The following is a 72089-nucleotide window of genomic DNA, read 5'->3' as shown; positions in this document are numbered from 1 at the left end:
TTTATAGGCTTCTAGTAACTCAGTAGAGCTTACGACTTGTACTACCGGTTTTGGGATTGTAAGTATTGTATAGAGATTCCTATTTCGTATTTTTCAGTTATTAATTAATATTGTTGTTATTTTAGTACATGTTAGGCTTACCTAGTCCCTAAGACTAGGTGCAATCACAACATCCTACGGAGGGAGATTTGGGTCGTGACAGCCATATATTTTTATATCAAATAACATTCACAAAAATATGTTCAAATCATCAAATAAATAATTGGATCTAGGGCATATCTAACATATCTCAAACAATTTTCCACTTGCTCTAGAGCCAATCGCTCTTGTACTTCATTCCCAATTATCACTTGTGCTTGTCAAACACCTTTGCTCCAAGAGCTTTAGTGAATGGGTCTGCGTTATTTTCCTTTCCATCAACCTTTTTAATCTCGACGTCTCCACGTTCAATGATCTCTCTTATCAAGTGATACCTTCGCAGAACATGTTTGGATTTTTGGTGTGATCTTGGTTCTTTTGCTTGAGCAATGGCTCCGGTATTGTCACAAAATAATTGAACTGCACCTTCTATTGAAGTAACCATACCAAGTCCAGTTAAGAACTTTTTCATCCATACAGCTTCCTTAGCAGCTTCACTAGCTGCTATATATTCTGTTTCAGTCACTAAATCAGTTACTGTAGCTTGTTTGGAACTTTTCCAACTCACTACCCCATCATTTATGGTAAATATATACCCAGAAATAGATTTGCTATCATATATATCTGAAGAGAAGCTTGTATCAGTATAACCTTCAAGTTTTAACTCAGAATCTCTATAAATGAGGAATTGGTCTTTAGTCCTTCTTAAGTACTTAAGAATGGTCTTTACCACCTTCCAATGTTCCTCACAAGGATTTGCCTGATATTGTAATGACCCGGCCGGTAGTTTTAAGGAAATTAGCCGCAAACCCCTATTTATTGTTCCCTCTAATGTACTTTTGGGTTTTGTAACATGTCGGGAGGATTTGTTTTTGGTTTCGGAGCTAAATGGGACACATAGTCCCTAAAATGGAGGTTTAAGCCATAGGAATTGACTGTAGTTCGAACTGTGTGAAGACGACTTTGGAATGGAGTTTTGATAGTTCCTATAGCTTCGTAGGGTGATTTTAGTCTTAGGAGCGTGTTCGGATGTTGAATTGGAGGGTCGTAGGTCATTTTAACGCTAATTGACGAAAGATGGAAAAATATAACTTTTGAGAAGTTTGACCGGGAGTGGACTTTTTGATATCGAGGACGTATTCTGATTCCAAAAGTTGGAGTAGGTCTGTAATGTCAATTATGACTTGTGTGCAAATTTTGAAGTCAACCAGACATGATTTGATAGGTTTCGGCGTCAGATGTAGAAGTTTGAAACTTTGAAGTCATTGGGCTTGAATTGATATATAATTAGTGTTTCTAGCATTGTTTGATGTGATTTAAACTTGGTATATTTTGGTGAGGTTTCGGGGGCCTCGGGTGAGTTTTTGATGGTTAACGGATCATTTTTGGACTTAGAAGATTTTCTGGTGCTGGGTTGGTTCTGGTGTAATCGCACCTGCGCAAGGTTGACCGCAGGTGCGAGCCCGTAGGTGCAAGCAATAGGGCGTAGGTGCGGGGCTAAGGGAATTGGCTAGTGGTCACAAGTGCGATAAGAGGGCCGTAGAAGAGGAGTCGCTTCTACGGGGAATCGATCGCAGAAGTGGGCGAGTGCTTGGGGAGTCTTTCGTAGAAGCGAACGAGGGACCGCAGAAGCGCATCTGCAGATAAGGAGATTTGTGCGCAAGTCGGAACCTATGATTTAAGTGAACTCCGCAGATGCGGAGAATTTACCGCAGAAGCGGTATCACATAAGCGGTACCGCAGAAGCAGAATTTGGTCTGCAAAAGCGGAAAGCCTGGGCAGATTCTATAAATTCAAGGGCTCGGGAGTTTTATCATTTGTTGGACATTTGAGCTCGGGTTTGGCTATTTTTGAGAGCATTTTCGAGGGATTTCTTGAGGTAAGTCCCTTGTGCTTATTTTTTATCAATAATCAATGGGCATCCCACATAGATTATGTGTGTTTAAGGTGGAATGTGGGAGTTTGAGGCTAGAGATTTGAGAGTCTAATTTGGGGATTAGAGTGGCGAGTTGGTGTCTAATTTTGGTAATTTTGGTATGGGTGAACTCGTGGTTGAATGGGTGTTCGGATTTTGTGACTTTTACCCGATTCCGAGACGTGGGCCCGGATCGACTTTTTTGGGCAGTTTTTCGATTCCTTGTTGAAGTCGTAGATTTATCATTTAAATTAGTTTCTTGTAATTGTATTCATGTTATGAATTTCTTTTGGCTAGATTTGGGCCATTCGGAGTTGGAAAATCAAGGGAAAGGCATCCTTACCGATTAATTGAGCGACATTTGAGGTAATTGACTTGTCTAACCTTGTGTGAGAGAAATCCCCTTAAGATTTGGTACTGTTGTAACAATTTGTGATATGTGAGCGCCGTGAACTCGAGGTGACGAGTGCGTACACAGGTTGATTATACAAAATTCAGTTCTTGCTAATTGTCATCTTTTAAAATACATTAACTGAGTTGTCTTCTTTTAATTACATTAACTGAGTTTCCTTAGCATATGTAGTGATCATGTTTAGTCTAGCATCGCATGTCTACATGCCTTAACCCTTAACTCTTAACTGTAAGATTCTTACTGAAAATTTATGTTTTCCTTCGATTACCTACTGCATATATACTTTGGGACTACGAGGCGTTTCCTCAGGAGAGCCCCCTGTACTGCATATTTACTTTGGGACTACGAGGTAGTTCCTCGTAGTCCCTTGTACTACATATTTACTTTGGGACTACGAGGTGTTTACTCGGGAGATCCCCATGCACTGCACATCATGATGTGTACATGTCATGTTATACATGATAGCTCCCACTGCACTAGCATACAAGATCCTACTTAAGCATTCTCTCTCTTCAGGTGTTTTAGGACAATCCTCCTTATTGAGAGTAATTCCAGTGTCTATCGGTAGATAGCCTCCTTTGGAATTATCCATGTTATACCTCTTTAAGATGCTATCAATGTACAAGGACTGGGAAATCCCAAGAAGCTTCATAGATCTATCTCTATAGATCTTTATTCCCAATATATAAGCTGATTCTCCCAAGTCTTTCATGGAGAACTGTTTAGATAGCCAAATCTTGGTACTTTGCAATGTCGATATATCATTTCCTATAAGCAATATATCATCAACATACAATACTAAGAATATTATTGTGCTCCCACTAACCTTTTTGTACACACAAGGCTCTTTTTTGCATCTAACAAAATTGAACTTTTTAATTGTCTTATTAAAGCGAATATTCCAACTTCGAGAAGCTTGCTTTAGTCCATAAATGAATCTATGTATTGCAAATTTTATAATGATCAGGCTGTGATGTGAAACCTTCAAGTTGTGTCATATCTACATCCTATTCTAGCTCACCACTAAGAAAAGTTGTTTTTACATCCATTTGCCATATTTCATAATCGTAGTATGATGCTATAGCAAGTAAAATCCGAATTGATTTGAGCATTGCCACGGGACAAAAAGTCTCATCATAGTCGACTCCTTCTTTCTGACGATATCCCTTGGCATCAAGACGTGCTTTGTAGGTCTTCACCTTCCGTCTGCTCCAATCTTTTTCTTAAAAACCCATTTACAACCTATAGGTTTTATATCGTTTGAAGGTTCAACTAAAGTCCATAATTTATTTTCCTTCATGGATTTCACTTTGGATTCCATGGCCTTTTTCCATCTGTCATAGTCAGAACTTTTTATAGCCTCTTCATAGGTCTTGCGCTCATCATCATTATGATCAACTTCATTTGATACATCATCTTGTACCATTAGATTTAATCTAGTTGGTACATCACGTTCTCGTGTAGACCTTCTAAGAGGTGCTTGTACAAGTCTGCCAGGGATGCCACCCGGCAGGGTTATTGATTTCTGTATTGATTTGGCTCTGGGCACTAAGCCCATTTCCATTCTGCCATATCGCATGGCCCCGCCAAAGTTGAAAGAATTAAAGGAACAGTTGCAAGATGTGCTTGATAATGGCTTCATTAGGGCTAGTGTCTCGCCGTGGGGTGCACCTGTGTTGTTTGTGAAGAAAAAAGATGGATTGAAGAGGATATGCATAGATTATCGGCAGTTGAACAAGGTCACCATCAAGAACAAATATCCATTGCCGAGGATTGATGATTTATTTGATCAGCTTCAGGATGCCAAGGTGTTTTCGAAGATTGATTTGCGATCTGGCTACCATATGTTGAGGATTAGGGAATCTGATGTCCCTTAGACAACATTTCGGACTCGGTATGGGCATTATGCATTTCTTGTGATGTCATTTGGGCTGACAAATGCCCCTGCAACATTCATGGATTTGATGAACCTAGTGTTCAAGGCCTACTTGTATTCCCTTGTGATTGTGTTTATTGATGATATCTTGATATATTCCCAAAATCGAGAGGACCATGAGCAACACCTTCGGATCATTCTTCAGACTTTGAGAGACAACCAGTTATATGCTAAGTTCTCAAAATGCGAGTTTTTGTTGAGTTCAGTTGCTTTCTTGGGTCACGTTGTATCACCAAAGGGTATTTAGGTGGATCCTAAGAAGATTGAGGCAGTTCAAAACTGGCCTAGACCCATATCACCTACAGAGATCAGTAGTTTCTTGGGATTGGCAGGTTATTACCGTCAGTTTGTGGAAGGGTTCTCATCTATAGAAGCCCCGTTGACCAGGTTAACCTAGAAAAGTGCTTCGTTCAGATGGTCAGAAGAGTGTGAGGCGAGCTTTCAAAAGCTTAAGACAGCTTTGACTACGACACCGGTATTGGTGTTACCCTCAGGTTCAGGATCTGATATGGTATATTGTGACGCATCTCGTATTGGTCTGGGTGCGGTATTGCAGGGTGGCAAGGTTATTTCATATGCTTTGTGGCATTTAAAGGTTCAGGAGAAGAATTACCCTGTTCATGATCTAGAGCTGGCAGCCATTGTTCACGCGCTGAAGATTTGGAGGCATTATCTTTATGGCGTGCCATGTGATGTATTCACGGATCATCGGAGCTTGCAGTATTTGTTCAAGAAAAAAGAGCTCAATTTGAGGTAGAGGAGGTGGTTGGAGCTATTGAAAGGCTATGATATCACCATATTGTATCATCTCGGGAAGGCCAATGTGGTGGCCGATACTTTGAGTAGAAAGTCAGCTAGTATAGGTAGCCTTGCATATATTCCAGTTGGTGAGAGATCGCTTGCACTAGATGTTCAGGCTTTGGCCAATCAGTTCGTGAGGCTGGATGTTTCTAAGCCCAGTCATGTTCTAGCTTGTACCGTCGCTCAGACTTCGTTGTTGGAGTGCATCAGGGATAGGCAGTATGATGACACTCATTTGCTTGTGCTTAGGGACATGGTGCGGCACGGTGATGCCAAGCAGGTTATTGTTGGAGATGATGGCACTTTGAAGATGCAGGGTCGTATTTGTATGCCTAATGCAGATGGACTTCGTTAGTTGATTCTTGAGGAGGCTCACAGTTCTCAGTATTCTATTCATCCGGGTACCTCCAAGATGTATCAGGACATGCAGCAGCATTATTGGTGGAGGAGGATAAAGAAGGATATAGTTGCATATGTAGCTCGGTGTCTAAATTTTCAGCAAGTCAAGTATGAGCATCAGAGACCTAGTGGTTTGCTAAAGAAGATAGAGATTCCTGACTGGAAGTGGGAGCGTATCACTACGGATTTAGTTGTTGGACTCCCACGGACTCAGAGGAAGTTTGATCCCGTTTGGGTTATTGTGTACAAGCTGACTAAGTCAGCGCATTTCATTCTTGTGGCAGTTACCTATTCTTCAGAGCGGTTAGCAGAGATTTACATCCGCTAGATTGTCCGTTTTCACAGTGTGCCCGTGTCTATCATTTTTGATCGAGGTACGCAGTTCACCTCACACTTCTGAAGATCAGTACAACGTGAGTCAGGCATGCGAGTTGAACTAAGCACAACGTTTCATCCTCAGACAGACGGACAGTCTGAGCACACTATTCAGATCTTGAAGGATATGCTCTGCGCATGTGTTATAGACTTCAGAGGATTGTAGGATTAGTAATTACCGCTTGTAGAGTTCGCCTACAACAACAGCTACCAGTCTGGCATTCAAATGGCTCCCTATGAGGCACTATATGGTAGACAGTATCGATCGCCAGTTGGATGGTTTGAGCTGGGGGAGGCTCGGTTATTGCGTACAGATTTGGTACAGGATGCCTTGGATAAGGTCATGATTATTCAGGGTCGGACTTTGCACCGCTCAGTCAAGGTAGAAGAGTTATGCCCACCGCAGAGTTTGTGATGTTGCATTCATGGTCGAGGAGAGAGTGTTGCTCCGGGTATCACCCATGAAGAGTGTAATGAGGTTCGGAAAGAAGACCTAGTTGAGCACTAGGTATTCTGGAGAGAGTGGGAGAGGTGGCTTACAGGCTTGAGTTTCCACCTAGTTTCGCAGCTGTTCATCCGATGTTCCATGTGTCCATGCTTCAAAAAAATCATGGCAATCTGTCCCATGTATTAGATTTCAGCTCTGTCCAGTTGGACAAGGATTTGACTTACGAGGAGAAGCCGGTGGCTATTCTATCCTGACAGGTTTGCAAGTTGAGATCAAAGAGTTATTCTTCAGTCCGAGTGCAGTGGAGAGGTCAGCCCATCGAGGCAGCTACTTGGGAGTCCGAGTGGGACATGCAGAGTAGATATCAACATTTTTTCACCAGCCCAGGTACTTTTCTATGTTCGTTCTAGGACGAACGATTGTTTTAGAGGTGGAGAATGTGATGACCCGATAAGTCATCTTATATTTTAGAAGGACAGGGGGGCGTAACCTTCATGAACACGATGGGGGTTTCGCGAATGCGTAAGCTTGACAAGATCTGCTCTTCGCGAACTCAAAAGTGTCTTCGCGAACGCAATGAACACTGTCGCCGAGTTCATAAAACAGTCCCAAAACGGGACTTAAGCCATTCCTTCAAATTTTCAAAAGCTAGACTACCTAGAGGCGATTTTCAAGAGATAGTTTCTTCCCCAAAGTACTGGTAAGTGATTCTAAACCACTTTCTTTAAATTACCCATTACATTTCATGATTGTTCAACCAAAAATCTAGAGTTTTCATGGTAGATATTGGGAGTTTTTGGTAGAAACTAGGGATTTGGAAAAAATGGGTATTTAGACCTCAAATTTAGGTCGGATTCCAAAACCAATTATATATCCGAGATCGGGGGTGAATGGGTAAATGGATTTTGGTCTGAACCTCGGGTTTTGACCAAGCGGGCCCGGAGTCGATTTTTAACTTTTTGGGGGAAAGTTTGGGAAATCTAAATCTATGTAATGTAATTGATTCCTTTAGCAATATTTTGATATTATTGAGTCATTTTTGAATAGATACAAGTGAACTTTTAATAACAAGATGATCCAATCTTTTATAGAACATTAATTTTGTTCAAGTTGTTTACAAGCTTTGTCCTAAATTAATTTACATCACATGTAATAATAATTCAAAATCATATAATGAACAAGCGCGTGACATAAAACTAAATTCAACATACTTCTAACATGTTTATCTTAATTATCACGTAAAATAATTCATGCTAGAACATTATTATTAATTTATATCTCATAAACTAATAATAATTAAAATAATTGTATAATCTAATAATCTATTATAGATTACCGTCGTATCTTGTACGAAATGTCAAATTAAAGTTGTGAACTATCTCAGTAGTTTAACTTATATGAATACATATATTTTATTCAAAATAAAATAATACCAATCCATATGCATTCAAACAATTTGACTATTGCACAAGACACAAGAATAATGGTTTGAACTCTTCAAATAAAATCTTAAAATATTTCGTAAATAAATTTTAGACACGAGAAACCATGGCTCTGATGCCACTATTGGATTGCATATAAGTGTTCATAATATGCAGCGGAAGACAATAACAATCCTAGGCAGAACTTATTGTGTTTAAAATTTATTTACATGTCAAATATCGGATCTAAGATGTACCTGGTGAAGAGAGCCTCGTTATAGAGTTTTCTTCGATAATGCGAAGACTCTATGCGTGTAACGACCCGACCGGTCTTTTTGGGTATTAGAATCTCGTTCCCCCATTTACTGCTCAATTTATGCTTTACATTTATTATGTAACTTGCCGGGGTGAATAGAGTTTTGATGATTCCAATAGTTCCATATGGTTTTGGACTTAGGAGCGTGTCCGCAAAATTATTTGAAAACCCATAGCTAAATTAGGCTTGAAATGGCGAAAATAGAAATTTAAGTTTGAAAGTTTGACGGGGAGTTGACATTTTGATATCAGGGCTGGAATACAATTCTGAAAATTGGAATAGGTCTGTTATGTCATTTATGACTTGTGTGCAAAATTTCAGGTCAAATGGACTTGATTTGATAGGTTTAGGCGTTGAATGTATAAGTTGAGAATTCTTAGTTTCATTAGACTTGAATTGTGGTATGATTCATGGTTTTAGTGTTGTTTGATGTGATTTGAGGTTTCGACTAAGTTCGTACAATATTTTAGGACTTGTTGGTGTATTTGGTTGAGGTCCTGGGGGGCTCTGTCACGACCAAATTTTCCCTCAGTTGGGTATCGTGATGGCACCTAGTCTTAGGGACTAGGTAAGCTTAACATTTATTAAATAACAACAATAATTAAATAACATCTAACAATCTTTGAAATGGAAACCTCCAAAATAAATTTAAAATTCCCAAAATCGGTAGTACAAGCCATAAGCTCTATAGAGTGTTTGCTAGAAAACTTCAAAATACAACTCTTCAGAATTAAGAATAAACAGTGCCAAACGAAAACTTGAAGGTGACTCCGGAGGCTGCGAACGCAGCAGCAGGTTTACCTTGAGTCTCCACAGCAACGGCCCACACAACGGCTAACGAACAAATACCTGGATCTGCACAAAAATGTGCAGAAGTGTAGAATGAGCACACCACAGCGGTGCCCAGCAAGAATCAAGACTAACCTCGATGGAGTAGTGACGAGGAATAGTCAAGACACCCACTGGTCTAATAAACTGAACAAGTATAAGTATATGAACAACAGAAATATGATATCTACATAAAGATTATGCAATATGGCTCGCAATACAGTAATGGCAATAAAAAAGGAAACAACAAGTATCCGCAGAATACCCCAAAACAATAGACTCAGAAAATTAAATTGAACACAACCTACATCCGGAACAACAAATACAGCAAGGACAAGTATTAACTCAGCAACTACAACCGCTTTTAAATTAGGTTTTAGTCATCAAACTCCACGAGGTACCGAACCTCGGACAAATCACAACTCACGGGTCTCGATACCTGAACCCTAACACTTGGCATCCTGTGCACTCATTACACTCCATAACTGCATTGACGACTCACGTGCCAATAGAGCCATTCTCACATAGAAGGTAAGTAAACAAGGGTGAGAATCTATGCGCAAAAATATCAAGAACACCTTTTATCCGATAAGAGTGCTTAACTACGTGTATGCTTGTGCAAGTGTCCTTACATAGTCCATACCAGGAAATAAGCATAAAGAAAAAGAATGGACAACACGTAGAATATTTTCTCACAACTTTCACAAAATAATGCTCACACAGGTAAGTGTACCACTATACAAATATAAACAACAAGAATTCCCCCAGGACATCACAAATCATCACAAATCAATCCCTGCCACAACCCATCTTGTCTCGCCATGTGTCCAACAATAAAATAAGTGTTCGGCTTGTCTCGCCACACGTGCATAACAATGTTTCCACCTTGTCTCGCCACATGCGCAACCCACATATACATATCCCGCCTTGTCACGCCGCATGTGCAAATATCAATAGTAACAATAACGCGGAAGAAACCTCGTGCAACCCCAAAACAACAACCGCACGGCAGAAACCTCGTGCATCACAATAATAACAACCGCACGGCAGAAACCTCGTGCATCACAATAATAACAACCGCACGGCAGAAACCTCATGCATCACCACAACAAGTACAACAACAACAATTGGTAATAATACAAAGTACAACAAGTAAATCAACTCCAGAACTTTTAAATCACAAGAAACGGTAGAACTAATTCACAAGGAATAGCCACAATAAAGAATGCTAGGCGTAAAGAGAACAGCTCAACAAGGGAAAACTAATGTGTAGCAACGATCACACAATATACGTTTCAACAACAGGGAAGCTAACACGAGTCAAATAATTCCAAATAAAACAAGTCGACCAAGATATTCAACAATTCAATTAAGGATAAGCAGCGGAAAAATAATCATAACCTCAATTAAGACTGAACAATTATAGGATATGATAAGCAGTTATGAAATGATAGCATGACAATAGAGGAGGTAAAATCTTTAGTTAAGTCAACTAAGATTCAAATAGGCAATAAGAGTGAATCCTGAAGCAATTAATTCTAATTAAAGCATGTAGAGGTGAAACTAGTAAATAGGAACTTAAATCATATCAAGAACAACTTCATACATGATTCGAAAGTATCACGTCGATCCGTCGCATGTGTTAGATTTCAGCTCTGTCACGTTAGACAAGGATTTGACTTACGAGGAGGAGTCGGTGGCTATTCTAGCCAGACAGGTTCGCCAGTTGAGATCAAAGAGTTACCCTTCAGTTCGAGTGCAGTGGAAAGGTCAGCCTGATGAGGCAACAACTTGGGAGTCCGAGTCCGATATGCGGAGCAGATATCCCCACCTTTTCACCAGCTCAGGTACTTTTCTATGTCCGTTCGAGGACGAACGGTTATTTTAGAGGTAGAGAATGTGATGACCCAAAAGGTCATCTTATGTTTTAGAACTCGATTCTACGCTCTTAAGCCTTAAAATCTCATTTTTACCTTCCTCAATTTGTGTGCACAGTCCGGTATTGGACGGGAAGGCTTATATGTTAAAAACTGATAAAAATAAGAATATTTGCCCAAAACCTTCAATTGAGTTGACTTCGGTCAATATTTTTGATAAATAAGCCCGGATCCATATTTTAACGGTTCTGATGGGTCCGTATCGAAATATGGGACCTGGGCGTATGCCCGGAATCGAATTCGGACGTTCCTAGCTCGAGTTATGAATTTTTGATAAAAATTAAAAGTCTGAAAGTTTAATGATTTTTAACAATTGGTCGATGTTTGGACTTGTTGATACCGGGTCCGTATTTTGGTTCCGGAGCCAAGCATAGGTCCAATATAATATTTATGACTTATTTGTGAAATTTGGTGAGAAACGAAGTTGGTTTGATGTGATTCGGACGTCCGGTTGTAAAAATACGAATTTTAAAGCTTTATTGAAAATTTCATTGGATTTGGTGCTAAGTTCATAGTTCTAGGTATTATTTTGGCGATTTGATCATGCGAGCAAGTTCATATGATATGTTTTGACTTGTGTGCAGGTTTGGTTTGGAGCCCCGAGGGCTCAGGTGAGTTTCAGATAGGCTACGGGACGTTTGGACTTAGAAAATCTGGTATTTTTGCTGCAGTAGTTGTTATGCTATGCTCTTCTTCGCGTTCGCGAAGTTACTCTCGTGAACGCAAATGGTAAGCTGGTCAGGGTGAGTTTTTTCTCTTCGCGAACGCGAAGGCTTAGTCGCTAATACGAAGCGATAGCTGAACTGAATATCATGCCTGAGTCCCTCAATGAATCTACGGACATGCTCTCTAACTGTAGCGACCAAAGTAGGTGCATGCCTAGCCAAATCACTGGATAACAAGACATGCTCTGACACTTACATAGTGCTCTGGCGCAACTGCTCAAACTCTGTGCGCCATGCCTATCGAAGGGACTGAGGTACAAACTGTCTCAGGAATATCTCTGAAAACTGAACCTATGTAAGTGAAGCTAACTCGGATGGGCTACCCAACTCATACGCCTGTCACCACTGATAAGCCGCTCCCCTAAGCTAGAACATAGTAAAAGCAACCCCGCTTGTATCCAAAATACCCATAGTACAGAGAATGCAATGACACTCCTCCAGAAAACCCTGTGCACTATCTGAAGCCAAACCACTGAAAGTAGGAGGGTCATATTTCTTGAACCTTGCAAGACTAAGCTACTCTTCTTCAGATGCTGTTGCCCTGACCACGGGCTGAACTGGAACCACAGTGTGTGTGACCATGACACCTGGAACCTGACCAAAATGAAATCGCTGCTATAGGGTGTGGGCAACGGGAGTCTGGGTTCCACCCCCAGGTTGTGAAATAGATGGTGCAACCGGAATCAACCCCTCCTGAGCCAATGTACTAAACATGCTCAGGAACTGTGCGAAGGTCTCCTGAAGTACGGAGGAAACATCAGGCGCCTCCAGTACCTACCCCCCAACTGGAGCTACTGGAGGCTCCTCAATTGCTGCTCTGGTAGGTGCTCTAGCTGTGGTGCGTGCTCCTTGTCGGCCTCTGCCTCTACCCCTAGTGACATCTGCTCCGGGGGTAACGTCATCAGTAACTGCAGCTCGTGTCCTCACCATCTATGAGAGAATGGAATGATAAAAGTTAAAACTTCGAGATCAATGAACTCGCACGATAGTAATGAAGGAAGTGAAACTATCCTACTAGTTCTATAGCCTCTCGAAGATAAGTACAGATGTCTTCGTACCGATCCGCAATACTCTACTAAACTCGCTTATGACTCGTAGCACCTATGAACCTAATGCTCTGATACAAACTTGTCATGACCCAATTTTCCCTCTATTGGGTATTGTGATGGCACCTAATCTTAGGGACTAGGTAAGTCTAACATTTATTACATAACAACAATAATTAAATAACATCTAACAATCTTTAAAATGGAAACCTCCAAAATAAATTTAAAATTCCCAAAACCGGTAGTACAAGCCATAAGCTCTACAAAGTGTTTGGTAGAAAACTTCAAAATACAACTATTCAGAATTAAGAATAAATAGTGCCAAAAAAAACTTGAAGGTGACTCCGGTGCCTGCGAAAGCAGCAGTAGGTTTACCTTGAGTCTCCACAGCAATGACCCACACAGTGGCTAACGAACAAATACTTGGATCTGCACAAATATGTGCAGAAGTGTAGAATGATCACACCACAGCGGTGCCCAGTAAGTATCAAGACTAACCTCGGTGGAGTAGTGACGAGGAACAGTCAAGACACCCACTGGTCTAATAAACTCAACAAGTATAAGTATATGAACATCAGAAATATGATATCAGTATAAAAACTATGCAATATGGCTCGCAATACAGTAATGGCAATAAGAAAGGAAACAACAAGTATCAGCGGAATACCCCAAAAAATATGACTCAGAAAAGTAAATGGAACACAAACTACATTTGCAACCATAAATACAACAAGGGCAAGTAATAACTCACCAACTACAATCGCGTTTACATCAGGTTTTAGTCATCAAACTCCACGAGGTACCAAACCTCAGACAAATCACAACTTGCGGGTCTCGATGCCTGAACCTTAACACTTGGCATCATGTGCCCTCATTACATTATATAACTGCACTGACGACTCACGTGCCAATAGAGCCATTCTCACATAGAAGGCAAGTAAACAAGGGTGAGCATCTATGCTCAAAAATATTAAGAACACCTCTTATCCGATAAGAGTTCTTAACTACGTGTATGCTTGTGCAAGTGTCCTAACATAGTGCATACAAGGAAATAAACATAAGGAAAAAGAACGGACATCACGTAGAATATTTTTTCACAGCTTTCACAAGATAAAACTCACATAGGTAAGTGTACCACAAATGAATCCCTGATACAAACCACCTTGTCTCGCCACGTGTGCAATAAAAGAATAATTGCCTGCCTTGTCTTGCCACACGTGCCTAACAATGTTCCCACATTGTCTCGCCACATGCGCAACCCACATATACATATCCCGCCTTGTCACGCCGCAGGTGCAAATATCAATAGTAACAATAGCACTGCAGAAACCTCCTGCAACCCCATAACAACAACCGCACGGCAGACACCTCGTGCATCACAATAATAACAACCGCATGGCAAAAACCTCGTGCATCACCATAATAAGTACAACAACAATAATTGGTAATAATACAAAGTACGACAAGTAAATCAACTCAAGAACTTTTAAATCACAAGAAACGGTAGAAGCAATTCACAAGGAATAGCCACAGTAAAGAATGCTAGGCGTAAAGAAAACATCTCAATAAGGGAAAACTAATGTGTAGCAACAATCCCACAATATACGTTTTAACAACAGGGAAGCTAACATGAGTCAAATAATTCCAAATAAAACAAGTCGACTAAGAGATAGGATATCTAAACTTCTTTTAAGGTTGAGGAAATTTTGAAGGATATTCAACAATTCAATTAAGGATAAGCAGCGGAAAAATAATCATAACCTCAATTAAGACTGAACAATTATATGATGAGATAAGAAGTTATGAAATGATAGCATGACAATAGAGGAGGTAAAATCTTCAGTTAAGGCAACTAAGAGTCAAATAGGAAATAAGAGTGAATCCTTAAGTAATTAATTCTAATTAAAGCATGTAGAGGTAAAACTAGTAAATAGGAACTTAAATCATATCTAGAACAACTTCATACTCGGTGAATATAAGGACCTAAGAATCCTAAAAGGCCAACTTTTCACAAATAAGACCGAGCACGGACTCGTCACCTCGCGTACATGGGCTACAATCAACATAGAAGACTCAAATCCTAAGGGGAAAATCCCCCACACAAGGTTAGACAAGATACTTAACTTGAACCAAGCTCAATCAATCGGTCACAATGCCTTTCCCACGAATATCCGACTCTGAATGGCCCAAATCTAGCCAAAACAATTAAATATCATGAATACAACTATAATAGGCTAATCTAATAAATGAAATCAAGATTTTAATAAAAAAAACAAAATTTGTCCTAAAAGGTCGACCTGGGCCCATGTCTCGGAATTAGGTAAAAGTCACAAAATACGAACACCCATTTACTCACGAGTTCACTCGTACCAAAATTATCTAAATCCGATGTCTAAATCCCAATCAAAATTCAGAAATCTTAATTGAAGAACTTCTTCCCATTTTCCCTAAATTTTCAATCCAAGCCCGAAATGTAATGAAGAAAACAACTATAGATTGATGAAATACAACAAAAAACGATTTTGAAATCGTTGCCCCAAAGCTCTCTCTAAAGATCCCTCGAAAAATCGCCAATTCCCGAGCTCCCAAGTCCAAAAATGAAGAAATGAATCAAACCCTTGATTTGGCCGCTTTTCTGCCACTTAAACCGCATTTGCTAACCTGCCTTCGCACATGCGTCACCGCACCTGCAGAATTCCCATCCCTTGTGCGGATTCCACTCAAAACTCAGCGTCCGCTTCTCCGATCCAAGGGTCGCACCTGCGTGTGCGCACCTGCAGACCCATGCCCGGTTCTGCGGTCCTTCACCGCTCCTACGATTGCTCCATCATATCTGCGGGAATCGCAAATGCTGAATTTACCTTGCACCTGTGGCCCCTGGCACTCATCCACATTTCCTCTTCTGCGCTTGCCTCTCCGCACATGCGATCCGGTATCTGCGGTCTCTCCACCGCAGGTGCAAAAATACCAGATGCCTGAAGACTTCAGCAACAACACAAAGCTACCTTTTGATCCGTTAAGCACCTGAAACTCACCCGAGGCCCCCGGGACCTCAACCAAACATACCAACCCATCCTAAAATACCATAAGAACTTAGTTGAGCCCTCAAATCACATCAAACAATGATAAAATCATGAATCACCCTCCAATTCAAACTTAAAGAACTTGAAACTTCAAATTCCTACAACCAATGCAGAAACCTATCCAGCCATATCTGAATGATCTCAAAATTTGAACACAAGTCATATTCAACATTACGGACCTACTCCAACTTCCAGAATTAGAATCCGACTCCGATATCAAAATGTCCACTTCTGGTCCAAATCTCCAAACATTTGACTTTCGCCATTTCAAGCCTAAATAAGCTAGGGACCTCAAATTCACAGTCCGGACACGCTCCTAAGTCCAAAATCACCCAACAGAGCTAAGGGGATAGACATAACTCTATTCCGGAGTCATCTTCATACAGTTCTGACTGTGGTCAAAATCCTAAGACTTAAGCTTCTGTTTTAGGGACTAAGTGTCCTAAATCACTCTGAATAATACGGTAACTGAATTCAACAATGCATGTAAGTCAATACACATAATACGAAGCTGCTCAGGGCCTTATGTCACCTAATAGAACTAAAATTCTCAAAACGACCGGCCAGGTCGTTACGGCCTCGGGTGAGTTTCGAAGGGTTACCAGATAAAATTTTTGACTTAGAGCTTTGCTGGAATATTTTTGATGTACTATCTAGTTTCCTTCATCGCATTCGCGAGTGGAGTCGCGAAGAGGAACTGTGGGGTAGGCAAGATTTGCTCTTCGCGTTCGCGAAGTGTTGGGAAGGTTGTGTATTGCAAACGCGAGAGGATTGTCATGTTCGCAAAGAAGAGAGGGAGTTGGGGTTGGACCAAACATGTTGGCCTACACGTTCGTGTGAGAGGCTTCACGTTCGTGAAAGCCTGAGATCGTTAATCATCGCGTGGGATCTAGCATTCACGAAGAAGAAATTGTGGCAGCAGATTTTTGTTCTTCCCGAATGCGAGGAAAGGGCTGCGTTCACGAAGGAGGAAATTCTGGGCCGCACAAAATGTGGTTTGTGAATGCGAGGCAATGGACGCGTTCGTTAAGAAGAAATACCTGGACAGAGAGTTTAAGTTCTGATCATTTTTGACGAATTGGAGCTCTATAATATGCGATGTTCTGGAGAATTTCAAGGAAAATAACAAGGTAAATGTTCTTAACCCAATATTGGTCAAATTACCCGAATCCATGGTTGTTTTTAACATTTAATTGGTGATTTAAGTTGGAAAAATTGTGAAAACCCTCTTGGTTTAATTTGAAGAATTAAGGGTCGAGATGATGTTAGAATTTGGTAAAATTTGTATGGTTGGACTCGTGGTTGAATGGTCGTTCATATTTTGTAACCTTTGTCGTTTTCCGACATGTGGGCCCCACGAGCAATTTTTGAGTGCAATTTCGGATTTTGTTGGAAAATTAGTATTTCTATATGGAATTAATTCCTATAACTTGTATTAACTGAATTGAATTATTTGTGACTAGATTCGAAGCGTTTGGAGGCTGATTCGCGAGGCAAAGGCATAGCAGAATAAAGAATTACACGGTTTGAGGTAAGCAATAGTTCTAAATATGGTTCTCAGCGTATGAAACCTCAGATTTTATGTTATGTGATCGGTTTTGAGGGGACGCACATGCTAGGTGACGGTCGTGTGGGCATGCACCGTAGAAATTGTGACTTGGTCAAATTCAATGGAACTGTGTAGTCGAATAATCTGTTATTATTTGTACATTCTCCATATAGTAGAGAAATTGAACCACAAATCATGTTTAGATTATGTGTTGGCACTGTAGGGACCCACATAGGTCGTGTACATGTTAAATTATCTACTAAATTGTTGTTTTGTACTAAGTTATAGTTTACTTATTTATTTTATCTCACTCTCTATTGTTCATTATTGATGCATCATATCAATGTTGTTTGGGCTGATTTTTATAGTTATTGAGAGCCCGAGATACTGGAGAGATTTATGACTGAGTGAGGCCGAGGGCCTGATTGTAAGATATTGATACTATAGTACGTGAGTTGTCCGTTCGGATCTAGATATTGATACTATAGCACGTGAGTGGTCTGTGCAGCACTTGAGTTGTCCGTGTGGATCTAGATATTGATACTATAGCACTTGAGTTGTCTGTGATGCACGCGAGTTGTCCGTGTGGATCCAGATATTGATACTACAACACGTGAGTTGTCCGTGTAGCACATGAGTTATCCGTGAGGATAATAGCACTTGGGCTGAAGGAGCCTCTCCGGAGTCTGAACACACCCCTAGTGAGGGCATGTACCTACTGAGTGCTAGTGCTGAGTGAATGGAACGGCTGAGTGACTGTGGTCCTGAGAGGATGCATTTGATTTCATTATTGTTGCACTTCAACTGTCTATATCACTGTTTTAAAATTTTCTGAGATATATTATCTTATGTTTCAGTTAAACTTGACATGAAATTACTATTTTGGCCTTAAATATTGAATTTGAAAGCATGCCTAACTTATTATGTTGGAAATTACTGTAACTGGACTCAGTTGTGAAGCTCGTCACTATTTTCAGTTCTTTATTTAGTATTGTTACTTGTTGAGTTGGTTGTACTCATATTACACCCTGAACTTCATGTGCAGATCCAGGTTTTCCAAGATACAGTGGGTGTTGATTTCTTAGCATAGTTGATTGTCCAGAGATTTCGAGATAGCTGTCGGTTTTTTGCAGACCTTGTCTCTCCTTCCTTATCTTCTTGATTACTGTATTTCGTTTCAGACTATTATAGATTGTGTTTTCCATACTTGTGATGTATAGATGCTCATGTACTCTGTGACACACCGAAAGTTGGAAATTTCGCATAATATATTGGATTTTCTATCCCGGTTATGAGAACTTTTACCACTAAAACTTCTTTAAATTCATTTTTGTTAAAAATATTGGAAGCATTTATGAGAAATCAGCTTGACTAGTACCACGTTAGGTGCCATCGTGATAGGTTAGGATTTTGGGTCCTGACAAGTTCGTATCAGACCCTAGGTTACATAGGTCTCATGAGTCATGAGCATGTTTAGTAGAGTCTTGCGTATCTGTAGGAAGACGTCTGTACTTATCTTCGAGAGGTTTCCGAACCCTTAGAAATTTTTTACTTTATTGTATTCTATCGTGCGAATTTGTTAATTCCCGAAACTAAATTTATGTTATTCTATTCTCTCACAGTTGGTGAGGACACGTACTACTGGATCGGACGGTCAGCTACCAGTTCCACCAGTTAGGGTCACGAGAGGCCGGGGCCCTGGTAAAGGCCGAGTTAGAGTTTGGGGTGTAGCTCGTATAGCAGTTGGAGCAGCACCTGTAGCACCACTGGTTGCTCCATCTCAGGAGCAGATTCCACATATAATTAAGCCGGCGCGACCAGCTCAGTCACCAGCTGTGCCTATTGTGATTCCAGGCCTTCAAGAGGTTTTGGCCCAGATATTGACAGTTTGCACTGGCCTTGCTCTGGTGGTTTCGGCTTAGGCCGCACCAGCCACTTCTCAGGCTGGGGGAGATACTCATACCCTTATTTCCCATACTCCAGAGCAAGTAATGTAGTGACTTCAGATACCTGGGGCACTACCAGCCCAGCCAACTGTAGCTTCTCAATATCTTATGTTTCAGTTGAACATAACATGAAATTATTCTTATTATGTTAGAAATTACTGTAATTGGTTTCATCTGTGAAGCTCGTCACTACATTCAGTTCTTTTTTTAGTATTGTTACTTGCTGAGTTGGTTGTACTCATACTACACCCTGTACTTTGTGTGCAGATCCAGGTGTTCCCGGACAAAGTGGGTGTTGATTTCTTCGCACAGTTGATTATCCAGAGATTTTGAGGTAGCTGCCACTGTTTCGCAGACCTTGTGTCACGACCCAAAATCAGTTAAAGGCCGTGATGGCGGCGGACACCACTGTCAGGCAAGCCAACACTAAATAGTCAATTAAATTGGCATTTTTAATATTTTTGAAATAGTAAATTTACTTCAATTTACCTTGTAAAAGATGGATTTACAGAATAAATAACAATGTTTTCAAATTCCAATAGTGAACATCCCATAATCATCCCAGAACCCGGTGTCACAAGTGCATGAGCCTTTTATAGAAATTTAAAATAAAATACAATAACTGTCCGGAATACAATTTGGACAGGAAAGAGAATACTATACTCTGAAGGAGACTCTGCTGGCTGTGGTGCGTTGTATAGAATGCAGCTCACGTAAATCCCCGCCATAATCGCGCATTTGCACCCACAAAGCTGCTAAACATATGTGTACCTGCACAAAAATGTGCATCAAGTATAGTATGAGTATGTAAATTAACGCGTACCCAGTAAGTATCCCGCCTAACCCCGAAGAAGTGTGATGAGGGGTCGACTTCGACACTTACTATGGGCTATAAATAAAATACCAATAGCATGATTAAGTATGGATTTCGTAGAACGGCTGTAAGCTCATTATTTTGAAGTAAGTAAGCAATTCTTTTATAATTAAGGAATCTCCGAATTTATTTTCATCTTTTAACAAATTATATCTCCGGCCAATTAGGCCATATCAATTGTCATAAATTTCAGGGCAAGCAATACAAGCATGCGCAAATCATGTTGAGTTCATACAGCCCGATCCAACATAATATTTAAAATGTGCACTGCCAGAGGATCGAATGGCGCGAACCATAGATGCATCAATAAATTTCCCCGCTAGCAAATCATACATGAGATGCGGTCCCCGCTCGCGAATCATACATGCGACGCGGTCAAATATAAATTTAAGGAAATATCCCGCTCACGAATCATACATGTGACGCGGCCAAATATAATTTTAACATTTAAATCATATTTATTTCTTGATTCTTTTCAAAATAAGGGAAATACAACTTGAAGCTTTTTAAGAAATTACTCCGCTCGCGAATCATATATGCGATGCGGTTACCCATAGATTTCTTAAGCTATAATAATATTCCTCAATTCTTGTCGAAATTACTAAGTTCAAATGAAACCTTTTAAATCTATATTTCTTCAAATTTCCATTCTTTCAAAACAATCATTACTCAACCTCAATCTTGCATCTTCTCAAGGCAAACAATAACATAAATCGACAAGAATGTTAACAAGGCATGATGTAAACCTAGACTACCCGGACATAGGCATAACTGGTAGCTGCGTACGGGCTCTCGTCACCTCGTGCCACAATTAGAAGCATATATTAATTTATTTCACCTATGGGGCTAATTCTCTCTTATAAGGTTAGAGAGGAGACTTACCTCACTCCGAAGTTTCATAACCAGCTCCCAAGCCATTCAATCAACTCAAATCGATGCCCAACGCTCTAAAACTAGTCAATAAGTAAGCATATCCATAAATATATACTCTAATACTCATTATAATCCTATTTACAATAATTCTCAACTCCGTTCGAAAAGTCGATAAAATCACCCTCGGGCCCACGTGCCCGGATTCTGAAAGTTGTCAAAGATAAAATTACAGATAACCTTATGAACTCAAACCTATGATTTCTATCCAATTCCATAACCATTTTCGTGGTGAAAATCTCCTTTCTATAAAAATCTATGTTTTTCATCTAAACCCTTGATTTCCAAGATTTACCGGTTATAATCTATCCATAATCTATGAATTTAACTCAAAGTGTGAAGAACTAACTTACCTTCAAGTTGCTAGTTTAAATCCCTTCTCAAAATGCTCCACCATCGCCCAAAACCTGAAGGATATAGGCTAAACATGCGCAACTCCGGACTTAAATGAAGGTTCTGCCTTCTGCGTTTTTTGCACCTGCAGAGTTATACTCGCACCTGTGGTTCCACACCTGCGGACAATTCATCGCAGGTGCGCATTTTTCCCTTTTGGCCTTGCACCGCACCGGCGGACAATGGCTTGCGTCTGCCCAAACACAGGTGCGCATGTCCCTTCGCTCCTGCGCATCCATCCGCTTATGCGCGCAAATCCTTCGCACCTGCATGTTCGCAGGTGCGCCAAAATACTTAGCATCTACGGTTGCTGGCCAGCTCCTCTCCTTCGCACCTGCGACTTATGGCTCGTACCTACAGCTGCCCAAGCGCAGGTGCGATCATACCAGAAGCTGGAAGCTTCAGCTCTTCCTCCAAATCCCAAAATTAGTCCGAGCCTCGTCCGGTTAACACTCGGGGCCCCCGGGGCCCTGCCCGATCATACCCACAAGTTTCAAATGATAAAACGAACTCGCTCGAACTTCCAGAACGTGTAAAACAACATCAAAACTAAGAATCATACCCCAAACCATATTGATTCATCTTAGAAATTTCAAATTCTTCAAACTTACTCCGAATGCGCCGAAATATATTTATACTGCTCGGAGTGACACCAAATTTTGCGTGCAAGTCTTAAATCATGATACATACCTTCTCCAACTTCCGGAATCGGATTCCGAACCCAATATCAAAAAGTACACTCACGTTCAAACTTCTCAAAAACCTTCAAATTTCTAACTTTAGCCAAATGACTCCAAAATGACCTATGGACCTCCAAATCCACTTCTGGGCGCGCTCCCAATACTGGAATCACCATACAGAGCTATTCCCAGACTCAGAATTCCAAACGGACATCAATAACATTGAAATGCACTTCAACCCAAATTTGTGAAATTCTTCCAAAATGCTAACTTCCACAATAGGTGCTGAAACGCTCTCGGGGCACCCATAACCCGATTCGAACATACACCCAAGTCCGAAATCATCATACAAACCTATTGGAACCTTCAAATCCTGATTCCGAGGCGTTTTACTGAAAAATCCAATCTTAGTCAATTTTTCCAACTTAAAGCTTTTGAAATGAGAATTATCTTTCCGATCCACCTCCGAACTTCCCGAAATTCAATTCCGACCATATCACAAGTCCTAATACCTGAAGTGAAGTTGCTCATGGCCTCAAGCTGCTGAACGACGCGCTAGAGCTCAAAACAACCGGTCGGGTCGTTACATTCTCTCCCACTTAAATATACATTCATCCTCGAACGTGCTAAGAACTGCGCTGGAGCTGTCCGAAATCACCGTTTAACCCCTGGTGTACCTACCCGTGCTACCACAACTCAGTTGAGCACATTAGATCGATCAAATCTAAAGACATTCTCTTTTATTTAAGCAAATAAACCTTAGAGTCCAGTTACAACATCCAAAATTTTCTGCCAGGCCCGCTTCTAACATATGAACATCGTATCAATCACCACACGATGTACTAGAACACGACTGCATACCTTTGCCGAATTCACACCATGCACCGCAACATTCACATGACCATAATAACATTCTCTTATCATAAGAGCCGACATTCCCCGAATCTAATGCTCACCATGCACCTTATAACATATATAAGTCTGGTTCCAACTCTTGCAATACTATCCCGATAGAAGAGGCGTGTAGAAATTCATAACTGACTGCCGAGTCAACAAATCATTGAGTCTCTCCTCCTGACTAAAATCGTCACCCCACTATAACCAAATTATGGTATTTGCTCTTTACTATACTTTATATAATCTGATCGCACCGATCTCGTCTCACCCCAGTACAAGCTGCTCAGGCAATAAGCCACCTCAGACACGATCAAAGGTCTCATATGATGCCACAATGTGCCAACAAGCTACCAACTCGAACATGATACAGAAGGCAAATGAACTTTGGAAGGGATTACTCAACCCACGTAACTAATTAGACAACTGAAAAGGTGTCATGAACCTTCCTCAGAAAATGGGACACAAAACACGCAAAATAAAATATAGGGGACTGTACTCAACATCACATTGTTGCGGCGCGCAACCCGATCCAAACATAAAATCTATATAAGGAGATACTTACCGAGCTAGAATGCTTATTATTACAAAATACCAGAATATCGGCCACAAGCACGCTAAGTGCATAATACCATCCCTGGGGGAGACGGATGGCGCCATACGCTACAAAATGTGAGCACAACTATGGTGCGATATATGATCTAAATCTCGAGAGCCATCCCGCTCATACAACACCATCGCTACGCGGAACCTCAGCACATAAGAAATTTATCAAGCAGTTCCACAACTCACACGGCACAATATAGTATTACATGAAATAGCCGATGACGAAATAACATACAATGTCTGAATACTCCTTCATAAGGAGCGCTATGTCGAAATGAACACATTGGGCCTGACATAGAGCCCATATTCACTTTTAAATCCATCCACAGACCTCAAGCCGATTCTGATCGCACCGTACTAGGCTAATAACCTTTCAAGGGTCCATCATAACCGGAACAAACTTACACAGTGCACCACCAAATGAACCGAGCGCCCTCTAGGAATAAATTCCCAATTAGCGATGTTACCAAAATCTTCATACTTGGTTTCCATTTTTCAATCAATCAAGTGACTACACGCCCCACTTATACAATCTTCCCATGGGATATGCTCCCATGACCTTCGGCACCAGGTAACAAGTCTGCACATTCATATTACCGGCCACACCAATCGCGGTAAAGCAAACTCAAGAATCCGCATTCAGTATACAAAGCCTCTTCACATCAGGCACTGATCTCAGTTGACGCCAAAGACAATACCACATTTCTCTAACCATATAAATCCTTTCCCGCTCATCCGAGCTCTTGACATTCTTCTAGACACAAAACTGCAACCTTGATCCTCAACTTCTGAATCCCATGCCGATCACTGCACTTAGTCATGCCAATGCACAAGAGTACAAGAATTTCATCTTAACTTCCGAACTACTAATATGGTGAACACTTCACCACATAGAAACCTTTTACTTAACTCGTTCCAAGAGAACCATCTCAACTCGTGACTGAATCCTCATATCTGTAGCAAATAGCAACCTCAAGTAGTGGTCTAAACCACCACAATCCTTCCGGGATCCGTCTACACCTAAAATTCCATAAAGCTCAAATGCCACCAAATAAAATCAATTACGGCGGCCATCAAACCTTGCATGTACCGCCACAAATCACATGCACAACTCAACATGCTGAAGGATCTAATCATTCCCATCATCATGCCAATTCAACCATTGCTAACCAAAACCCGACTTCTCCTAATTTACTCTGGATCTTACTTAGAAATAACAACAACTCCTTTATCAATATCCGTTGCAAAAGCTCGATATTCAACCATACCATGGACTCGAAATCCTTAAACACCACACCTTAACTTTGAATCTACTAGGATCGTTATTGAGAGTCACCCACTCGTACTTGGGCCCGAATATAATCTACTCCAAGGTTCCGCTAGCACATAAGCACCCCTTCAAAGAAGCACCTGGCCAAATTATCTTCCTTGTAAGTTGCCTCTACACGAAGAAGAAATCCTGAGTCTTTCTAAAGCCAACTATAGCACACATTCCTCAAATCGCTTTCTCAAATTACCACTGATGTTCTCTTTCCTTAGTCGTAATAACCCATCGATATATCGATAACCAGAAATCTTACAAATAGACGACTATGCAATCCAACTGTAGGCGGTGGGACTCTCCCACTTAGCTTGAAGCTACTATTGCATAAACTTGGAACCCACCAAGATTCTTCATTCATCGACATGATCCAGCACAATCAACCCGCCAAAATCCTCGAAATCCTTCTATTAACTTTTAATAAACACTCCGAACCACTAGCCACATTTACATATTAAATCTCTTACCGGGTAGCCAATAGAATTCTTCGCAGAAGCTTCGCCAATCACCACGTGACCGCTAAACTACTCACAGGAGATAACCCACCTGTGGAAATTACATGCCGACATATTCCAATGTCGCTGCACTGGGTATAATTACTACGAAATCAGTAGATCATCCTCAGTCCGAGCTCATGCACCAGCTGCACTAGTCCGTTCACTCCTCATGGACGTTAACAAAAGGTGCAACAATACATTCCAATCCTAAGTCATGTTGTATCTTTTTCATATCAAGCAACTTCTTTCTGTTGTATACAATCTCCCGCCGTATAATAGCAAATATTTAAAATTAAGTCCGTAGACCTAGTCACTGTCCACCATGAATCCCAAATCACTCTAAACGTTCCTTAAGACGTGCAGTTATCCTACCTCCCAAAATCCTCGAAATCCTTCTATTAACTTTTAATAAACACTCCGAACCACTAGCCACATTTACATATTAAATCTCTTACCGCGTAGACAATAGAATTCTTCGCAGAAGCTTCGCCAATCACCACACGACCGCTAAACTACTCACAGGAGATAACCCACCTGTGGAAATAACATGCCGACATATTCCAATGTTGCTGCACTGGGTATAATTACTACGAAATCAATAGATCATCCAGAGTCCGAGCTCATGCACCAGCTGCACCAGTCCGTTCACTCCTCATGGACGTTAACAAAAGGTGCAACAATACATTCTAATCCTAAGTCATGTTGAATCTTTTTTCATATCAAGCAACTCCTTTCTGTTGTATCCAATCTCCCGCCGTATAATAGCCAATATTTAAAATTAAGTCCGTAGACCTAGTCACTGTCCACCATGAATCCCAAATCACTCTAAACTTTCCTTAAGACTTGCAGTTATCCTACCCCGTAACCCATATGCTACCTTGCCACTCTCCCACTTTGGTCAAACCCTCTCATTTAAGCAACTGCTCGACTTCTATTTCTCACACTTGGCCTTCTAGGAACTTAACCACCACAAGAAACCTCCCACATGTCCTTCCTCATCCTTCGCTGCCCAGTTGTTGCCTTAAATCAAAATCTACCTCTATAGCACTTGAACCGATAGATCGCTACCAACTTTAAACCTTTCCGGAAATTATCTTTCTCGAGCCATCAATACCAAGAATGCTGAATCGATCTTGAACCTCTGCACACTACGACCTCTGACATCCGCTTTCTCAGCACCATTTATAATACTCTTCCCCAAGGCGAATTGAAGGAAACCATAACACTGGCGAACTTAACAGAATATAACCAATCAAGAACAATGACGCCACATCACAGGCGAAGATTCCACCATGCTCGAAAATATTGAGTCCCGCTACTCCATCAGCCCAAGTCTGAACATCCTCAGTTCGATTGACTTTCCTCCGTCGGAAGTAAAATACCGAATATCTGAATCATGCACTAAGTAAACCTCCTTTCAAGTCATTCACTGCCCCAACACATGGGCAAGCACCCTACCATCACATCAATACTGTGTGATAACAACTCATTAGCATGGTAGCAACCTGTGTGTATACGGTCAAAATAGGTTTCGGCCTTAGCACGTCCGATAGAGTTCAAACGATGATTTATCAAAGTGAGATCATGAAGGTGGAGCACACTATCCTCGAACCTGGGGAGGCCGATACGTGTCAAGTTCGACATCATTACCAAGCTCGAATCAAAATCTACCATGCTGATAATCCAGAGACCAACCGACATTGCCCCCGAATAAATTCGAGGGCTCGAGCCAGGATCGGGCTCGAACCAAGATCATGAGTTCGAGCCGAAATCAAGCTCAAACCAAAATCGAGGGTTCTAAGCAAGATCGAGCTCACAGACAAAAGTCGTTGCAATCCCACTAGAGAGAATCTTGACAGAAATCATGGAAAAGCTGACTTATAATGGTACTCCCACTGAATGTTTATTTTATTATGCTTAGAGCCAAATCCCTCCACTATAAAAGGGCTTGGTTACTATTTATATAGAACAGGTTTTTCCAAGGCTTCCATTGTAATAAAAAGTCTATATTCTTCTACAGAAAAGAATCGTTGTTTCAGATTTTTTAGATTGATTCTATTTATAAAATCCTGAGATTCATTGTTCCTGATAACATTATCTATTTTAGCATTTTTTCCAATCTATATTTAAACTTTTTATTTATCCTTGCATTTTGTGTTAAGTTACGCCACATATCCTCAGAACTACGTATAAATTCAACTCTATCCATTTTTCGGGTAAACAGTTTGGCGCCCACCGTGGGGCCGAGGATAACAGTGATCATTTGATACAAATCTTAAAAAACATGCTATTGTTCTTTGCAATTATTTTTGAAAACATCTTGAATTTCGAATCAGCTACGAATAACCACCAATCAAATGGCTTCACCGATCGATTATGAAGCCAGCCTTCAAGATGAAACCAACAACTTGGCACCCGGGGCCAAAATGCCAATTAATGATAGCTTGGAACTCGAGGCTTAAATCGAAGTACCCGAAATTCGAGCCGGAATACCATCGGATGTCAATTCTCAAATGGCTTTGGAGGCGAACGAGCATTCCAAACCAGAAAGAAGCATCCAGGACTGTACTCGATCCGTAGCCCGATACACCCAAAACACGGGAGAAATCAGGGCCAGCTTATGTATGATCTTTGAGATGCTACAAGCCCAACAAGTAGCGATAGCTCAGCTACAGAGCCAAACTCGTGCACAAAGCATGCCGGATTCCAATCCACTTCAAAAAGTAACCCCCAGAACAGAGCCTGCCATAGTGAAATCTAACGAGCAAGAATCGGGGGCTACTCCTGGAATTACTAAATTGCATAAGAAACTCACAAAACGAGTCGAAGACAACGACAAGAGGGTGGAAACGTAGAATGCTAGGGTCGATCAAATCTCGGGGGCTCCACCAATGATAAAGGGGCTTGATTCGAAAAAATTCATACAAAAGCCTTTTCCGTCGAGTGCGGCACCGAAGCCAATCCCCAAAAAATTTCGTATGCACGAAATTCCCAAATATAACGGTACGACCGATCCTAACGAACATGTCACCTCTTACACATGTGCTATAAAAGGCAACGATTTGGAGGACGATGAGATCGAATCCGTGTTGTTGAAAAAGTTTGGGGAGACCCTCTCAAAGGGAGCGATGATCTGGTACCACAATTTACCACCGAATTCCATCAATTGTTTTTCCATGTTAGCAGATTCGTTCGTAAAAGCACATGCTGGTGCCATAAAGGTTGCAACAAGGAAATCAGACCTCTTCAAAGTAAAGCAAAGGCAAGATGAAATGTTGAGGGAATTCGTATCCCGATTTCAAATGGAACGCATGGAATTACCCCCGGTCGCGGACGATTGGGCCGTACAAGCTTTCACCCAAGGGTGTTTGGAGCTAAGTTCGACAGCATCACATCGGCTGAAATAAAATTTGATCAAGTATCCAGCGATAACTTGGGCAGACATACACAACCGATATCAATCGAAAATTAGGGTCGAGGATGATCAGTTGGAGCTCCGTACGGACCCGTTCATCAGAACAGGACAGTTACTAAAAACCACAAGGAGATCGACATAGAAAGAAGGTCGAACAGAGACTGATATCGACCATACGTCGCGGATCGGGTGAACAACGGTTCACCACGCAATGTAGTTCGTAACAATCGAAGGATTGATCTAGGAAAAAGTTCTCGGGGGCTTATGAGTAAGAGCGTCTTCGATAAATATGTTGATCCTATAGAAGTACCTCGATTATCAGAATATAACTTCAGCGTTGGTGCATCTGCTCTCGTGTTAGCTATCGAATGCATCAAAGACACTAAATGTCCTCGACCCATGCAGACCGATCCTACCCGAAGAAATCCCAATCAAACGTGTGAATATCATGGCACCCATGGCCACAGAACGGAAGATTGTAAGCAACTAAGGGAAGAAATAGCTCGCTTGTTTAACAAAGGGCACCTTCGGGAATTTCTAAGTGATAGGGCGAAGAACCATTTTAAAAGCAGGGATTTCAGCAAGCAAAACGAGCAAGAAGAACCGCAACACGTCATCCACATGATCATCGGAGACATCGATACCCCTTAGGGACCAGTACTTAAACGCACTAAAACATCGACGGTGAGGGAAAAATGATCTCGTACTCAAGATTACGCACCCATGGGGGGCTTTGTCCTTTGATGATGAAGATGCAGAGGGGGGCATCCAACCTCATAACGACGTACTGGTAATATCTGTACTCATGAATAAAACTAAAATTAAGCATGTGTTAATCGATCCAGGTAGCTCGGTCCTACCCGCAACTCTGGTCCTGAACGGGTTCAACATGGCATGTGAAACCACCAAGGGTGAGATAATCCTACCAATAAACGTGGCCGGGACCATCCAGGAAAAAAAAGTTTCACGTGATCGAAGGCGATATGAGATATAACGCCCTTTTCGGAAGGCCATGGATCCACAACATGAGAGTTGTGCCTTCGAACCTACATCATGCCCTCAAATTCCCGACATCGAGAGGTGTCAAAATGGTGTACGTAGAACAGCCAGCCGCAAAGGAAATGTTCACCGCCAACGAAGCTAAACAAATGTCCTCACTTTCACCGATAAAAGGATCGGGCCCCGAAGGAGAACGGTACACCAAATAGCAATCACAGACATCGGCTTTGGCCCAGCCAGTCAACCAGAAAATCGAAGAGGATGATGACCAAAGTGTCCCTCGATATTTCGTGATGTCCGATGACTCCGACGCCACCAAATCAACAATCAAGGAGCTAGAGTAAGTCATATTGATCGAGCACTGGCCCGAGCGAAAGGTATACTTGGGAACGGGGTTGAGCCCGAACTCAGGAAGAAACTCATTCAATTTCTTATCGATAACATCGATTGTTTTGCATGGTCCTATTTAGATATAACAAGGATCCCGCCGGACATAACGATGCATCGGCTAAGTTTGGACCCCAGGTTCAGACCGGTGAAGCAAAAGAGAAGACCCCAGTCAGAGAGAAAGCACACATTCATAAAGGACAAGGTAACCAAGCTTCTCAAAATAGGGTCCATTCGGGAGGTGAAATATCCCGAACGGCTAGCCAACGTAGTTGTAGTCCCTAAAAAAGGGAACAAACTTAGAATGTGTATGGACTATAAGGATTTGAACAAAGCATGCCCCAAAGAATCCTTTCCGCTGCCTAACATCGATCACATGATTGATGCAACGGCCGACCACGAGATCCTCACTTTTCTCGATGCCTATTACGATTTTAATCAAATCCAGATGAACCTGGAGGACCAGGAAAAGACTTTGTTTGTCACCAAATATGGAACGTATTGTTATAATGTGATGCCCTTCAGGCTAAAAAATGCAGGGGCTACTTACCAACGCCTAGTAAATAAAATATTCGAAGAACAAATAAGAAAATCAATGGAAGTTTATATTGATGACATGTTAGTTAAATCCCTGCGCGCAGAGGACACTTTGAGCCATTTCCAGGAAACGTTCGAGATTTTAAGGAAATACAACATGAAGCTCAACCCCGAGAAATGTGCTTTCGGGGTCGGTTCGGGAAAGTTCCTCCGTTTCATAGTATCACATCGGGGAATAGAGATTAATACCGATAAAATCAAGGCCATCGAAGACATCATCGTTGTGGACAGCGTGAAGGCCGTACAAAGTCTAACAGGTCAGATTGTATCCTTAAGCCGGTTTATCTCAAGATCATCTAACTGAAGTCATAAATTTTTCTCTGTACGCAAAAAGAAGAACGATTTTGCTTGGACCCCGGAGTGCCAACAAGAATTAGAGGAACTAAAGCGATATCTATCAAGCCCACCACTACTTCACACTCCAAAAATAGACAAAAAACTCTTATTGTACTTGGCGGTATCAGGAGTCGCCGTAAGCGGTGCTACTAGTTCATGAAGGGCAAGGTACCCAATTCCCCATTTATTAATGAGTCGAACCTTAGGAGAAGCGTAAACTAGATATATGCTCTTAGAAAAATTGGCGCTTGCACTGATAAGCGCCTCAAGAAAGTTAAGGCCGTACTTTCAATGTCATCCCATATATGTGTTAACCACTTACCCGCTTCGTAATATTTTGCACAAAACCGAGTTATCAGGCCGACTGGCCAAATGGGCCGTCGAACTCAGCTGGCACAATATCGAATATCAACCCCGTATGGCCATTAAGTCTCAAATTTTAGCAGACTTCGTGGCCGATTTTACGCCAACACTCGTACCCGAAGTCGAAAAAGAATTGTTGAAATCAGGTACATCATCGGGGGGTATGGATCCTTTTGTACGGACGGGGCTTTGAACGTAAAAGGGTCCGGGCTGGGCTTAGTTTTGAAACCACCCACGGGTAGCACTATTAGGCAATCTATTAAAACTGTTAGGTTGACTAAAAATGAGGCCGAGTATGAAGACATGATTGCAGGTCTCGAGCTAGCTAGAAACTTAGGAGCAGAAGTCATTAAAGCCAATTGCGACTCATTGCTGGTGGTGAGTCAAGTAAACAAAACCTTCGAAGTTCGAGAAAGTAGGATGCAAAGGTATTTAGATAAACTGCTTGTCACTTTGCACCATTTCAAACAATGGACTTTACGGCATGTTCCACGGGAACAGAATAATGAAGTTGATGCGCTTGCGAATTTGGGGTCTTTCGGTCGAGGTAGATGATTCGGGGAATGTTGTTCAACTTTCGAGATCGGTAATCGAAGAAGGTCACGCCGAAATAAATTCTACAAACTTAACCTAGGATTGGAGAAACAAGTATATTGAATACTTGGAGAGGGGAAAACTCCCATCGGACCCTAAGGATTCCACAACCCTACGGACTAAAGCTGCTTGATTCACATTGGCTCCGGACGGAACACTGTACCGAAGAACGTTCGATGGACCCTTGGCAGTGTGCTTGGGTTCGGGAGATACCGATTATATCCTACGGGGAGTGCACGAGGGTACTTGTGGGAATCACTCTGGAGCCGATACGTTAGTTCGAAAAATAATCAGAGCAGGGTATTATTGGGTTGATATGGGCAAAGATGCGAAGGAATTTGTTCATAAATGTGACAAATGTCAAAGGTTCGCACCGATGATCCACCAACCTGGAGAACAACTCCACTCGGTCCTATCCCCATGGCCATTTATGAAATGGGAAATGGATATCGTCGGCCCTCTGCCATCGACCTCAGGTAAAGACAAATTCATTTTATTTATGACTGACTATATTTCTAAATGGGTTTAAGCGCAGGCGTTCGAGAAAATAAGAGAGAAAGAAGTTATAGACTTTATCTGGCATCATATCATATGCCGATTCGCGATTCCTGCCAAAATAGTATGTGACAATGGAAAACAAATCGTTGGCAGCAAAGTAACAAGATTCCTCGAAGACCACAAGATAAGAAGGATACTATCGACTGCATATCACCCCAGTGGGAATGGACAGGCCGAATCAACAAACAAAACTGTCATTCAAAACTTAAAGAAGAGGTTGAACGATGCTAAAGGGAGATGGAGAGAAATCATGCCCGAAGTCCTTTGGGCATATCGGACAATGTCAAAATCCAATACGGGGGCGACCCCATTCTCCTTAGTATATGGGTCCAAAGCATTTATACCAGTCGAAATGGGTGAACCCAGTGCCAGATTTCGATTCGCGATGGAAGAATCAAATAACGAGACTATGAATACAAGCCTCGAACTATCGAAAGAAAGACGAGAAGCTGCTCTCGTCCAATTGGCCGCCCAAAAGCAGCGAACCAAAAGATATTATAATCGAAGAACCAAGCTCCTCTATTTCAAGCCCGGGGACTTAGTGTTGAGAAACATTACCATCAGTACCCGAAATCTGAACAAAGGGAAACTAGGACCGAATTAGGAAGGACCATATCAAGTGCTCGAGAACATCAGAAAGGGATCGTACAGGCTCGGCATTATCAATGGCAAACAGCTATCAAGAAGCTGGAATGTATCACATCTAAAACGGTACTACTGCAATTTACAACCTTTCCATATCCGTTTATATCTCAAAATTAACCCTTGCAGAAGTCCGAACAAGGACTAAGAAGGGTCTCTTGCGAGGAAGCAGACGTTGCACTCTTTTTCCCTTAGACATGTTTTATCCCAAATGGGTTTTTCGGCAAGGTATTTAATGAGGCAACCATTGATTGTGCAGAATTTACAACAATATCCGAGGTCTCGCAAAAAAGTTATTTCACAACAACAGGGTTCCAATAGGAAAAATTGTAAGAGCCAAATGGTCGAAGCGAACCATGCTCATATAGATTGGCCCGAACCCAGGCATGTAATAACGTGCAGATAAAGTTCTCTTCCTTATCGGCGTCTTATATCCAAGGAAAAATTCCTCTATTTTGAGATTTATTATGCAATCATAATTAAGCTAAACTCGACGACTAAGCCTACGGGCTATTTTTATTTCGAGTTCGAGCAAACACTCACTCGACCATTAAGCCTACGGGCTACATTACTTCGAGTTCAAATCATTCACTCGACTAAGCCTACGGGCTATTTTTATTTCGAGTTCGAGCAAACACTCACTCAGCCATTAAGCCTACGGGCTACATTACTTCGAGTTCAAATCATTCACTCCACTAAGCCTACAAGCTATTTTTATTTCGAGTTCGAGCAAACACTCACTCGGCTATTAAGCCTACGAGCTACATTACTTCGAGTTCGAAGCATTCACTCGACTAAGCGTACGGGCTATTTTTATTTTGAGTTCGAGCAAACACTCACTCGGCCATTAAGCCTACGGGCTACATTACTTCGAGTTCGAATCATTCACTCGATTAAGCCTACATGCTATTTTTATTTCGAGTTCGAGCAAACACTCACTCGACCATTAAGCCTACGGGCTACATTACTTCAAGTTCGAATCATTCACTCGATTAAGCCTACGGGCTATTTTTATTTCAAGTTCGATCAAACACTCACTCGACCATTAAGCCTACGGCCTACATTACTTCGAGTTCAGATCATTCACTCGACTAAGCCTACGGGCTATTTTTGTTTCGAGTTCGAGCAAACACTCACTCGACCATTAAGCCTACGGGCTACATTACTTTGAGTTCGAGCTAACACTCACTCGACCATTGCACCTATGGGCTATATTTCTTCAAGATCGAATCCTTGACAACTAATAAGCCTAAAGGGCTACATTGGCCCATGTTTTGAGTAAGCGCTTGCTCGGTTACAGAAGCTACGAAGTCCAAACTTGATTAAATTGTTTAAATCATTATGAAAACATTCATAAGGCATGAATAAAGTCCTCGCTAGATGGGAAACGAAAATAGAAGCAAGTCGGAAAAAGGGAGATATGTCTATATACAAATTTATCTACATGGGAGATTACAACGTAAAAACTAAGAACTAAACTTCTCGACCAGGAGAGGTCTCTTCTTTATCAGGCTCCACCCCATTTTCGGATCCGCTCTTGCCCTCATCATCATCGTCATCATCATCGCCATCTGAAACCAGAGCTTCAGCATCGGCTTCGAGTTCTTTGGCCTTTTTTATCTCTTTAGCGAGATCGAAGCCACGGGCATGGATCTCCTCGAGAGTTTCCCTTCTGGATCGGCACTTAGCAAGTTCGGCGACCCAATGCACTCAAATATCGGCGGACTCGGCTGCCTCTCTTGCCTGGACTTGGGCAGCTTCAGCATCGGCCCGATAGACGGCCACAAGCGCATCTGCATCGGCCTTTTCCTTTTCGGCATCGTATTCGGCCTTGGCAAGTACAGAGGCCAACCGAGCCTCAAGCTTCTCAATTCTCCTTGCTTGAACAAGGCCTCTTTCCTTCATCTTTTGAAGTTGGGTTTCGGACGATGATAACTGGGCTTGAGTAGTCTCTTTTTCGGCAGCAAAGCAGTCCATACCTCATTTCCAACGCAAATACTCCGTTCTTATCACGTCGACCTCCTCACGAAGCTTCCCGATCATCTCATTTTTTTGATGCAGCTGTGAGACCGAAATGTTAGCTATCGTTCCGATATCAAGCCCATAGGCTTTCAAAAGCATCATTACCTGCTCAGAAAAATTGGTCTGGTCTCGATAAGCCTTAGCTAGCTCAGCACGGAGGTCTTTTATTTCCTCCTATCTCTGCCCTAAGAAAAGTCCAAGGGAGTTCCTCTCATCAGTAGCCCGTTGTAGGTCGGCCGTGTATCGATGCATCTCATTCTGGGACTGAGAACATTGTTCTCGATGAACTGCCGCTACCTACAAAGAAACAAGAAGCAAAATTAACGAAAACCGAACATGAATATAGTACCGACAAAATAGTTTTAAAAGCTCACCTGATTCAAAGCCTGCCGCAATCCGTGAAAAAGACTCAATTCATCATTAGCACTGGCAACGTCCTCAATGCCGGTAAACAGGTCAGAACATGGATCTTCTTCATTGTGAGGACTGTCTAGATTGAGGGCTCCCAGATCTTGAGCTTCCCGAATCACCCCTGCAGAAAAAGCGTTAAAGGTAGGCGAATCCTTGACTGCTACTGCCCCAAATGGCTTGCCTGGAGCGTTCCCCTCAGTTCAAAGGGGTTCAAGGGGCTCTTCGATCATATCCACTGCCGGTTGACACCGGTGAGATGCGTCTTCGATATCCGATAGTTCGAGGACTCTACCTGAATCTTTCTCTGGTATATCTTTAGTTTGAGGTGGAGCCTCATAGAGCATCATCGATCCAGCCGACGATGAGGCATCGGTGGATCTCTTCGTTCGGACCGCCAGAGCGGTGCACTAATCGTTCTCTTCTTCTTCTTCTTCATCTTCATCCCTTAGATGTAGAACGGATTCCACGGTCAAAGGAATAACATTCTTGTTCGGCTTACGAGTCGTCCTCTTCTTCAGTTTTGGCTATTCGGGAACCGAGACTCTCTTCCTTTTATTTTCCTTCATCGGCTTTGGGATAGAGGCAAAAATTCCCTCTTTATTGGGAAAGGGCCTCAAAACCGCGTCTTTACCCAAACCTGCATATGGGAAACCTTAATAAAATATTTTGAAAACCGCCTCGTTCGGATCATCAAAGAGTCTGAGAAATGGGCTTACCGTGATTTGTGGCCTCCCACCGACCCTTTGACAAATCGCGCCATGAGCGCTCGGCGTATGTGAAGGTCGAAACAAAGGCTCGTACCCAGTTCTTGAGATCGGGGATTGCTCCGGGCATCTAGGGAACTGCTACATCAAGAAGAAGGGGGAGTGTCAATGAGAGAATAAATGAAAGAAGAAAATAGAAGAAACAGCAAGATCACACTTACATTTCATATTCCACTCATCGGGAAAGGGTATCTTTTCAATCGGGATCAGGTCCGAAGTCCTTACTCGAATGAACCTGCCCATCCAACCCTGGTCCCTGTCCTCGTCAATACCCGAGAACAAAGCCTTGGTAGCCCGACACTGGAGTTTTATTAAACCCCCTCAAAAAAGTTGAGGACGGTACAATCGGATAAGATGAACGAGGGTGAAAGACATCCCCTCGATCTTGCTCACAAAATATCGGATCAGGATAACGATCCGCCATAAAGAAGGATGGACCTGGCCTAGGGTTACTTGGTATTGTCGACAGAAGTCAATAATAACATAATCAAAGGGACCCAAAGTGAAAGGGTACGTATACACATTCAAAAACACTTTCACGTAAGAAGTGATATCTTCGTCGGGCGTAGGAATTATTATTTCTTTCTCACCCCAATTGTAATCTTTCTTTAGCTGTTCGAGGTGCTTTTCGGTTATCGAACACATGTTCCTCGATACAGGCTCACACCGGCCCGGGACCGATGAACCTTTATCGACCTTAAAATCTGAAGTAAGGACACACGCCCTGGGAACACACTCCTCAGGCCATGGTTCTGCCGGTGTCTCATCGGCGGCACATTGTGAAAATTAAGCTTTCTCTTTCTGAGGAATGGTTTGCGATGTTTTCGCCATTTTAGAATTCAAAGGTGGGGAGTAGAAAAAAGGGACAAAGATCTGGTAGAATTGAAGAGGGATTTTTGCGGAAAGAAATCACAGATTTACTGGTAAGATGGAGAGTACGAAGAAGAACTTGGGAAATTTGGAAGATAGAAGATGTAAAAATGGTAAAAGATAAAATAAAGGGTTATTTATAGGTCCAAGAGATGGTGGTTCAATATCAACAGTGGCCGACCACCGCCTGACATTCGTTAAATGCCTTGAAAGACTAAACCAATGGGACAGCTACCAGATGCATCATGGTCGAACCCGATGGAAACGACAAGATATAATCCTATGGAGATGTTAAAAAATCATATCGTTTCTCGCCACATTCTTTCTAAGAAACGAGGGGACTATCTGTATAAGGCCAAAATAGGTTTTGGCCTTAGCACGTCCGATCGAGTTCAAACGATGATTTATCAAAGTGAGATCCCGAAGGTGGAGCAAACTATCCTCGAACCTGGGGAGGCCGATCCATGTCAAGTTTGATATCATTACCAATCAAAATCTTCCATGCTCACAATCCAGAGACCAACCGACATTGACCACGAATCAATTCGAGGGCTCGAACCAAGATCATGAGTTCGAGCTGAAATCAAGCTCAAACCAAAATCGAGGGTTCTAAGCAAGATCGAGCTCACAGACAAAAGTCATTGCAATCCCACTAGAGAGAATCTTGGCAGAAATCATGGAAAAGCTGACTTATCATTGGTCTCCCACTGAATGTTTATTTTATTATGCTTAGAGACAAATCCCTCCACTATAAAAGGCTTTGTTACTATTTCTGTAGGACAGGTTTTTCCAAGCCTTACATTGTAATAAAAGGGCTATATTCTTCTACAGAAAAGAACAGTTCTTTTAGATTTCTTAGATTGATTCTATTTATTGAATCCTGAGATTCATTGTTCTTGATAATCTTATCTATTTTAGCATTCTCCCCAATATATATTTACACTTTTTATTTATCCTTGCATTTTGTGTTAAGTTACGCCACATATCCTCGGAACTACGTATAAATTCAACTCTATCCATTTTTTGGGTAAAGACTATGCATAGCCTCAAAGCTCTCAGAAGTACAGCTACTGAGTTGAAATGACAGAATATCCTTCCACAAGGTGACGACAATAGGCCAATCAGCTACACAGGGAGAAACATCCCGCACCACATCTGTAGAACCATTACAATTCCTCAATTCCCGATTTATAACTAGTGCTTCACGTCACATAAGATTGAATGAGAAAGAAATGAAGGCATAAGCATCAAAGGAATCAAATCGCACGATGAGAATCAAGAAAGGAAGTCCTCCTAATAGCCCTGTAGCCCCTCAAAGATATGTACAGACATCTCCGAACCGATCTGCAAGACTCTACTAGACTCGCTCATGACTCGTGAGACCTAAGTGAACCTAGTGCTCTGATACCATGTTGTCACGACCCAAAATCCGTTAAAGGCTGTGATGGCGTCGGACACCACTGTCAGGTAAGCCAAGTGAACATCGTAAATTTTCTTCAATTTACCTAGTAAAAGATGGATTTACAGAATAAAAAACAATGTTTTCCACTTCTAATAGTAAACATCCCATAATCATCCCAGAACCCAGTGTCACAAGTGCATGAGCCTTTTTCTAGAAATTTAAAATAAATTACAATAATTGTTCGGAATACAACTTGGACAAGAAAGAAAATACTATACTCTGAAGGAGACTCTGCTGGCTACGGTGCGTCATATAGAATGTAGCTCACCTAATTCCCCGCCATAATCGCGCATCTGCACCCACAAAGCTGCTAAACATATGTGTACCTGCACAAAAATGTGCAGCAAGTATAGTATGAGAACGTAAATCAACGCGTACCTAGTAAGTATCCCGCCTAACCCCGAAGAAGTGTGATGAGGGGTCGACTTCGACACTTACTATGGGCTATAAATAAAATACCAATGGTATGATTAAGTATGGATTTCGTAGAACGTCTGTAAGCTCATTATTTTGAAGAAAGTAAGCAATTCTTTTATAATTAAGGAATCTCCAAATTTATTTTCATCTTTTAACAATTTATATCTCCGGCCAGTGAGGCCATATCAATTGTCATAAATTTCAGGGAAAGCAATACAAGCATGGGCAAATCATGCTGAGAACGTACGGCCCGATCCAACATAATATTAAAATTGTGCCCTGCCAGAGGGTCGAATGGCGCGAACCATAGATGCATCTATAAATTTCCCCGCTCACGAATCATACATGTGATGCGGTCCCCGCTCACAAATCATACATGCAACGGGTCAAATATAAATTTAAGGAAATACACCAGTCGCGAATCATACCTGCGACGCGGCCGAATATAAGTTTAACATTTAAATCATATTTCTTTCATGATTCTTTTCAAAATAAAGGAAATTCAACTTAAAGTTTTTTAAGGAAATTACCCCGCTCGCGAATCATACATGCCACGCGGTTACACATAGATTTCTTAAGCTATAATAATATTCCTCAATTCTTTTCGAAATTACGAAGTTCAAATGAAACCATTTAAATCTAAATTTCTTCAAATTTCCATTCTTTCAAGACAATCGTTACTCAACCTCAATCTTGCATCTTCTCAAGGCAAACAATAACATAAATCGACAACAATGTTAACAAGGCATGATGTAAACCTAGACTACCCGGACATAGGCATAATTGGTAGCTACGTACGGGCTCTCGTCACCTCATGCCACAATTAGAAGCATATATTAATTTTTTTCACCTATGGGGTTAATTCCCTGTTATAAGGTTAGAAAGGAGACTTACCTTGATCCGAAGTTTCATAACCGGCTCCCAAGCCATTCAATCAACTCAAATCGATGCCCAACGCTCCAAACCTAGTCAATAAGTAAGCAAATCCATAAATATATATTCTAATACTCATTATAATTCTATTTACAACAATTCCCTACTCTGTTCGAAAAGTCGATAAAATCACCCTCGGGCCCACATGCCCGGATTCTGAAAGTTTTCAAAGATAATGATTACCCATAACCTTATGAACTCAAACATATGATTTCTATCCAATTCCATAACCATTTTAGTGGTTAAAATCTCCTTTTTATAAAAATCTAGATTTTTCATCTAAACCCTTGATTTCCAAGATTTACCGGTTATAATCTATCCATAATCTATGAATTTAACTCAATGTGTGAAGAACTAACTTACCTTAAAGTTGCTAGTTGAAATCCCTTCTCACCATGCTCCACAATCGCCCAAAACATGAAGGAAAAGGGCTAAACATACGCAACTACAAAGTTAAATGAAGGTTCTACCTTCTGTGATTATCGCACTTGCGGACAATTCCTCGCAGGTGCGTATTTCTCTCTTTTGGCCTTGCATCGCACCTGCGGACAATGGCTCGCTTCTGCCCAAATGCAGGTGTGCATGTTCCTTCGCTCCTGCACATCCGTTCGCTTCTGCGTGCAAATCCTTCGCACCTTCTTGTTCACAGGTGTGCTAAAATACTACGCATCTACAGTTGCTGGCCAGCTCCTCTCCTTCGCACCTGCGGCTGCCCATGCGTAGGTACGATCATACCAGAACCTGTAAGTTTCAGCTCTTCCTCCAAATCCCAAAATTGGTCCGAGTCTCATCCTGTTAAGACTCGGGGCCCCCAGGCCTCTCCCCGAGCATACTCACAAGTTTGAAATCATAAAAAAGACTCGCTTGAACTCCCGAAATGTGTAAAACAACATCAAAACTAAGAATCATACCCCAAACCAAATTGATTCATCTTAAAAATATCAAATTCTTCAAACTTACTCCGAACGCGCCGAAATATACTTATACTGCTCGGAGTGACACAAAGTTTTGCGTGCAAGTATTAAATCACGATACGGACCAACTCCAAATTATGGAATAGGATTCCGAACCCGATATCAAAAAGTCCACTCCCAGTCAAACTTCTCAAAAACCTTCAGATTTCTAACTTTAACCAAATGACTCCAAAATGACATACGGACCTCCAAATCCACTTTTGGACGCCCTCCCAATACCGGAATAACCATACAGAGCTATTCCCAGACTCTGAATTCCAAACGGATATTGATAACATTGAAATGCACTTCAACCCAAATTTGTGAAAGTCTTCCAAAATGCCAACTTCCGCAATAGGTGTCAAAACGCTCACGGGGCACCCAAAACCCGATTCGAACATACGCCCAAGTCTGAAATCATTATCATAACCTGTTGGAACCTTCAAATCCTGATTCCGAGGCCATTTACTCAAAAATTCAATCTTAGTCAATTCTTCCAACTTAAAGCTTTCGAAATGAGAATTTTCTTTCTGATCCAACTCCGAACTTCCCGAAATTTAATTTTGACCATAAGCACAAGTCCTAATACCTAAAGTGAAGCTGCTCATGCCCTCAAGCTATTGAACGACGCGCTAGAGCTCAAAATGACCGATCGGGTCGTTACAACTTGTCTCTCCTTCCTTATCTTCTTGATTACTGTATTTGGTCTCAGACTATTATAGACCGCATTTTCCAGACTTGTGATATATAGATGCTCATGTACTCTATGACACCCCAATAGTTGGGAATTCCGCATTATGTTTTGGGTTTTGTATCCCGGTTACGAAAACTTTTACTACTAAAACTGCTTTAAATTCATTCTTGTTAAAAGTGTTGGAAATATTTGTGAGAAATCGACTTACCTAGTACCACGTTAGGCACCATCACGACAGGTTAGGATTTTGGGTTGTCACAATCCGTATCTACACCGAGACCGATCTTTACTATCAAATCTTTGATCAATGAAAACCACAAACAAATTGAACGAAAAAATATTATGTTGAAATTTTCTCAAAAATCTCAACTCAAAGGTAGAATAACAAGAAATAATTTTCTCGCAATAATATTTTCTCTTGACTTTTTGGGGCACACATACACCTTAGAGGTTATCATATCTTCTTCATGTTCACAAATATATCTCTATATATAAGTGAATGGAAAAGGAAGAATTAAAATGGTGTTTTAATTCCTTTCCAAGTCAAAGTTGAACTTTAAAAAAATAATTCCAAGGAAGAATTAAAATGGTGTTTTAATTCCTTTTCAAGTCAAAGTTGAACTTTAGAAAACTTATTCCAAGGAAGAATTAAAATGATGTTCCAAGTCAAAGTTAAACTATAGAAAAATAATTCCAAGGAAGAATTAAAATGGTGTTTGTTGATTTTGAATTAGTCCCCTTATTAATATTTAATATATATTCTATATATAATTAAATATTAACTATAAGTACCAAATATATATCACACACACACACACACACACACACACACACACACACATATATATATATATTTTTTTTTTTTTTTAATCAAGAGATATAATTTAATTATCTATTCCAAATAGAAAATTTCAATTTGTTCACAATATTAATTATATTCTCTGTGCTAGCAAAGAATATAACAATATTTTATTTGGACTAATAACTAAATTTATTTGACTAAATTAAATTCTTTAATTTAATTATCAAATAATAAAGTAATTCATCCTTTAGCAAAGATCAGAACACTCGTCAGTGTGTGTAACGACCCGGCCTGTCGTTCCGAAAGTTGTAGTCCCGTTTTCCCCATTTATGCTTATTCATGTGTTGTTCATCTGTGTTGAGTTGCATCGAGTTGGTAGGTTTGGGTCCGGAGTAGTTTTGGAGTGAAATGAACACTTAGTCTCTTAGTTAGAAAAGTTAACGGGAAATTGACTTATGAGTAAACGAGTTTGGACTTGGATTTTTATGATTCGGTTAGCTTCTTTGAGTGATTTTAGACTTAGGAGTGTGTCCGGAATGTAATTTGGAGGTCCGTGGTAGAATTAGGCTTGAATTTGCGAAAGTTAGAAATTTGGCGATTTTTGTTGGTAGTGGAAAATTAGGTGTCGGGGTTGGCATGAAATTTCGGAAGTTGGAGTAGGTTCCTAGTGTCATTTGTGACCTGTGTTCAAAATTTGAGGTCATTCGGACGTGGTTTGATAGGTTTCGGCGTCGTTGGCGAATTTTGGAAGTTTAGAAGTTCTTAGGCTTGAATTCGAGGTTGATTCGGTGTTTTGGTGTTGTTTTGGGTGTTCCGATGGTTCGACTAAGTTCAGATAGTGATATATGACCTGTGGGAATTATTGGTTGATGTCCCGAGGGGCTCAGGTGTGGTTAGGATGGATAGCAAATTGAAATTTATGAAGTTGAACTGTTGGAAATCTGCTGGTGCACAGTCTTCTGGTGTGTCCGCACCTGTGGATTGGGGACCGCAAGTGCGATGGTCACAGATGCCGGAGTCTTTTCGTGGATGCAGAAAATGGAGGCCTGGCATTGAGCGCAGGTGCGGAATAGAGATTCGCACCTGCGAGCCCGCATGTGCGAAGCTTGGGGACTACGTAACTTTCGCAGATGCGCACCTGCGACCGCAAATGCGAGTCTGCAGGTGCGAGAAAGGGTCCGCAGGTGCGGAATCGCTGGGGCAGATCCTATATATCACACTTCGCGAATTTTGGTGCATTCTTCACCTTTTCTATCCGGTTTTGGAGCTTTTGGGAGAGACTTGAAGAGGGAATCTAGGGGGTTTCATTGAGGTATGTTACTTGAGCCCTAATACTTGAATATATAGTGATTTTCCGTTGTTTAATCGTTGTAATTAGTGAAAATAAGGGGTTAGGGCTTTGGATTTTTTAAGAAGTAATTTAAGGATTTGAAGGACCAAACAATGTCGGATTTTGATGAATTTTATATGGGTAGACTCGGGAAAGGATGAGCTTTATTATTCTGCCATTTTTGACTTATTTTGAGACGTGGGACCGAAGGTCGGGTTTTGGCCGGTTTTGGTTTTTTGGCATATTTTGTAATTTTTCTTGTGTAATTCATTCCATTAGCATATATTGATGGTATTGTACTGATTGTGATTAGATTCGGAGCATTTGGAGACCGAGTCCAGAGATGAGGGCATCCCGGAGTAGGATTTTTACTCTATTAAGGTAAGTAACAGTTTTAACTCTGGCTTTGAGGGTATAAACCCGGAGATTTGACGTCACGTGATTGTTTGGAAGTGATACCCACGCTAGGTGACGATCGTGTGGGTGTGCACTGCGAGGTATTGAGACTTGGTCCGGCCCGTGAGGCCGTGAGGCCTAATGGCTTTTATTTGTGGTTATGTGTTTATTTGTTGTTGAACTTGTTTGCCTTCATGTTAGAGATCATGCTTAGGCTTTATTCATTCCCACATTATTTGTACTCAGTCATAGAAATTATTGTACATGTTTACCTCAATCTCTATTAATTGCTAATATGCGGTGATACTTGATGTGAGCTATGTTCCCTTATTGTTGATGATGGTGAAGCTAGTAAGGTACATGATTGAGTGAGGCCGAGGGCATGGTTGTGAGGATATTAATACCATAGCATGTGAGTTGTCCGTGTAGCACGTGAGTTGACCGTGCGGGTTCATGTATTTATACCATAGCACGTGAGTTGTTCGCGTAGCACGTGAGTTGACCGTGCAGATCCAGGTATTGATATTATGGCACCTGAGTTGTCCGTGCAGCACGTGAGTTGTCCGTGCTTAGATCTTGGGCTTTGGGAGCCCCTCTGGAGTCTGTACACACCCCCAGTGAGCGCAGAGTGTTGAGTGTTTTGAGTATTGAGTGCTGAGTGTGAGTGATGAGTGATGGAGTGACAATGCTGTGAGGTTGTATTTATTTGTGTTGTTGCTGCATTTATCTGTTAAACTTCTTTGTAGCATTTACTTAGTTATGGAATTTACTTGTTTATTTCTGTTTATTTTTAAATTGTTAAAATAAATAATTGGACTGATTTACTTAGCTCGTCACTATTGCTCAGTTCCTTAGTTATTTCCGTTACTTGTTGAGGTGGATGTACTCATATTATACCCTGCACATTATGTGCAGATCTAGGTGAGTTAGAGAGCAGCGATCGTTGAGTTCAGGCCGGCTATCTGTGGAGATTGCAAGGTAGCTGCTAGCATCCGCAGGACCTTGTTACTCCTTTTATCATTTCTTCTTTTGGATTGTATTGACAGTTAAACAGTTTCCATTTCATAGCTCAAAGATTTAGACTCTCATGACTTAGTGACACCCCGATGTTTGGGGCTCGTTTCCGTATTTCTAAAATTATAATTAGAGTTGATTAAGTTAGAAAAGTGGACCGGATATGGACCTATGTGTAAACGACCTCGGATTTGAATTTTGATGATTCCAATAGCTCCGTATGGTGATTTTGGGCTTAGGAGCGTGTCCGGAATATTAATTGGAAATCCGTAGAGGAATTAGCCTTGAAATGCCAAAAGTTTTATTTTTGAGAAGTTTGACCGGGGGTTGACTTTTTGATATCAGGGTCGGAATCCGATTTTGAAAATTGGAATACCTCTGTTATGTCATTTAGGACTTGTGTGCGAAATTTGAGGTCAATCGAACGTGGTTTAATAGGTTCCGAAGTTGTTTGTAGAAATTAGAAATTTCAAAGTTCATTAGGCTTGAATTGGGGTGTAATTCATGGTTTTAGCATTGTTTGAGGTGATTTGAGGATTCGACTAAGTTCGTATGATGTTTTAGGACTTGTTGGTATATTTGGTTGAGGTCCCAAGGGCCTCGGGTGAATTTCGGATGGTTAACAGATCAAAAATTAAACTAGAAGAGCTGCTGCAATTTCCTTCTGTTGGAAATTGCTTCTGCCCATAAATCGAGCCCAGATGTAAGCCCAGATCGAGCTCAGGGTCGAGGGCCACGATCGAAGACATGATCGAGCCCAGAGTCGAGGGCCACGATCGAAGGCATGATCGAGCCCAGGGTCGAGGGTCACGGTCGTAGGCCGGGTCGGAGACATAATCGAGGGTCAGGATCGAGAACCAGGACCGACGACCAGGATCGAGGACTTCGATCGAAGACTAAGATTGAAGGCCAAGATTGAAGGCCAAGATCGAGGCAGAACTGAGGATGTCTGGGCAGAATTATAAAATCAGGGACATCGTCCCATTTACCAGTTTTGACAAATTGGAGCTTGAGGATAGGCGATTTTTGATATATTTTCAAGTAAAACTTGAGGTAAGTCCTTTTGATCATTTCTACTTCATAATATAGAATTATCATCGAATAGTCAGACTAGATTACATGATTTTGAGGTGTAAATCGGAGATTGGAACTTAGAAATTTGGAAATAAGATTTGTAGATTTGAGGGTGGAGTTGAGGTCGAATTTTGGTAAAATTGGTATGGGTAGACTCGTGGTTGAATGGGCTTTCGGATTTTGTAACTTTTGTCGGGTTCCGAGACGTGGGCCCCACGGATGATTTTTGAGCTAATTTTTACATTTTTATGGAAACATCATTATTATCTTGTGGAATTAATTCCAATGAATTTTATTGACTGAAACGAATTATTTGTGGCTTGATTCGAGGCATTTGGAGGCCGATTTGAGAGGCAAAAGCATAGCAGAGTAAAAAGTTTCACATTTTGACGTAAGTAACGATTGTAAATCTAGTTCTGAGGGTATGTAACCCCGGATTTTTTATCATTCTACTATTTGTTTTATGACGCACATGCTAGGTGACGGGCGTGTGAGCGTGCACTGTTGGGGATTTGTGACTTGGTCTACCCCGTAGCAACTGTAAAATTGCATACTTTGTTGAAACCATTGATACTTATATGTTTTAGAAAGATTTTCTGTAAATTGGGCTGAATGCCATGTTTGGGCCTTGCGCCAATGATGTTTGGACCCTTAGGGGCTATTTCTTACCATCCTCTCACTGTTTTCGATTGAAAATCTATACTAAGTCATGTTTATACTTGTTTACCGCATAACTCAGTTTGATGACTCTATTTTGATGCACATAAATGTTTTGGGCCGAATGCCCTATTTTACTGAAATTCCCGAGTGTCCTAATTTGTGAGGATGAGTGTGGATCATGGCTGCCCGCCTACAACATACTTTATGACTGAGTGAGGCCGAGTGCCTAATTTTTGAGGATTAGTGTGGATCGGGGCTGCGCGCCTATAGCATACTGTATTATTATCGCACGTGAGTTGTCCGTGCAAATTATAGCGCTTGGGCTGAAGGAGACCCTCCGGAGTCTGTACACACCCCCAGTGAGCACAGGTACCTACGGAGTGCGAGTGCCAAGTGCTGAGTGACTGGGAGGCAAGAGTGATTGTGAGGTATGCCCGAGTGGCAAGAGTGATCGTGAGGTATTCCCGGGTGGCAAGAGTGATTGTGAGGTATGCCCGAGTGGCACGAGTGACTGTGAGGTTTGCCCGAGGGGCTGTATATGAGTGATGTTTTTTCCGAGGGGCTATTTATGATTTCATCATTTTTTTGCTCACCTTTGCATTAAGCCTTTGTTTGAAAAACTGTTGGAAAAATGTCTTTAAATGATTTTTTTTTCTGGAACTGGGTTTAAACGAGATGTTTGATTCAAATTCTGATTTTTTAAGAGCATGTGGTATTTTACTGAGATTTCTTGATATGAACGTTATATGCTTTATTGCTCGTCACTACTGCTCAGTCTTTATTTATTGTTGTTACTTACTGAGTTGGTGTACTCACGTTACTCCCTGTACATTGTGTGCAGATCCAGGTGTAGCTTGACACGGTAGCGGTTATTGAGTGTTCTGGTTGCAGATTTTCTTGGAGATAGCAAGGTAGGTGTTTGGTGATTGTAGCCCCTGCTCTTCTCCCTCTTATCTTCCTCTAGTTGTATTTAGCTATTTTGTCGGGCTGAGTTAGCCTTGATATTGTTAGATAGATTGTAGTATATTCTCATGACTAGTGACACCCCGATGTTAGGCTTTTTCTTTTCTGCACTTCTATTTTTTTTTAAACTCTTTTAATGGAGGTTTTATGTCAAATAACCTTGAAATTATCTTTAAAATGAAAATATCGGTTTGTTTTGGAAATGAGTTGGCTTGCCTAGTTCCACGATAGGCGTCATCACGACAGGGGTTAATTTTGGGTCGTAAGATATTGGTATCAGAGCCTACGTTACATAGGTCTCACGAGTCATGAGAGTGTTTAGTAGAGTCTTGCGGATCGGTACGGAGACGTCTGTACTTATCTTCAGGATGCTACAGAACCTTTAGGAAACTCCACATTCTTGAATTCTTGTCGTGCAAATCTGTTGATTCTAGTAACTAAACATCTATTGTTTCATTTTCTCACAGATGGTGAGGACGCGTGCTACCGGTCATGAGGGCCAGCTACCAGTACCACCAGCCAGGGCCGCGAGAGGCCGAGGCCACGGTAGAGGTCGTGGTAGGGGCAGAGGTGCAGCTCGTACAACAGTTGGGGCAGTGCCTACAGATCCACTGGTTGTCCCAGATCAGGACCAAGTTCCAGTTGTTGATGCACCAGCTCATGCACCACCTATGCCTATTGTGATTCCAGGCCTTCAGGAGGCCCTAGCTCAGATTCCAAAAGCGTGTACTGGCCTTGCTCAGGCGGTCTCTATTTCTGCAGCCGCAACCACTTCTCAGGCCAGGGGAGGCACTTAGACTCCCATCGCTCGCACACCCGAGCAGGTTATTCAGAGACTTCATACACCAGTGGCACCACCAACCCAGCCGGTTGTTGTTGCTCAGGATTATGTGGTTCCTGCTATGCCTAAGGATGATCGTCGTAAGTTGGAGAGGTTTGGGAGACTTTAGCCACCACCTTTCAATGGCACTGAGAGAGAGGATGCTCAGGACTTTTTGGACAGGTGTCAGAGGATACTCTGTACTGCTGGTATTTTGGAGACTTGTGGGGTCTTATTCACTACCTTTCAGTTTTCTGGGGCTGCACTCAGATGGTGGGAGACTTACGATAGGCGTAGGCCTGTTGGCGCAGAACCCCTTACTTGGCAGCAGTTCTCCGTGGTCTTTTTGGAGAAGTTTGTGCCTCGATCATCCTGAGAGGAGCGACATAGATAGTTTGAGCAGCTCCGCTAGGGTGATATGTATATGATACATTATGAGATGCGGTTCTCCTAGTTGGACCGTCATGCTATCTGGTTGGTTCCCACGGACAGAGAGAGGATCATGAGGTTTATTGATGGCCTCACTTACAGCTACAATTGCTCATGACCAGGGAGAGGGTTTTGGGTGCTACCTTTGGGGGTTAGTTCCAACATGGTAGAGGTCGTCATTTCAGATAGGCTTAGTCAGCTCGGCCATTTAATCGGGATGCATCATCTGGCCATGGTTCTCACAGCTCTCATCAGGGCCACTCATCACTTAGTGCCCTTCCAGTTCAGAGTTTCTCCCGTGCTCCACCTGTTTAGGGCTCTTCCATGCCAGGTTCTTCTACCAGTCATCCTGATGCTAGGCGTTCCCTTCAGTTTCCGCCCCCAGCATCAGGGAGTTGTTTTAAGTGTGGGGATCTTGGGCATATGTGGAGGTAGTGTCCTCGTCGTCATAAAGTTTATCTCAGCAGAGGAGTTAGCCTCCGACTACAGCACCAACTACCTCACCATCCGCCCAGTCATCTTGGGTGGAGGTCAGTCAGCTAGGGGTCGCCCTAGAGGGGGAGGCAGATCAGGTGGTGGCCAGGCCCGTTCCTATGCTCTCCTTGCCAGACAAGATGATATTCCCTCAGATGCTGTGATTACAGGTATTCTATCAGTTTGCCACAGAGATGCCTCAGTATTATTTGACAATGATTCCATGTATTGATATGTTTCCTTGTATTTCACCCATTTTTTGGATATTCCCAGTGAGTCCTTAGTTTCATCTGTACATGTATCTACTCCTGTGGGCAATACTATTATTGTGGACCACGTATATCGGTCATGTGTGGTGACTATTGGGGGTTTGGAGACCCGAGTAGATCTATTGTTGCTCAGTATGGTTGACTTTGATGTGATATTGCGTATGGATTGGTTATCTCCATGTCATGTTGTTCTAGATTGTCACGCTAAGACGGTGACGTTGGCTATGCCGGGAATTTCGAGGGTTGAGTGGAGCGGTTCTGTAGAATATGTACCAAGTAGGGTGATTTCATAATTGAAGGCCCAGCGCATGGTAGAGAAGGGTTGCCTATCTTATTTTAATTTTGTGAGGGATGTTAGTGCAGCGAGTCCTGTCATTTATTCTGTTCTGGTGGTAGGTGATTTTCTGGATGTGTTTCCTGTAGACCTACCGGGCATGCCGCCTGACAGGGATATTGACTTTGGTATTGATTTGGTGCCGGGCACTCAGCCCATTTCTATTCTACCGTATTGTATGGCACCGACGGAGTTGAAAGAATTGAAAGAACAGCTTCAGGAACTCCTTGATAAGGGGTTTATTCGGCCTAGTGTGTCACCTTGAGGTGCACCGGTTCTATTTGTGAAAAAGAAGGATGGTTCCATGAGAATGTGTATTGATTACAGGCAGTTGAACAAGGTCACAGTCAAGAACAAGTATCCTTTACCTCGTATTGATGATTTATTTGACCAGCTTCAGGGAGAGAAGGTGTTCTCCAAGATTGATTTGAAGTCCGATTATCACCAGCTGAAGATTCGGGATTCAGATATTCTTAAGACAGCTTTGAGAACCCGATATGGCCATTATGAGTTCTTGGTGATGTCTTTTGGGCTGACCAATGCCCTAGTAGCGTTCATGCATCTGATTAACAGTGTATTCCAGCCCTATTTGGACTCATTCATCGTTGTATTCATTGACGACATCCCTGTGTACTTTCGTAGCCAGGAAGAGCACGCTCAGCATTTGAGGGTTGTATTGCAGAGATTGAGGGAAGAGAAGCTTTATGCAAAGTTCTCTAAATGTGAGTTTTTGCTCAGTTCAGTAGCAGTCTTGTGGCACTTGGTGTCCAGTGAGGGTATTCAGGTGGATCCAAAGAAGATACAGGCGGTGCAGAGTTGGCCCAGACCGTCCTCAGCCACAGAGATTACGAGCTTTCTTGGTTTGGTGGGTTACTACCGCCGCTTTGTCGAGGGATTTTTATCTATTGCATCTCCCTTGACCAAATTGACCCAAAAGGGTGCTCCATTCAGGTGGTGGAATGAATTTGAGGAGAGCTTTCAGAAGCTCAAGACTGCTTTGACCACATCTCCTGTGTTAGTTTTTCCATCAGCTTCAGGTTCTTACACTGTGTATTGTGATGCCTCGAGGATAGGCATTGGTTGTGTTTTGATGCAGGAGGGTAGGGTGATTGCCTATGTCTCGCGCCAGTTGAAGACCCATGAGAAGAACTATCCTATCCATGATCTTGATTTAGTAGCCATTGTTCACGCCTTGAAGATTTGGCGTCATTATTTGTATGGGGTTCATTGTGAGATCTATACTAATCACCGGAGTCTACAGTATCTGTTAAAGCAGAAGGATCTTAATGTGCATCAGCGGAGATGGTTAGAGCTTCTTAAGGACTATGATATCACTATTTTGTACCATCCTGGGAAGGACTTCGAGGAAGTTCGACGCTATTTGGGTTATTGTGGATCAGCTAACCAAGTCCGCCCACTTCATTCCATTTGGTACTACTTACTCTTCAGAGCGGTTGGCTGAAATTTACATCCGAGAGATCGTTCGCCTGCATGGTGTCCCAGTTTCCATCATTTTAGATAAGGGTACTCAATTCACATCGCAGTTTTGGAGGGCCGTGCAGCGAGAGTTGGGTACTCAGGTTGAGTTAAGCACAGCTTTTCACCCTTAGACGGACGGGCAGTCCGAGTGCACTATTCAGATATTGGAGGACATGTTGCGTGCTTGTGTCATTGTTTTTGGGGGATCTAGGGGGTTTCATTGAGGTAAGTTACTTGAGCCCTAATACTTGTATATATGGTAATTTTTCGTTGTTTAATCGTTGTAATTAGTGAAAAAGAGGGGTTGTAATTGTGATTTTTGGATAAGTAATTTAAGGATTTGAAGGACCGAACAATATCGGATTTTGATGAATTTTATATGGTTAGACTCGGGAGAGGACTAGGTTTATTATTCTACCATTTTTGACTGATTTCGAGATGTGGGCTTGGGGGTCGGGTTTTCACCGGTTTCGGATTTTTGGCATATTTTGTAGTTTTTCTTGTGGAATTCATTTCATTAGCGTATATTGATGGTATTGTAGTGATTGTGATTAGATTCAGAGCATTTGGAGACCGAGTCCAGAGACGAGGGCATCCCGGAGTAGGATGTTTACGCTGTTAAGGTAAGTAACAGTTTTAACTCTGGCTTTGAGGGTATAAACTCGGAGATTTGACATCTGTGATTGTTTAGAAGTGATACCAACGCTAAGTGACGAGCGTGTAGGTGTTCACTACGAGGGATTGAGACTTGGTCCGTCTCGTGAGGCCTAATGGCTATTATCTGTGGTTATGTGTTTATTTGTTGTTGAACTTGTTTGCCTTCATGCTAGAGATCATGCTTAGTCTTTATTCATGCCCAAATTATTTGTACTAAGTCATAGAAATTATTGTACATGTTTATCTCAGTCTCTATTAATTGCTAATATGCGGTGATACTTGATGTGGGTTGTGTTTCCTTATTGTTGATGATGGTGAGGCTAGTGAGGTACATGATAGAGTGAGGCCCAGGGTCTGGTTGAGAGGATATTAATACCATAGCGCGTGAGTTGTCCGTGTAGCACGTGAGTTGACCGTGCGGGTCCAGGTATTGATACCATAGCGCGTGAGTTTTCCGGGTAGTACGTGAGTTGACCATGCAGATCCAGGTATTGATATTATGTTACATGAGTTATCCGTGCAGCACGTGAGTTGTCCGTGCTTAGCGCTTGGGCTTTGGGAGCCCCTCTGGAGTCTGTACACACACCAAGTGAGCGCAGAATGTTCAGTGTTTTGAGTATTGAGTGCTGAGTGCGAGTGATGAGTGATGGAGTGACACTGCTGTGAGGCTGTATTTATTTGTGTTATTGCTTCATTTATCTGTTAAACTTCTTTGTAGCATTTACTGAGTTATGGAATTTACCTATTTATTTCTGTTTATTTTTAAATTGTGAAAATAAATAATTGGACTGATTTACTTAGCTCGTCACTATTGCTCAGTTCCTTAGTTATTTCTGTTACTTGCTGAGGTGGTTGTACTCATACTATACCCTGCACTTTATGTGCAGATCCAGGTGAGTTAGAGCGCAACGATCGTTGAGTTCAGGCTGGCTATCTGTGGAGATTGCAAGGTAGTTGTTAGCGTCCGCAGGACCTTGTTATTCCTTTTATCATTTCTTCTTTTGGATTGTATTGACAGTTAGACAGTTTCCATTTCATAGCTCATAGATTTAGACTCTCATGACTTAGTGAGACCCCGATGTTTGGGGCTCGTTTCCGTATTTCTAAAATTATAATTAGAGTTGATTTAGTTTAGTAGCAATTTAAATGTTGAAATATTTTATTAAATTCTTATAATTGATTTAGTAGTAATATTTTGGGAAGTAGGCTTGCCTTGTAACACGATAGGTGCCATCACGACCATGGTCAGATTTTGGGTCGTGACAGTGTGCGACCCCATAGGTTCAATACTAAATCGGTAGTAAATTGATCACATCAATATACTAATCAAGGGTGGCATCTAGCAATACTCCTCAAAGACCGAATAGCATGAAGTATACAATTTACTCTCAAGAACCCGTAGAAGAATAATGCATTAATTCCTTCTGTCCTTATAACTCTGGGTGACCTTAGGATATGGTTCAACTGTCAAATCCTAATAGGCGACCAACTATGTGTTCATGTAAAAAATAATCGATCATTGCATGATCTAAGAAACTCTTTTCTACTTTTATTCAACCGCCCTGTCCAAGGTCTTAATTTGGTCGGTTATAATTCATGACAACATGGAGCTAAAACTCATTACCAAGAGTTGACAGATTTCATCTTGATCAATCACTAATTCTACAAATATTTAATTGTATCCAATATCATTTCAACTATCGCCCTAGGGCCATAGGTGTCTAGTATCAAAGCACAATAAATAACTTGTCAATTACTATGATGATATCAGGTCAAATGAAACTCTTACATCACATTCTTCAAGAGAATATCCCATTGACAGTTTATGGTAATTCTAACCATTAGGAATTATCCAATGAATCGGTTCAATGATCATATCTCTATATGCATCATCTATTTATGTGATTTAGTTAATGAGATCAACTAATCTTTATCCCATAAAGACGATCACATAAATATTAATGTAACCAGTTTACTAATATCCAAATTAATAATCATACGATCAAAAACAAAATTTAGATTAAGTTGTAAGAGACTTTACTCTCATTATCATGGTCTCCATCATGATGACAAGTCTCAAAATTTAATCAAGGACCTTACTAAATTAATCAAGCACTTAATAATAACTATGATAAACGAATATCCAATGCCATATATTTTTATATCAAATAACATTCACAAAAATATGTTCAAATCATCAAATAAGAGATTGGATCTAGGGCATATCTAATATATCCCTAACAGTATCCAAGCTAGGAAACTTACAAGTTTAAAATTTAGGGTTTGGTATTATTGCATAGGTATGTTAATTTTGGCGTGGGGCAGGATTGAGGAGAATCAATATGGAACAATACAATGGAAGTTGGACCAACAATATATTTACTGCTAAGACCACCATAAAGCAGGCACTAGAAGTGAATCATCTTTGCGGCAAGACCTCCATTAAACCAACCATTAGGAATGAAAATCATCAATTACCTATTTCAAATGTTTTAACGTATGGAATTTCACAATAAAATTATTTTTGTCGCTGAAATTTTACAATTAAAATTCCAACCCAACTCGTAAATGAAGTTTCATATTTCATCTTGATAGTATATGTAATTTTAATTAAAATATTTTCTAAAGGATAATAATTTATGCATTCAGTATTATTAGTGTTAATGTTTATTAAAGACGTACAAGTTGTAAATATTTGCAATCGATTATATTTTGTGTTTATATCGGGTTATACACAAATTTGATGTCTGCTATGTTTTGTATTTGCATATTTCTTTTGATTTGCGATGTTGATTGATAGGTTGATATCACATGTGTTTTTACGAGTTATTATTTTGCGAAAAGAATATGAAAGAGGTACTGCCACAAGCGGTTGTTTTACCCTATAAAGTGCTTTTTATTTTTCTTTTAGATTCAATCATTCAAATTTAGTATATCTTAGGAAAAAGTGTATTAGTTTTCGGTGTCTATATTCCATCTATTGTAATTTTATCAACTTAATAATCCAGTTTACAAAATTAAAGAAAAACTGGCAGTTTTTGTTTTGAATTCCAACTAAAAAATAAAGGTCGGAGTAATTTTAGCCCAAACTACCAACGTTTTACAATTCAAAAAGAATTTAAAAACCTAATCCAACACTACATATGGTATTTTATTTCAAATCCAACATGACTTGAGATATTCGTGCAACGCACGATTATAGAACTTGTTATTATAAAAGCACGAATACAATATTGATAGACCAAAATAGCCCTAAAATATTGATCGATTTTTTTATTTGGCATTGGATAGGATTGTTATATTTAAGAATTTTATTTGACTAAAATCCTAAAACGTTATGGTGTGTGTCTAAAGTTGCTGATTAAGAATGTTTTACTCCTTTTCTTATTAAATTCTGTTTACCCAAAAAATGAGTCACAATTAAATTATACGCAGTTTAAAGGATACATGGTTTAATTCAATACGAATAATTAAGAATAATAGATAGATGGATTAACGACAAAATAAACGATCAAACCAATTGCGATACGATGACCGAGTATGATCTTGGATTGAATAGTGGGACTCGTCCTCGATTGGACCCTCGGATCAATCCCGGTTAGGAATGGAGAAAAGAACAAGTGAGTAGTGATTTTAACAGCAGCTAAAAGACAAAACAAAACTTTTATTGCTTTGAATTGCGTGTCACAATTTGTCAGCCTAAAGAAAGACTTCCCCTTTATATAGTAGAAGCATTTCAGTCCTAGTAGAAGTTTGAAAAAGGTAAAAATCTTCTTTTACCGGTAATTGATAATCCATAATCGATATTGTATGAGATTCACGCCGTAATATCCGATTGAGGGCGAGTATTATGGCCTCATATGCGTCATGCATAACGGTCCACCATGTCTCCCGGGGCCTAGAAGATGTACTCGGTCCAAGGCGCATTTCTTTAACATGCCCGATGTCAGATATATCGTCCATAACTTTACCATGCCCGGTGTTTCCGACCTCAATTATAAACTCGCAGATCCATGCATGCTTTCCCTTCGTTCTCTCGCCAAAATATCGGGGCAGACATTGCCCCCGATTTTACTCGTACACAGATTGTCCCCTCATTTTCTTGAGGGTAGATTTATCGAAGCGATGGCAAGTGAAAAGTGAACCCCGATTTAGTCCTTCGTACATTACGACCAAGTTGATGAGTAAATAAAACATCCCATCAGTCGGGTCGTTCTGACTTCGAACACGTGTCAGACACCGGTTGGCTGTCCTTAAATGCGAAACGTCGTGCATTAATTGTTCTTCCTCTATAAAAACTCCAACCCCTTTTTTACTTCTCCACTTTCCGATTCCAGAACTCTTTGACTTACCCTCGAATTCTTCACTCACCTTTCATTTCTTCAAATCTTCATACGTTGCTCCTTAGATTTTCATATCTTCATCCTCAAATCTTCATATGTTCTCTTTGAATCCTCAACCCATATCTTTATATCTTCATCCCATCTTCAAATCTTCATATATTTTCTTCAAACATTCATACTTTCCAGAATCTGATGGCAAACACTTCCAAATTCGTGCCTCAGAAAACTGCCCCTTCATCTTTCAACCTGGTCACAGATTCCGAGCTGGCCATTTCCGAGGTGGACCAGGAGACTCCGTTCAAGAGTTTTCTCCCCGGGGTTTGCTCTATTAAGAACAACTTCAGTATTGAGAAGGCCTCCAGTCAATAGGGATGGGGCGAGGAGGAATGGAGGTACATATGCTACGTTACTGAGGAGACACTCCCCACAGTCCTGGTAGATTGTAACTGGTAGGGTAAGGAGGTGGTCGTCCTCAGGCCCAATGAAGACATCACCATTCACGTGGAGGGAACTTAAGTGTTTACACTTACCCCATCATGCTCGCCCTGGTAGATCCCGTAGTCCTTGACATCTGCAAAAGGTATGAGGTCTTCCTTTGGCAGATTCACCTGTATTGTTGGAGGATCGTAATACTCCTCCATTATTTTGTAAACAACACTGAAGCACCTCGATTCACCCTCGGCCATCTACTTCATCTCTACAGTCCCTGAATTTTCCGATAGTGGTTGATCAATCTCGTTCGCCGAGCTAGTAAAGATCTGTTCTCAAGAATTGACGAGGACCGAGATCGAGCTTGGCATGGGATGTTCATTCGGGTAAAAATCGAAGACCTCATTCTCTCCGAATTTATATCGTTCCCCGAAAAATGGAATGCATCCCATATGTCTTTTCCTTCTCAAGTATTTGGCACTCCCTTTTATTCTTTTCCTAATTGCCTGTGTTTATCGTTGTGCACCGGTTACCCAGGTTCCTAATGCAGTCCCTCGGTTGAAGGAGTGGATTGAGGGGATCTGCAAACAGATGTCCAACTTCGAGCGCGCATGGCGCAAGCTCTCAAAGGGAATGTGGGAGGCTCGTTCCCATGGTAAGGATCCCTCCCAAATGATTACATTGATACACTTGAATTATATATCGCTAAGTCTTCTTCTTTCTCATAGGTTTGCCCAAGACAAACGAGCTCAGGTCTTGGATGAGGACGAGGATCAGTCCTCTCTTACCGAATACTCCTCTTTGGGATAGCCCGGGGCTGCCGCAAAGGAGGAGAAAAAGATGAAGAAAAGGAAGTCTTCGGCCTCCCCGGATACCGAGGTGACGATGAAGAGGGTCGTGATCCAGATCCAGAAAAGCAAAAACACCACCAAGTTTAGGGTACCGGACTCTGATTCTCTCTACCGGCTCAGGGATTATCCTGAGGATTATGACCTTGAGTTCATTGGTCATAAGTCGACCCTCAACGAGGGGGAGCAGGCGGCAACCGGGAAAAGTGATCATGAGGTTGATCCCCCTCTAGCTCGGGAACCATACAGAGAGACAGAGATCGCGGCCTCCCAAGAAGCCGCTCCTGTCCCGAAAGAGGTACTTGGTGTCATTGAATTCATGGAAACGCCGTCCTATACTGAGTCCATGCTCAAAGAGGCTCAAGATAATAAAGAGAAATCAAACGAGACGGCGCCGGGCCCAGATGATGCTTTGAATACGTTCTTCAATGGCATGGACTTCTCCAGGCTTGGTCACTTGGAGGTCCCAAAAGATGATGTTCCATTGGGAGCGGTCGAGCCGAGCTTAATCCTGAAACTAGTAAAGTAGTTCCTTACCTCGAGTGTTGACACCGATCGTATGAAAACGGTCATTCTTACTATCCCAGCGAACGCCCGGGCCCTATCCGCTTCAGTGGGCGTAGCCAGCTACTTTCGTTGCCTGATGACCGAGGAGGACCAGGCAAAGATGAACGAAGTAGCCATGTCGAGCCTCTTAAACGAGGCGCAATAGGCACTAAACCGAATAAGATGTCTATCCTTTGCGGAAAACGAGGCGCAATAGGCACTAAACCGAATAAGATGTCTATCCTTTGCGGATGTTTGCTCTACATATTCTAATGATTTTGTTGTTTCTCAGGCTTCAGTGCTTCATCATGAAAGCTTCCTTTGGCCCCGCTTGAAAATCAGCCACCTTCAGTTCAAGCCCAAAGAGAATGTGCAGAAGAAGTACATGTATAACTAGGGCTCTCAGTGAACAACACGACGAGGTCCTCAAGGACCTCCAAATTCTCCAAGCCAAGCTGGAAAAGGCTTAAAAGGATGCCTCGTCTGTGAAGTAGGAGCACGCCAACTTGGTTGAGAAGGTAACGATCATTGAGGCTAAAAAATGAAGCTGCTCGTGGTGACTAACAACACAACTTCATAGGTCCAAGAAAAGGTAGACCTGATCAACCAGCTTCGGGATGAGTTGGATGATGTCAAGGTCACGAATAAGGCGTGGAAGGGCAGGATGGATCTACTGGCTTCAAAAAAAGAGGCTGCAAATGAGGAGATGGCATCAGTCAAGGACCAACTCTGGGGTGCAAAGGACAAGTCCGACAAGTGGTCTCGAGTAAATGATGAGTTCCGGGTACAACTGAACTCAACCATCACGGAACTAGATGCCCTTGGCCAAAAATCTAATGCGCTGAGGTACAAATTTGAGGAAACTTCTATTGATTCCTCCGACGCTGAGGAAATGCTGGCCCAGTATAAGGCTGATATGGAACAGCCGAGTCCCTCTTAAAGAAGAAGATCCAGTACGTTAAGTGGCTATCACGGAGAGAGACCCTTGAGGATATCCATGTACGAGGTTTTGACCTGTCAACCGAGATTGAAGAAGCCAAGGGACTTGAGGCGGAGGGAAAAGAACTCTATGAGCCTGAGGGTCCAGAAGGCTCTAAGCTTCCGAGGGTTCCAACGATACTGGTGACGAGCCGAGCACCGGTGAAGACCAAGCGTAAATGCCTTAGTTCTTTTTAGTTTTCCCTTGTATATTTTCTTTTGTTTATTTTGAGGTTGATTTATCGTGCCTTTGTAAATTTTATGAAATACATAAAAATTTCCCCCTTTCACAATACCGTATCTTTACTTTCCAGCATCTATTTGCAATTTTTTATTTGTGCATCATTTTAAATGCCTTAGCATAAAATAAAAGGTAATATAAAGTATCCATTCTGCAGAGGTCCGAGCCCGATTTTGATGGCAACTCCGGGTTACTCGTGCCTTTGAGATTTCGATAGAAACGAAGGCTTTTAAGATGCTCAAGTGTCTTAGATGATGTTTTTGCAGAGGGTAACCTTTTAATAGGTTTTGACTATATGTAAGGGCCTTACTTTCTAAGAACAAATTTTGGACGTCTCCGAGCCACTTTTTAGGGTAGTCGTAGCCTTTCATATTTGGCACTTCCTAATAGGTTTGGTACCTTCGGGATTCGTTAGCCCGGGCCATCCAATATTTTTATCGGACGACAGACCCAGAATAGGGGTAGCCCGTGTTCTTTATGATCTAGGATCGAATAAGCGAAATGCGTAGTGAAAATGTAAAAGGAAAACAAAGATTTCTTTTGTTGTTTAATATAATGCTTGTGTCATAGCTAGAGTGGGCTACATAGGCACGATTCGCATGACCGTTTGACCCTTACAATGAATCCTAACCACCAAGACTTCGCTTTTGACATATAAAAATTTTCCATAACCTAGGAGTAACAGCCCCCAGTATTCAACCGCAAACTTGTGCGAGTTCAAATATTATTGATTCGATGCAAATAATCATCAATTCAGGTTCAAGGCCGGTAGCACATTTTACTGTTGCCTCATTAAACACCTTGTTGGAAAACCCACTTTGGGACAAATTTGGTTCAAGGGAAAAAGAGTACAACACGTGCTTTCTGACCTAATAGTCGTATTTGCCCTTGGCCGAGTACTTGCGTACGTTAGTCCGTAATGTAACTAAATTAAAAATGAATTAAGTTTGTACCTTAGCAGTAGTAACGCTTTAAGTGTTCCACGTTCCAGTTGTTCGGTAGTTGTATTCTGTTTCCCGACTAGAATTTATACGAGCCTTTGCCGATTATTCTGATGACTCGATACAGTCCTTCCCAATTTAGGCCCAATTTCCCTTTCTTTGGGTTCCTGATTTGTAGTGTTACCTTTCTCAATACCGTGTCCCTGACTTGAAAATGCCTGAGGTTGGCTCTTCGGTTGTAGTAGCTCCCTAATCGTTGCTTATATACAGCCAAACATATTAGGGTGACTTCCCTCCTTTCATCCAATAATACCAAACTCGTGGTCAAGGCCTCGTTGTTTGAATTTTCAGTAGTATACTGTAACCTGAGGCTCGGCTCCCCTACATCAACAAGTATTAAGGCTTCTGCTCTGTAGACCAGAGAAAATAGGGTCGCTCCGGTACTTGACTTTGAAGTCGTATGGTATGCCCATATGACATCGGGCAATATTTCCTTCCACTTTCCTTTCGAACCGATCAACCTCTTTTTCAGGTTTAAGAGTATAGTTTTGTTCGTCAATTCCGCTTGCCCATTCCCACTAGGGTGGTAAGGAGTTGATAATATCTTCTTGATCTTATGGTCTTCGAAAAACTTACTTACCTTGTTGCTGACGAATTGTTTTCCGTTGTCGCAAATGATCCAGGCCGGTATCCCAAATCGACAGATTATGTGATCTCATATGAAGTCGATGACTTCTTTCTCCCGCACCTTCTCTAACGCCTGGGCCACAACCCATTTAGAAAAATAACCGGTCATGAGTAGTATGTATTGGACTTTACCGGGCGCCCATGGCAGGGGGCCGACAATGTCCATTCCCCACTTGATTAATCATCGGGCATATCTCATAGTTGATGAATTATTGGGCATATCTCCTAGTTGATGAATCATCGAGCATGTCTTTGGAACTCTTCACATTTTTGCACGAAGTCTTCTGCATCCTTCTCCATTTCATTCTAGTAGTAGCTGGCCCGGCTCTCATTAACTTCTGAACTAAGGATTCTGCCCTTGAATGGTTCCCCCGAGTGCCCTCGTGAACTTCTATCATGTCGTATTTGGTCTCTCCCATACCAAAGCTTCTAGCCAGTGGGCCAAAAAAGGATCTCCTGAATAATGCCCATTCGACTAAGCTAAATCTAGCAGCTTTGGTACGTAGGGCTCTTGATTTCTTGGGATCTGATGCCAATTTTCCTATCTTCAAGTAGTCAATGTATTTGTTTCTCCAATCCCAAGTCAAACTTGTCGAGTTTACTTCTGCATGACCTTCTTCTACCACCAAATTCATCAGTTGCATCATTGCCCCCGAGCTGAATTCATCGGAGTCGGCAGACGACCCCAAGTTTGCTAGTACATCGGCCTCACTATTTTGATCTCGAGGAACGTGCTGCAGAGTCCATTCCTTGAATTGGTGCATGGTTACCTGTAATTTATCCAAGTATCTCCACATCCGTTCCACTTTCACTTCAAACGTTACGTTGACTTGATTTACGACGAGGATGGAGTCACATTTGGCTTCGATCACTTTGGCCCTAAGGCTTTTTTCCAGTTCTAGACCTGCGATCATAGATTTGTACTCGTCTTCATTGTTAGTCAATTTAACAGTTTTAATAGACTATCTAATTACGCTGCCCGTGAGTGGTTTTAACACGATACTGAGCTCAAACCCTTTTGCATTGGATGCACCATCCGTGAATAAGGTCCAGATCCCCAAATTAGTCCCCGAGGTGAGCAACAATTCCCTTTCAACCTCGGGTATCAAGGCCGGCGTATAGTCGGCCACAAAATCCGCCAGGATCTAGGATTTTATAGTAGTCCGGGGTCGGTACTAGATATCATAACCGCTGATCTCCATGGCCCATTTGGCCAGCCAGCCTAAGAGCTCGAGCTTATGCATAATATTCCTCAGTGGGTAAGAGGTTACGGCGCATATGATGTGGCATTGAAAGTATAGTTTTAGTTTCCTGGAAATGCTTAGCAAGGCGAGCACTAACTTTTCTAGGTGAAGATATCTTGTTTCGGCATCACCTAGGGTTCTGCTAACATAATAAATAGGAAATTATGTACCTTCTTCCTCCTGGACTAAAACACCACTTACCGCCACCTTGGAATCCTCCAAGTAGAGGTACAGTTGTTCGGCTGCCTTCCGAGTGTGCACCAAAGGGGGGATCGACAGGTATCGCTTGAGTTCTTCCTAAGCTTGCTGGCGCTCTTGAGTTCAAGAAAAATTATTCTTCTTTTTCAATAGGGAGAAGAACCGATGGCTCTTGTCCGTCGGCCTCAGGATGAACCCGCACAATGCTGCTATATGCACGATCAGTCTCTGAACTGCCTTGACGTTGTCGACTATGGTGATGTCCTTGATGGACATTATTTTGTCGGGGTTGATCTCTATCCCCCAATTAGATACCATGAATCTGACAAATTTGCCTGAACCGGCCCCAAATGCGCACTTCTCTAGATTTAGCTTCATGTTGTATTTTCTTAGTATGCTGAAGGTTTCTTGCAAATGTTTCAAATGGTCCTCTGATCTCAGGGACTTGACCAACATATCTAGTTTACGAGGCGTTGGTGGGTGGGACTGACATTCTCTAATCTAAACGACATTACGTTATAGGAGTAGGTGCCAAATTTCGTTATGAAAGAAGTTTTTTCTTGATTGTCCGGGTCCATACGAATTTGGTTGTACCAGGAGTATGTGTCAAGATAACTGAGTATCTCGTGTCCGGCCGTCGCGCCGATCATTCGATCGAGTTAGGAAAAGGGAAAGAATCCTTTGGGCATGCTCTGTTTAGATCTTTATAAATCCACGCACATCCTTAATTTATTTCCTTTTTTAGGTACTACCACTACGTTACCTAATAAATCTGGGTATTTAAGTTCCTGGATGGACCCTATTTTTATGATCTTATGATCCAATTGTTTTACGACCCTTAATTTGTTGATGTTGGTCATGCTACCTGGGTCAATAGGCACACGTTTAACCCGATATTTATCAATAAGTACATATATTACTAGTGCATCATTGTGAGTCTGTACAATGCCCTCATCATCTTCGACGCTAAACAAGAATGCTCATTCCGGAATGTAATCATGGTGCGTTGTTCCCTTGAGATAGACATTTTAGTGCATTTTATCATTGACCCTTGGGGGACATCGACTCCCTCGATGATCATGTTGATCACGATGAGGCTCCTCTTGGTGTCCCTATTCCTAAAGTGGTTTTTTGAGCGCTCACTCAGGAATTCTTAGAGGTGCCAATTGTTGAATTATCGAGCAAATTCTTCTCTTAACTATTAGCAATCATCGATCTTGTAACCATGAGTGCCATGATACTTACACATCAAATTAGGATCTCTCTGGGTAGGATTGGACTACAATGTTCGGTGCCACTTGGTCTTTTTGATGCGCCCTATAGCCGACGGGACGGTGGCAACATCCATGTTGAATTTGTACTCCGATAATCTTGGTGATTCCCTACTCTCGAGCGCCCTATCAAACCCATTCTTGCTCATCAAGACCAGGCCACTAAGCCCTTGATCACTTATCTTCTTGTTCCTTACGGGGTGACTCCCGGATCCAATTCCCCTTCGATCCATGTTGTATGGTTGATATTGATGTCGGACCGGTCTTGGCTCTCGATAAATGGCTCTTTTATATCTATCATTAATCCTTACGGGGTAAACAGACCCAGAAGTGGGCTAGAGTTGGTCATCCTCGACCCTAATCTTTGACTGGTACCTGTTGTGGACGTCTGCCCAGGTTATCACAGGGTACTCCACCAAATTTTGTTTTCACTATTGAGAGGCCATGGAACATTGGGGGGGTGAGCCCCTGAGTGAATTCCTGGATGGACCAATCATCTGAAACTAGTGGTAGGTCCATCATCTCCATTTGGAATCTTGACACGAGCTCCCTGAGCATTTCGTGATACCATATCATTGCTCATTTGGACAAAGTTTCTCCAATCGTTTTACGCAATACCGACTCGATCTCGTCATCTTCCAAATCGTTCCCTTTGATAGTGCACATATAGGAGTTCACATGCTTGCTTGGATATGTGGTCCTATTATATTTGGTTATATGAGGCCTATGAACCACTTTGGGATCGGCTTGGGTGCCGAGCTCGGAGGAAAGGGCTTCTAGATATATTTGTTGGAGTTCGGAGTTTTTTATGTTTATACAGAATACACATTCTCATTAGGCTCACAAATAATCCCTACACTAAATTCTGATCATTCCCAAATAGGTAAATAACCTTCCAACATTTATAGCAACTTTTCCATAACACATACCATCAATGATCCAATCCTCAACATTTCTTAACAATTCACAATCAAGGAATAGTCTGCCTACGAGAACATCCAGTCTCTAAACCTCAAGAATACTAGAATCTCTATGTTCAATCTAACACTGCTAATCGAATGGATGATACGCCAGTCATACTCCATCATCATACAAGAAAATATCCACAATTCCAAACAAAATGCACCTGCCAAAATGCGCCCTATCCTCCGGTGACATCAAATAGTTCCAGCATTCTCTTAAACATCTGAAGTCATCCGCGCCATCAATAACTCATATCCTTCCCTTCAAAACTAAACCGCAACCTTTAACTCGCAACTTTTAAAACAACCGTCACTAACATGCTAACTCGAGAAAATACGAAAATCTCATAATCAACTATGGATGACAATGAGGACGAACACCTCATCAAATGAGAACTTTCCATTTAACTTAAACCAGGGCAACATCACCACACGTAATATATCTACTATACCTGTAGAAAACATCAACTCCAGGCCATAGCCATAACCATGGCGAATTCTTTGGAACTTATTAACAAATAATCAAGTCATCAGAACTAATCTCCCCAAACTCAACCGAGTCACGCATACTGACAACCCAAAAGTAACTCAATCTAATATGCTCGCTCTGAAGGTACCTTTTGCATATTCGAAGCCATTTCTTGCATCTCTCTAATATTGCAATGTAGAATCATTCTTGACAAAGAAATATCGCAGATTTGGTCACCATTCACCACTGATCGCAAGCCCTATTCATTCATATATTCAGGAGTCCTTAAATGCCAGATATGATCTGGAACTCATCAGAACCTTCTCGATAACCACTCACCTTACTATGATTTTCAAGACACAGCTAATACGCATCGAGCAACCAACGCTTCACTAGCACATGACGATTCAAAAAAATAACCAAGCAATCCCTCAGCTCGAAAACTGATACCACATATGTTCCAGCAATCCGATAATCAATAACAGACTCCCCCAATTTGCTCGAAGCCATATAACACATCGTCGGTAATCCATAGTACCATATCTTCATAGCTGCCCCGATCCCGCACCGCGAATCAGCTGAATACTTCATAAGCTCATGTAATACTAGTCGTAGAACACTCTGAAGACTCTGTCAAGCACACACCCAACCCTTGGAATAGTCAAGCAAACTTCTCTCAAATGCTCTGAAATGATAATATATGGATTCTAATGAATGGAAACCTCATACAAAACACAAGATCCGAACGCATCACGCGGGAGATGACCCCCCGGATGTACTCAAATCAACACTTTACCATGAACCCACCATAATCACAACAACTAGGCCACCCGACAGTCTTCCCAAGTCCGTGCTTACCAACCAGATGCAAGAATCCATTTTGTACCAAAAATGAACGACCGAAAGGTCTATCACAACATCTACCCAAGATTATACAGCATGTTGCGATGATAATCAAGCCTCCAAAGGTAACCCATCCGCAACATCACAAACCGTCAGCACATAGAGAATACTGAGTGTGTGTAACAACGCATATGAACGAATAGAAAGAATCAAAATCGTAGGTTTGAAGTTGAAACAAGGCCACACGATAAGGAAAGAAGTTTTTCCTAAATGCCATGTATCCTCTTGAAGATAGATATGGGCGTCATCATATCGATCTATAAGACTTTACTAGACACTTGCTCATGACTCGTAGAACTTATGGATCTAGTGTTGTGATACTAACTTGTCACGGTCCAAAATCCAACTAGTCGTGATGGAACCTAACCCAACTTGTTAGGTAAGCCAAATAATAATAAACACAATTTAAATGAGATTTATAAGAAAACAATGAAGAATTGTCTCAACTTTTATACAATAATTCAAGGACTAGTAGTACAAATCATGAGCTTCTAAGATTTTGAATTTACAAAGCTGGTACGGAATAAATACATCATCTATTTGAAATATACATAAACAGATTTGCAAAATCTAAAGCTACCAAGGACAAGTGATAGTTATAACTAGAACGTAGATATATCTTCGATGCCAGCTCCTGCCATACACAGCAACTCCAGCTCCAAAATCTACATGCAAGGTGCAGAACCATAGTATGGTTACAACCGACCCAACATACCCAGTAAGTATATTGTCTAACCTCGGTGAAGTAGTGACGAGATATTTTAATTAAAAGATACTCAATAATATAACATGTGCAGCAAACTAGAAATAGAAACAATACTAAAATATAATATAGAAGAGTACAAGAATAAATATGCAAAGTAGTAAAAGAATCATTAGAAGAAATTACGGTCAATATTCCTCAATATTACAACCAATAATTTCCTTATCACGATCACCATCGAACCTGAGGCAGTAAATCTAAAACATTCATACCGTGGGAAGTGTACTCAAAATATCAAATCAAATAGCATGACAACACCCTTCGTGCATTTATCTTATTATCACCAAATATACGTATAACAGTACCAATGAGGTGAAAGAAATGCCAGTAACTGTAATGATAAAGTGGGAAATACACACATAGCAATAACGAACAAGGTAGTACATATGGCTAACAATAACAGACTAGGTGGGAGGCATAGAATTAATGATATCAATTAATATGGAAGAACATAAATTGTACTAACTAACATGGTAGAAGGCTTAGATGTAAATATAACTAACATGAAGGAAGCATGATCTTTATAAGCTAAACAAATAGAATGAATAATTAACATGGTAGAAGGCTTAGATGTAGATCCCTTCCAAACTAGTTGAGTCACCTTGATACAGAGTTACAACACTGCAAAGCAGATTGAGGAATTCTCCAAATTCTGCAAGCAAGATGAGGAAACTGAAACATATTAAGAAGAAGAAACTGAAGGTAGATGTACTCAAACTAGTTGTGGAGGAACATAAGAAACTATTCTGTGAATTGTTTGACAAGAAAGAGAAATTTCCCAAAAACGTCTTGACTGGCAGCTATGGTTGGAGGTTTTTTAGCAGTTGTACTGTCTTAACGCATTCGTTTTCATTTTTGTAAGTCCCTTAATCACTGCGTATATTTATTTTTTTAGTATCTCCATATTTAACGTACACTTTTTATAATATTTAGCATGTGGATCAACTATTAACACTGATGTGTGCACGAAACATAAAATGTACGCACTTTTATGCCCATAGTCTAGTTGTTATGGATGTTGCATTATGCAACAAAATGTGCACTACATAGAATAAGATCAAGGAGGCTGCCGGTAAAGATGGGGATGATGGACTTTTTTGAGACAGTTGATTCTTGCCAAGACTTGTGCCTTACACCCTTAATGGTATATCCTCAATGAAGTACGCCAAAACCTGGGGCTGTGGAGAGGTGCAAGGCTAAGGTGTTGTAATATGTGTGGCAAATTGATAAATAGTATTTTGTGCCTGTTATTTTCCATTTTACAGAGAGTTTGATTCGAATTTACGATAGCAATGCTAGTTTGTATGATGATGGTAAACTAGAAAAAGTTTTACAACCCCTCTCACTCATGATGCTCTGGATTTTGATAAAAATTAGCTAGTTTACAAACTTAGGCCAAGATGTGCTTACGATGAAATGGTCCTGGGAGTGTATAATGGATGTGCTACCCATTCAGCAAAGGCAAACTAAATATGCCATCCATTATGTTTTACAAATTCTTCTGGTTTCTTTAATAACTAGTTGTGTCTTTGATTATTATAATGAAATTAGTGCAGCTTAATGACAAGCGAATGGAGTTGTTCAGGGAAATATAGCAATGGATATCTTAAGGGGAAGAATGGACCCTTATTAGTTTTATTAGTGTAATTTGTGTTTGTGTTGATCATGGGACAAATTCATTTTGTGTGAGTGATTTACGACACTTGCATATACATCTATGTAATGAAACTACCTTTTTGGCGATTAACTAGTGATGCTTTAATTTTGTTTCCTAAACACTTCTTTTATGTATTACAACATGCAGCTAGAGGTTCCGCAATAGACAATGTTGTAATGACTCGACCGGTCGTATTGACCTCTAGCACATCGTTTGGTGGTTTGAGACTTTGATTAGCTTCACTTCATATTTTATGACTTGTACGTTTAGTCGGAATTTAATTTTAGGAAGTTCTAAGTTGATTCGAATGGAAAATTCTCAATTCGAAAGCTTTAACTTGGAAGATTTGACCAAAGTTTGACTTTTGAGTAAAGACCTCGGAATCAGAATTTTAAGGTTCCAATAGATTCGTATGATGATTTCAAACTTGGGCGTACGTTCGGATTCAGTATCAGGTATTCCGGGAGCATTTCAGCGCTTATTGTGGAAATTGACATTTTAAAGGTTTTAGAATTTTCTATGTTTAGTTCGAAGTGTATTTTGGTATTATCAATGTCTATTTGGGGTTTTGAGCCTTACAATAGGTTCATATCGTGATTTGTCAGTTGCATGTAAAGTTTGGCATCATTACAGAATGTTTAATTGTAATTCCGATGCGTTCGGCAAAGTTTCAAAGTTTGCGAGTTGAAATAAGGATTTTGATCACCAATTCATAATTTTGATGTTATTTGTGGTGTTTTGAGCATTTGGATAAGTTCGGATAAGCTATTGGGACTTGTTGATGTGATTGGACAGGGTCCCGGGGTCCCCGGGTGAGTTTTGAGGTAGTTTCAGATCCTTTTCCATGTTTTGGCTGCTGCTGTTGTTGGTTTTAGTGTTGTTCGTCGCGAGCGCGTAGGTGTACTCGCGTTCGCGAAGAAGAATTTGAGCTGGAGGATTTTTGTTCACCGTGTTTGCGATTGAGTCCCACGTTTTGCGAAGGTATGGGCAAATGTTCACCTCATGAGAAGTATTAACTTGAAGTCAATTCAGAAGAAAATCGTAGGAAATAGGATAACTTTGTAGTAGGTTGGATCAGTATGGTAATGGTATGCTCGGTTCTTTCTGTTCTTACAATGTGATGAGGCTTTATAGGTGTTTTTGGTAATAGTTTTGGGTTTGGCGGCCTGCGTGACTTGGTTGAATTAGAGGGATCTAGTTCTGATGATTTTTGTTATGTGCATATGGGTTACGCAGAGTTCTTGATGATTTTTACCACGGGTTAAGATGGATATTTTCTACCGGAATGAGGAGTATATTGCTTACTATGATTTTCTCTTGGATGGGATCAAACGGAAGGTTTCTAGCTAATTGATTATGTATTCTGCTTGTGACTCAGAGTTGATAATGAGATTCTCGTGTATTTCACATGACGACATGATAGATGCGTTGTGTCATGTGGGATTGAGATTTGCATGTACAAGGTGGCGATTCAGATTTGCAGGGAAGGTCATGAATTTTGGATAGCATGGACGGTTTTAGATGATTAGATAAATGCTATTAATACTTAGTATTGCTTGAGAAGGTGCACATTTCAGAAGGGGCTTGTCTTTTGACTTACGGATGCTTCATTGGTATTGCGGTACTCGCCTGGTTGATTGACTACTAATGTTCATATTCTACTATGTGGCACAAAAGAATGATAGAAGTATTTCTCGTGAGATGATTCTGTACAAGGGAGGTGTTAGTCATTCGAGTGATGGAGTTGGGATCAGATATGTTGATTTATGTATTCTCATGATTGGGAGACTGGACTCTTAGAGGGAGGACTATTCCTTAGTTGCGGACTATAAAGATATGACCAGAGTTAGATAGCTGATGATATGTGTTATGGATATGTTTCAGCAGATCTTTGGGAGGGTTATCTATCTATTTCGGAAGGATGGGAATCGATTTAGAGGCCATTGGTAGGCCCAATAAGAATATGTACTCTACACCAGGTCAAATTTGTTGACTCAAATATGTTAGTGTTGAGGGGTGTGTCATTCGGGTAGAGTTGAGCTTGTTCATGTTATGATATCTTCTATGAGTTACTCTTCTATGCTACAGGGGGTTGCGATTTGTTGGTTATAAGCATACATGATGTGATTTTTTTTGGGCCTTGTAGCGAAATTTGAGCGAGATGGTTATTGGGGTATTGAATGGTCGATTGCGCCTTGGTTATGGCCTTTCAGTGCTGTGGTATATTGTGTTATTTTCTTCTCTATGGTTATGGTCATGCACTTCATGTACTTGATTTCAAATTGCGTGTGATTGTTGATTTTGAGCATTGTGCCTTAAGGTATTTCATATGGACCAGTGTTGGATCGGGTCACGTATTGCAGTTGGGTTATGTTGGGATATGATCCTTTGTGATAAATTTGTGTGTTTTGGTTCTACTATGTGTAGTGGGTTCTTAGCATTGCGCTTGTGGTGGTATCTATTGAACTTGAGGGCCGATTCTTTCATTTGAATCATTTTTCTTTTTTGGGTGCATTTGAATTGTTGCGTATTGTTGCACCGATTGCACAGGTTGTGACTTGAGATTGAATTGGTGTGACATGTCAGTAGAGTGGCTTTATTTGATAAGATGAGGTCATTGGACCTAGAATGGGTGCTATCAGATTTGATTGAAGTATTTTATTATCACTAATCAGCTTAGAAATTGGATATGGTTCTTGTCGAATGAGGGAGAGCTCCGTGCCATGTTGAGTTGATGAGTGGTTATGAGTTTCTGCGTGTTTCACTCACCACCGGCAGTGTACAAAGTGTTGGAACAAGGTTTTAGTTGATATGAGGTTTGTTACCGGTGTCGGGCTTGTTTTTGCGAAGCTATTTTTGGTCATAAGTTACTGCTGTGAGTATGCGAGTTATGAGGTATATCATGTAATTACATCTTGCAAATCACAACTTGTTGAGACTTATACATTGTGTAGATGCGAAGATTCGGGTCTTGTATGGAATTCAAGATTGGGTTCTATTGTTTACTGTCTAAGGTTGAAG

Source organism: Nicotiana tomentosiformis, chromosome 8, assembly GCF_000390325.3.
Source record: "Nicotiana tomentosiformis chromosome 8, ASM39032v3, whole genome shotgun sequence".
NCBI lineage: Eukaryota > Viridiplantae > Streptophyta > Magnoliopsida > Solanales > Solanaceae > Nicotiana > Nicotiana tomentosiformis.
This window is presented reverse-complemented; position numbering follows the sequence as displayed.